The sequence below is a fragment of the Homarus americanus genome, unplaced genomic scaffold (genome assembly GCF_018991925.1).
Source record: "Homarus americanus isolate GMGI-L3 unplaced genomic scaffold, GMGI_Hamer_2.0 scaffold6317, whole genome shotgun sequence".
NCBI classification, from domain to species: Eukaryota; Metazoa; Arthropoda; class Malacostraca; order Decapoda; family Nephropidae; genus Homarus; species Homarus americanus.
In genome coordinates, this window is record NW_024730668.1 from 20328119 (window position 1) to 20395632 (window position 67514).

Genomic DNA, 67514 nt, shown 5'->3' on the forward strand with positions numbered 1-67514 from the left:
ATCTTTCTGTTTAATATACCGGGGAAGTTAGGTAAGGTTAGGTAGGTTTGTTTGGTTTGGTTGGTTAGGTATGTTCTTCATAACCACAAATGTTAAGTAGCATTTATTTTAAAAATATCCGTTTTTTAACATATTTCCACAAACTACAACAGTGTGCACTGTAATATAACAATGAAAATTTGGCATTTCGATTTATGTACTTAGTACGGAGTGGATATTTTGCCGTGACTGGCCAAGTTCCTACTTACGGTATTTTACCATGAGTGCACTCTTGATTGACTAAGTACTTTCTGTTTAATGACGGGGGACTAGGAAGTTAGGAAAAGTTGGAGAGGTTTCTTTGGTTGGCTTGGCTTGGCTTGGCTTGGCTTGGCTTGGCTTGGTTTGGTTAGGTTAGGTTAGGTTAGGTTCTAGTAAATGTCGCCTCTTCTATAATAATAATATCTATGGACAAAATGAACAAACTGGAACAATGCCTTCTGGTTAGATATGTTAATAGCAGCACAACAATCTACTCACGGCGAAATGAATGCCAAAAGCAGCCAGCCAGTGACATGTTCTCGTGCTGTAATGGACGATCGTATAAAGTAAGAACTTAACCATTTCCTCCACCATTACCGAATTCCTAATAAAATCAATCTAAAATCAATCTAATTAACTTTCAAATGACAAACTTGTATTACTAACTTAAGAGTATAAAATTATATGGCTCCCAAATTTTAAAAAACTACTCGTTAACTCACCTTCTATTTCTGATGTATCATTATCTACCAACAAAGTTCTCCCCTGTTAAGACAAGAGGAACAATATCAGCATTAATCAATACTGTGACGTGTCTCTAATTAATAAATCTAGACATGTACAGTTGGTTGGAAGACAGCACATGGAGCCACAGTCCTCCTCCCTCCAGTGTTGTGTCTGTCACCACTATGGTCTATGTTAAGGTACACCACGAACATAAGTGGAAATATTATCATTTAACACAACACAAAACAATAACCACTCAACCGGGAAACATTACGCAAACTTAATATTATGTTAAGTAATTTTAAGTCGATCTATTTAAAATTCGTTATCATGAACTATATTTGATATGCTGGTGATAAATAAAGGGATTATCATTTCACCAGTGTCTGGCCCCAAATTTTAAAACTTTACAAAGGTTAATATTGTGTTAAATAGTCTCAGCAGTAGATGACGACAATAATAATAATAATAATAATAATAATAATAATAATAATAATAATAATAATAATAATAATAATAATATAATAATAATAATAATAATTATGATAATAATAATAATAATAATAATAATAATAATAATAATAATAATAATAATAATAATAATAATAATAATAATAATAATAATAATAATAATAATAATAATAATAATAATAATAATAATAATAATAATAATAATAAACTTTTCAATCTGTAACATTTAACACTTTTACTTTTATTCTCTTCATTATTGATCGGCTCGTTAGCCGTTGTGGCCGTCGTTCACGTCTCTGTTACGTAGTGTTGTAATGCAGGGGAAGAATTATATTCCCACTAACTATATCATTATTTAATGGGGGAAAAATAATAAATTGATTTCATCAGTTGAGCATATTTCTATTTTTTCTATTAATATAACTTATATAATCTTTAATTTCCTTGGTTAAGTTTTCTTATTCTTTATTTACTTTTCTTGTCTTATATTTTCATCCTCTTCGCCACTAATTGGCAAAATACAATGTATTTAGCAAATGCTGCAACTGCTGAGAATTAAATAACCCCATTACTATTTGTGTGGAAACTCTGAGAGATAATTTTCTGTTCCAACATGTTTAGGACCCGACACATTACAGAGGGAAGCAAACACCCAAACGACTGGACCACATTATAACAAACGAGGAGGGTATAGTAGCCAAGCTGGAGTCCCCGTTGGCACCAGCCACCTTGTAATGTTGTCCTTCAGATTTAACTGTTACTTGGTTCACGACAAAACCATGTCATTCAATGTACACTAAATGTATACTAAAAATGTGCTTCCATGACATTTGCTCACAAGACAAACATAACCTAACCTAACATGTCTTCCTTTTATTAGTGTTGTTAGTATAGTATGCCTTGTGAGCATTTGTCTTGTGAACAAATGTCGCCACACCTTAAATATGGTTCCAAATTTTCAAGTACACTACTACTCAGTAACTCGCCTATTAAATCTGGTTTACCAGCAACGTTTTCCCATGCTGAGATTAAAGGAGGAATGGTACTCAATTGTTAAGGACCTGAAATCTCTAAAATTAGAAAGACACTAAGTTGAAGAATGTACAGTACATTGTCAATCGTGAGATTTTATTTATTCTTAAATGTTATTATTGTCAGGTCCACTTATGCTACTGAACTACCAGAAACATAACTCCAAAGATATATGTAGATTAATTTCTATTTGTTTTCAACTTATTGATCTTTGTACTTCACATCTTTTTGAAAGTAGAAAATTCAAACCCAATCTAACTATTTCTGTGCAGGATAGTTAGTTCTTAACATTTGAGAAATAAATGGGTTAGCGTATTTCTTCGTAGTACTATTATAACATAATGCCGGGTGTTCTTTGGGAAGGAAGTGCCTCTCAAAACGTTTCCTCACACAATGTTCTGGCGAAAAATTACTACGATGAGTGAGTCTATTTTCATTAATATATCACTTTACTTTTACTTTTATCCTCTTCGCCACTGATCGGCTCGTTAGCCTTTTGGGTGGCAAGTAATGGGCATGCATTGGCTAGGCTGGCTCCTACACCCTATATTCACATCCAACCCAAACCCAAGTGAAAATCGAAGCAAGATCGCAGTGGTAGTCTTTGAGGTGAGTTTCTTACTGCTGTATAGTACTTCTGTTTAAAAATACCTGAGAACAAATTATGCAATTCGCCAACTCATGTACAATTTTCCAACTTTCCGGTGTTGTTCTAGCGGTTCTCTTTTCAACCCATCTACAAATAATTCGTCAGAAATTTTAAGGGGAACCAGGGCCGGATTCAGGAGTGGGCAAAGTGGGCAGCTGCCCAGGGGCCTCCACAATCTGGGGGCCTCCACATATCAGGGCTGGTCGACTTGAAACCACACGAATGACTCCAGTCATGTCTCACTTTTTGTGTGTGTGTGTGTGTGTTGGGAATTTGTACACTATCAATAAATATACAGTTAATTAAAAAAAATTTCAATGTTCTAATTTCCTCAATATAACTGCATATGGCTTCAAAATTCTCCAAAGAAGTGTTCAAATTTCAAAAATTTCCCCGGGGGGCTTACAGCGCCCCCCGGGACTCCCAGATGGTTTAGGCTCGCTTCACTCGCCACCCCACCCTCTTGGGTAGTTATAATGAGGGGGGCCTCCACAAAGAGGCTGCCCATGGGCCTCCACAGGTCTAAATCCGGCACTGAGGGGAACTCTAGGCTAGGATCAACTGAAGATTAGCCCCCGAGTTTATTTCACCATAAGATTAACCACCCTACCGCTGACCTAACCTACCCTAACCTAACCTAACCTAACCACCCTACCGCTGACCTAACCTAACGTAACCTAACCAAACCTATCCTAATCTACTTCCCCCAGCTAGCGTTAGGGTGTTAAACAATCAGGTGAACTAAGTAAACTTCATGTGATCTCTTAGCTAATTTTGCCGAGTAGCTTGAGTAACTAGATGCTGTTTACTGGCCCAGGATTTTAATTCTTCTCTGTTATTGACAAGAATAGTAAAACAGGGTTTCATAAAATAAAAACAACAACAAAACAAAGGGTCAGCAGTCCCAGTGGGCACAAATTATTAGGGAGGGAGACATCATTTTCCACGACCGATAACAGGAAAGTATTTTAGCTGTTTACAATATACCATTTACGTTTTTTACCTATACACTTAGCAAGACATAATATTCACGGTTCTGTAAGGCAAAGATGGATATTTGATTATTCGTATTTATACATATTATGTGTCCGTGTCCGTGTCTAGTATTACTTAAGAGGTTGCACCACTAGTGGTGGATTACAATAAATCTATTTTTTAATCAAGTTTAATGCGCGTTATCAGGGGTTTCTCACATCAGCGGTGACGTTATAACACATATCCTGCTGTCTCATTGATAAACCTTGACCTGACCTCATGTACACAGGTCCCTCACATACCTTGATCTGACCTGGTGTATGCATATCCCGGCATGTCTCCTTAAGAAGTGCAAATCGCGCGCGTTTGTTCCGAGGAGTTTTACTATTCCACAGTAAAATGGTGAATGTTGACTACAGAAGGGTTAATCTCCTGGCTGCGAGTCGTGTTTGTGTTTTTTTTTGGGGGGGGTGGGGGATGGATTTAACCGGCCTCCATGGTTTCCGTAGACCCCATGGAGGAACAGCTGTGAGATGAAGTAGCTCTCCCTCAGGCGTATAGAGATGTACTACAGTATAAAGAGTATAAAAGAATACAATGAATTTCTGTATCAGATGAAGGGAAGGTGGAACCAGGTAGTAGGGTTATGTTGTTGTTTTTAGTTTATTCTGAAAAATAAATCGCGAAATGATTACATCATATTTACTTTCTTTCATAACAGAGAAAAAAATCTAACCCGCATATGAAAATCAATAGATCATGTAATATCTTTCTGTCTTTTTCAATGAATGGGGAAGATAGAGAGATACGAAAAGCTAAAAAAAATATAATGCACTGTGAAAAATGAAGAAAGAGGACGCTTGTACTCTGATACAAAGTCAGTGATCGCCTTTGTGATAGTGGGCCTCACTAACTCCTAAAGGCGACGAAAAAACTTAATGGTTTTTACTTTGCCGTGGGTTTACAGTCCTTAGGGGGGTTAGCAACGAAGCAGCAATGTAGGGTGTCCCAGAAAAATGTACGTTTTTCCGGGACACCCTATATAATATGTTGAGAATCGCTCCTTGTGTGAGTCGTTGTGAGTTGGATGGGAGGGTGGACTCGTGCCCACTCACTCTACTATTCGAAGTGTTTAATGACTGTGATTTTTCATGTATCTAAATACTCCCTGAGGCTTTTCATTTTTTTAACGCTACGACATTGTCAGGGCACTTTAGGGTCCTCTCTGTGTCTATCAATTTATCTTAAAAATATCATAAATTTCAAACTTATCTAGTTCTCTCATCTCATGTAGAAAGACTATAAGCAAACACTCCTCCACATACTGTAGATAATGTTAAAAATATGGAATTTTTACTAGATAAAGCGATTTGAGCAAGAACTATTCCCCTGACGTTATGTAAATAATGGTATTGTTAGGCAGAGGCATAATTTAGTATTATAATTTTTGTGAAGTAGGTCTTTTGATTATTTTCTATTCCAAGTAGCAGTTACTTTGGCAAGTTTTGGGAGGTTTTCTTGGGTATATTGATGTATTACTTATGTAAGAATTTTATAGAATGTATTGGTTCATTTTTCTTTTGATTTACTTGTGTATTGTAAGCCTAAATCATTCTAGAGCTCTCCGGGCATATCTCGTTCTGACGGGCAATGCCGCGAAATGTCCTCGAATTTTATCGTGTTATTCTTAAGTAATAACAAAGAATCTATGTAGTATCTTTGTATTAAGTTAAAATGAACTCTTACATCAATGTACCAGACCAGAGTAGATATGAATAATTATATTCGATGAGTGACTGAGTGACATGAAAAAAAGTCAGGCGCAGAAAGAGCGGTTAGAACACCAAAATCCAAACCAGGTTAACCTAACAACTCCTCTGCCAGCTAGTGAGTGATTCAGTGACTAAGTGTACAATAAGAGCTGTAGGCATAGATAATAATGATAATACCCTGAGGAACGAAATTTGTCTTGTGTCCTAAAAATCACTACTCATATCCCAACACGTTAACTGATCTAAGACACGTACAGTATAGTACAAATACCTTCCTGTTTGTATCACCTGACTGAGACACATTTTTTTTAAATGACACTACCAGGGTTAGTATTAGCGAAATGATTGAGTGAGACATTTTTAATCTAGCGTAAAGCCTCGTACGTCATTGTGTCCCTCCCCATCCATCACAGACACTCCCCCCCTCCCCCTCCCCACATCATCTTGACAGCCTTCCACCCCTCTTCCCCGTAAGTCTTTGTTTATAACCATTAATTTGTAGCTATTTTCCTGGGTGGGATGTATGTTAGTTTGTTACTATATGTGGAGGGGAACAATCTGTTAATATATCACACGTATCAATAACTAATGGTGTACCCAAAGCCGCTTACTCACTCATTTTTTGACCAGACTCCGCCAAATTAATTATTAGTCCTTCGCATTTTTCATCACAATGCTGTAAATACAGTACTACTATCGCAATGGTATAAAACAATTGTAATCCTCTCCCAGGTGAGGGGGTCGATTTGGCACTTTTTCAGGTTTGTCTCAAGACTATCTTTATATCTTTTCCGTTGCCCGCCAGTGTTACGTTTACCATTCGTTAGGTGACTAAAGTAGCTGCTTTAGCAGGTAACATGGCCAGTCCAACGTAGTTGTTCATGGATAAAGGTAGCCTTGATGCTCCTATAGTTGGCGTCAGCGAGAAAACTGACATTTGCTCTCTTGTCTTCCCACCGAACTCGGAAGATGGAACGTAGACTACGTTGGTGAAAGTTTTCAAGTGCTCCTATATGTGACCTATGTCTCGCTGCCATATAGCAGGGTGAAGAAGACCACTGATCTATATACGTCCAACTTCGTAGATAATTTCAGCTCCCTGCAGCTGAAGATACGGGTATGTTGTCGGCCAAGGGCTTGGGATGCAAATCTGATCCGATGTTGAATTTTTCATCGATGTCTGTGGTGGTGGACAGGTGGGAGACAAGATACTGAAAGTGGGTAACATTAGAGAGGGTAGTACCGTTAAACTGGATGGATGGTGGAGGTGTGGCTGAACCAGGGGCAGGCTGAAAGACAATCTGACGCTTACGGTACATTCACCTCAAGACCAAATGTTGCATAGGTGTTTGCGCCAGAAGTTCAAATGAATCCCAACCTGACCTGACCTGACCTGACCTACTCTAATCTAATTTGACCTACTCTAACTTAACCTGACTATCTTCCTGCGGAAACAATTACCCATCGTATATATGTGTATTCATTTTAAGCCAGCCATCACATGGGGGGGCTCACAGCCCTAGTCGCCTCCTTGTTCGCGACGGATAAATACGACGGCTCCAAAACTTTGCGACGAAATGTGTCAATCGTCAATAATTAGGAATACGTCAGTACAATAACGAGACTGTTCAACAGGTAGAGGAAAGGACTGAATATGTTTCTGGTCCGCACAAACAAAATTTGTGCAGACATTTTTTTTCTGGTTGTGTTTGATTTTGCATAAATAAAGCAAACGGTTTACACAATCAGCAAACCTCCGGCATTCACATACAGTTTTGTTTGCTTATACTTTGCGTAAACAAACGAAGAGTGCGGGGAGATATGATAGAAGTATTTAAGTGGGTGAAAGGAATCAATAAAGGGGATATAGATAAAGTTCTTATAACATCCGAGCAGGATAGGACTCGGAGCAACGGATTTAAGTTGGATAAGTTTAGGTTTAGGAGGGAGATAGGAAGAAACTGGTTCACAAATAGGGTGGTGGACGAGTGGAACAAGCTTAGCAACTTTGTAGTAAGTGCTGGAACGCTGGAAAGTTTTAAAAGGAGGCTAGATAGATTCATGGATGATAGAGAGTGGTAGTAACTTTCGACAGGAGCTGCCATGCACAGGCCAACCGGCCTATTGCAGACTCCTTATTTTCTTATGTTCTTATGTTCTTATGTTATATCAAGTGATCCCTGACAGGTATTAATTAATACGCCTATCTGATGACTGTCAAGTTTGAAAGCAGCTTATCAGTAACGTCATCGACAACAACGAACATTCGGGCGAATTAAGATGGCTGTACACTTTCCTCCAAACATGTTGTTGTTGTTTGATGGCTGTTGGCCTAAACGCCTTTAGCCTATACAGACGCCTCACTTGCTTCATCAATTGAAGAACTATAACACAATCCTGCAAGTCCTCAACTGTAGTAACGGGATATAAGGAGAACCTCGTCTAGACGCTTTGTTGTTTACTTTCGTTGTTGGCCAGACGCCAACAAGCATCCCAGTGTGACACAAAACGTCTCTTTGTTTTAACTGGCTGGACCGTGTTGTCAAGCATGTTTTGGAGAACTTCTTGAGTGTACTTTCCTGCTTGGGGAAAGAAACAAAAGCACACAGCGTCCCACGACACTTGTTAATTTAACTTTGCCTTACCAACACTTAACAATGTCTCCTAAAGAATTCCATCATTTATAATGACATGAGTCATTGGTGTTCTGAGGTCATTATCAAAAATAAGAATAACTTCTACTCAGTTTTTCGTTGTCGAAGAACCTATAAGACTGCCATTCTTCGGCATTACCTGCCTTACCAAGTCATCAGATTGTAGTTATTTATTGGGAAAAAAAACAGACAACATAATCAATACTTTGCGATGCGTACAAAACTGTCATGACCTTCCTGTGAACTGAACTAACCTAACCTAACCTAGCAATTATCTAGAATTATTGTAATTATAATATTTGAAATTCGTTAGTGTGTGTAAGAATTAAACAGAGGTTTGGTTAAAAATAAAAAAGACAACACGTTCCTCCCCTCCCATAACACGTTCCTCCCTTACCACAACACTTTCCAGTCCTCCACAACACTTTCCTCTCTTTCACAACACTTTCCTCCCCTCCCACAACACTTTCCTCCTCCTTACTTTCTTCCCCTCCACAACACTTTCCTGTCCTCCCTGTACTTTCCTCTCCTCCACAACACTTTCTTCCCCTCCACAACACTTTCCCTGTCCCTGCACAACTTTTCTCTCTCCACCTTGCTTTCTCCTCCCCTCCCACAACACTTTCCTCTCTCTCCCCCTTACTTTCTTCCCTCCTAACCTTTTCCTGTCTCCTCCCACAACACTTTCCTCTCTTTCTAACCTTTCCCTGTCCTCCCACAACACTTTCCTCTCCTCCTAACCACTTTGCTTCCCTCCACAACACTTTCCTGTCCTCCCACAACACTTTCCTCTCTTCCACAACCTTTCCTCCCCTCCTAACCTTTCCTCTCCTCCACAACACTTTCTTCCCCTCCCACAACACTTTCCTGTCCTCCACAACACTTTCCTGTCCTCCCCTAACACTTTCCTCCTCTAACCTTTCTTCCCTCCACAACACTTTCCTCCCCTCCCACAACACTTTCCCTGTCCTCCACAACACTTTCCCTGTCCTCCTTACTTTCCTCTCTCCCTGACACTTTCCCCTCCACAACACTTTCCCTGTCCTCCACAACACTTTCCTCCCCTCCCCAACACTTTCTTCCCTCCACAACACTTTCCTGTCCTCCCCCAACACTTTCCTCTCCCCTCCCACAACACTTTCCTGTCCTCCCACAACACTTTCTTCCCCTCCCCAACACTTTCCTGTCCTCCCACAACACTTTCTTCCCCTCCCACAACACTTTACTCTCCTCCACAACCTTTCCTGTCCTCCTAACCCCACTGCTTCCCCTCACAACACTTTTCCTGTCCTCCACAACACTTTCCTCCCTCCCTAACCACTTTCCTCTCCTCCCCAACACTTTCCTCTCCTCCCTGGCCTTTCTTCCCCTCCACAACACTTTCCTGTCTTCCTCCCACAACTTGCTTTCTCTCCTCCACAACACTTTCCTCTCTCCACAACACTTTCTTCCCCTCCACAACACTTTCCTGTCACTCCCACAACACAGCCTGCCCCCCAGAGCACAGCCTGCCCTCCCCTGGCAGCCTGCCCCCCCACAACCTGGCCTGTTCCCCCCTGCCCACAGCCTGCCCGCGACAACACAACCTGCCACTTAACACAGCCTGCCCCCACAGCACAGCCTGCCCCCTGGCCTGACCTGCCACTTAACACAGCCTGCCCCAGCCTGTTCCCCAACACACAGCCTGCCACGACAACACAGCCTGCCACTGCCCACAGCCTGCCCCCACAACACAGCCTGCCCCTCCACAACACAGCCTGCCCCCACAACACAGCCTGTTCCACACAACAGCCTGCCCCCTAGCCCACAGCCACCCCCCCGACAACACAGCCTGCCGCTTAACACAGCCACCCCCCCACAACACAGCCTGCCCCCACAACACAGCCTGCTCCCCACAACACAGCCTGTTCCCCACAACACAGCCTGCCGCTTAACACAGCCTGCCCCCACAACACAGCCTGCCCCTACAACACAGCCAATAAATATTTCACAAGACTGGCGAGAGCTGGCGAGTAATCCAGGTAATAGATAACACCGCCACCTATATAAAGTTACCTGTGGCCGCCAGGGAGGGTAACGGCCATTCTTCCTGACGACTGTGAGGGAGAAGCACACGGCGTTCCTTGAGAAGCATCACCTTTCCCTTCACGTTTACACAACATGGGTAAGACAAATGAGCCACAAGGGCAAGAGAGTTATATTTTATTCCTAAAGTAAGGTTTTGGTGGTTGTTTAGGAATTTTAACGTATTGGATTATCCAAAGTTTGTTAGGTAGAATTTCTATACTTTTTGTCCCTCTTCACCAACTACTTAAGGTACTTGTGACTGTTAGATGAACTCTTAAGGTACTTGTGACTGTTATATGAACACTTAAAGTACTTGTGACTGTTATATGAACACTTAAGGTACTTGTGACTGTTATATGAACACTTAAGGTACTTGTGACTGTTAGATGAACACTTAAGGTACTTGTGACTGTTATATGAACACTTAAGGTACTTGTGACTGTTAGATGAACACTTAAGGTACGTGTGACTGTTATATGAACACTTAAGGTACTTGTGACCGTTAGATGAACACTTAAGGTACTTGTGACTGTTATATGAACACTTAAGGTACTTGTGACTGTTATATGAACACTTAAAGTACTTGTGACTGTTATATGAACACTTAAGGTACTTGTGACTGTTATATGAACACTTAAAGTACTTGTGACTGTTATATGAACACTTAAAGTACTTGTGACTGTTATATGAACACTTAAAGTACTTGTGACTATTAATGAACAACCTGTGACGTGAAACATACAGTACATCAGCTCCAAACAATATCAACCTTCCCGAGTTATGTCACTTGTTGTTTATCAGCTCAACATTACACCAGGAGACACGTAATAAGGTGTAATCCTCCCAAAGTCCTTTATATCGACTACCCAAAGCCTGTTAATCCCTCCGAGTCAACCACAGTGAAGGAGAGGTGACGGCAGAGTATATATACAGTAAAGGACTAGTGAATATCATTACTATATCAAGGTAGTAGTAGTAGTAGTAGTAGTAGTAGTAGTAGGAAAATAAATTCGATGTTAAAGTTATGCAATTCTTTACCAAACTAGAGATGATGGGTGGTGGGGGGGTGTGAGGGATGGCGGCCAGCGGTATGAGTGTAGGATGCTTCCAATGTTGATGATAGTCTTGTCAAGGGCTATTTTGTAGTCCAGTACTGATTTTGATTCCACAGCTTGGACCGATAGACTTTTCTATAGGTCTACCAATCTCACTGTAAAGAAATATTTCCTTATAATCGTCTTGCATGATAATTCTGTAATGGTAGTAATTATGATAGTGTTAAAAGGAACAAAAATAGTGAGAGGATCTATAATAATAATAATAATAATAATAATAATCCATATCACAAAAAATTATCAACAGCAATGATTTATTTATTATATATACACACGGCGTCATAACACTTAGAATTATAAGACACTCCTCAAAAAATCAAGTAAAGATTGTATACTAGAGATCCCTTCCGTGAATCCTACGGTTCTCCAGACTCAACCAGCTAGTTAGTGTTTATTACTAGTCAAGAGGACAGACAGATGATATTGTGGTGGTGGTGGTGGTAATTGATGGTGGTAGCTGATAGGTTAGGTTAAATTAGGTTCGGCTAGGATAAGTGTTAGGTTAGCGTTAGATTAGGTTAGTATTGGCTAGCATTGGAGTTAGATTAGGTTAGTATGAAGATGCCTAATCGTGTAAACAGGCTGGGCTGCCTAATTTTCACGTGATCCAAAACCACAGTGGTAATTATGTAACAACCTCAACATGGGAACAGCCAGCCAGTCATGACATAAACCAGGCTTATCTCTTATTAAGAATTTGTCCAAGATAACAGTGTCTTGCGGTTATAAACGAGTTCTTTTGGTTCTGTTATCATATCCTGTTAGATTTTTTGATGACTTGTGGATGATATATATAAAAAATGAGAGAGAAATATTCCGTTATTTTTTTTTTTAAGACTTGTAGTTGGGTGATGATAAGGCGGTACCTGGGATTATAGCAAGAATGGTATAATCTCTCTCTCTCTCTCTCTCTCTCTCTCTCTCTCTCTCTCTCTCTCTCTCTCTCTCTCTCTCTCTCTATCTTTCACTCTCTTTTCTTGCCTCTCAAAGTAACTATATGAGGTGTTCGTATCCCCATTTAAGGCGACACACACACACACACACACACACACACACACACACACAAAACGCGGGCACGACAACTATAAAGATAAAACATTAAAACACACGAATTTAGAGAACTTAAAAAAGAAAAGATAAATAAACTAGAACAACAGATCTAAACATAATCAACAGCTGATAGTTTAATAATCCCAGTGATGACATCAGTGGACCAGGGATTTAGCACCTGGGTTTATACGATAAGGGAAGCAAGGGAGATTACACGTTGTTGTGATTTAGTTAATCTACCTCTCTGACACGACGTATGTATGTCTGTCTGTTCCACCACAACTCACGATGCTACCTTTTCTTCACCTTGTCTAGGACGTTTGTGGGCGGGTATGGCGTTGGCCTGGCTAGCAGCATGGGTGTGCGTGGGCGTGGGCGGCCTGGATGTGCGTGATGGCCGTTACCACGACCTAGTCATCGCACTCGATCCTCAAATGAGGATGGATATAATTGATCACAGCTTCACTTCTAACGTTAAGGTACGTCTCCTAGGACCTCCTCCACCACCCTCTTCTCCTAGGACCTCCTCCACCACCCTCTTCTCCTAGGACCTCCTCCACCACCCTCTTCTCCTAGGACCTCCTCCACCACCCTCTTCTCCTAGGACCTCCTCCACCACCCTCTTCTCCTCCTCCTCCAGGGCCTCCTCCAGGTCCTCCACCGACTCCTCTGGACCTCCTCCACCACCTCCTCTCCCTAGGACCTCCTCCACCACCCTCTTCTCCTAGGACCCTCCACCGCCCTCTTCTCCCTAGGACCTCCTCCTTTCCCTCTTCTCCTAGGACCTCCTCCATTTCCCTCTTCTCCTAAGACCTCCTCCACCACCCCTCTTCCCTCCTCCACCCCCTCTTCTCCCTAGGACCTCCTCCATTTCCCTCTTCTCCTAGGACCTCCTCCATTTCCAGGAACTCCTCTCTTCTCCTAGGACCTCCTCCACCACCCTCTTCTCCTAGGACCTCCTCCACCACCCTCTTTCTCCTAGGACCTCCTTCTTCTCTAGGCCCTCTTCTCCTCGAGTCACCAGGACCTCCTCCACCACCCCAGGACCTCCTCTCTTCTCCTAGGACCTCCTCCATTTCCCTCTTCTCCTAGACCTCCTCCATTTCCCTCTTCTCCCTAGGAACCTCCTCCACCACCCTCTTCTCCTAGGACCTCCTCCACCGCCCTCTTCTCCTAGGACCTCCTCCATTTCCCTCTTCTCCTAGGACCTCCTCCATTTCCCTCTTCTCCTAGGACCTCCTCCACCACCCTCTTCTCCTAGGACCTCCTCCACCGCCCTCTTCTCCTAGGTGTCCTCCACTTCCCTCTTCTCCTAGGACTCCTCCATTTCCCTCTTCTCCCTAGGAACTCCTTCACCGCCCTCTTCTCTCCCTAGGACCTCCTCCACCACCCTCTTCTCCTAGGACCTCCTCCACCGCCCTCTTCTCTAGGACCTCCTCCATTTCCCTCTTCTCCTAGGACCTCCTCCATTTCCCTCTTCTCCTAGGACCTCCTCCATTTCCCTCTTCTCCTAGACCTCCTCCATTTCCCTCTTCTCCCTAGGAACCTCCTCCACCACCCTCTTCTCCTAGGACCTCCTCCACCGCCCTCTTCTCCTAGGACCTCCTCCATTTCCCTCTTCTCCTAGGACCTCCTCCATTTCCCTCTTCTCCTAGGACCTCCTCCACCACCCTCTTCTCCTAGGACCTCCTCCACCGCCCTCTTCTCCTAGGTGTCCTCCACTACAGTGTCCCTCCCTCCCCCTCCTCCCTAATCTTGCAGCCCCTTCACACACAATAATTTTCCTGTCCTTCATCTGTATCTCTCTCCCCTTTCCTCAGGATCTTTTGGCCAACGTGAATACCGCCCTCTCGAAGTCGACGAGAGGGCGCCTGTCTATGGGGTCCGCGAAGGTGGTGTTACCTCACTGGTGGAACAACACGAAAGACTGGCCCCTGGGAGAGCCTCAACAGCACCTGACATGGCACAGCGCTGACATACGCTTGGTGGAGCCGCAGAGAAAGACTCAACCCCCGTATACCGTACAGGTGTGTGTGTGTGTGAGTGAGTGTTTCTTTCACCTGTCTGTCAGAAGATATCTCACCGACTCTAACCTAACCTAACCTCACTTAACTCACCGTAAGATAACCAAATGTGAACTAATTTAACTTAACATAGCCTAACATAACCTAACCTAAGATAATCTAACCTAACCTAACCTAACCTAACCTAATCGAACCTAACCTAACCTAAAAACTCTAAGGTAAATTAACCTAACGTAATCTAACATTGCTTTATTTAATGTAACGTAACTTAACCAAACTTAACTTAGCTTAAAGTAGCGAATATAAATTAACTTAAATTAACCTAAACTTAGTTAATTTAATGCAACCAAACGTAACGAAACATAACTTAACCAACCTAAAGTTAATTAAAGCTAATCTCGCAAAATTTATCTATCGCTAATCTAAACATACTGTAACTAAAACACTCGTACTAACTTTTAGCCTAACCAAACCTAACCTAACCTCGCTAATCTAAACATACTGTAACTAAAACACTCGTACTAACTTTTAGCCTAACCAAACCTAACCTAACCTAAACCAAATAATACTTACCTTAATTTTACCTAACCTGATCCAACTTCTCCTAACCTCACCTGACCTGACCTTACCAAATTTAACCTGACCTTACCAAACCTAACCTAATCTATCCTGACCTTATCTGTCCTAGCCTGACATAAAATAACCTAACTTAACTGACCTAAGGTTCTGCTCACTCTTTCTGACCTGGATTGACCTCGTATTCCCACAGGCTGGACAGTGTGGAGTCCCGGGGCGCTACATGACCTTCTATACTCCCTTCCTTGACCCTATCGAGGTTGAGGAGAAGTATGGCCCACAAGGTCAGTGTGTGTGTGTGTGTGTGTGTGTGTGTGTGTGTGTGTGTGTGTGTGTGTGTGTGTGTGTGTTATTAATTCCCTTCATTGTATATCAGTAAATCGATATCCATCTTCTTTTCAACAACAATCATTTTTTATCTTACGCTATTAGTTACTTTTTGTTTTTTATCTAAATTCGAGACACATTTTCTTTCCAGTTAAAGATTAATTTTCTTTTTCACTTTGTACATAAAACTTCGCTTCTGATAAAATAACAGAGTAGTCAGTTCTTCTCTGGGATAAGAAAGTAAATAATATCGATAATTTTATTCTTTCTCTTTCGCATCTTAAGCATCCGGACACCCTGAACACATATATATTTCTCCTGATATAATTAAACACACTAACGCTACTTGTGAACAGTAGCTAAGGCTAAGTTAAGTTTGATTATATTACGTTAAGTTAGAGTATCGTTAGGGTGTTTAATTATCAGGTGAAATAAACTAGGGTTCTTATTTTTCAAGTTATCCAAGTTTTTTATCATACCTCTCTCTCCCTCTCTCTCTCATCATCTATAATATCTTCTGACTATCACACACGTGTTTGCCTCTTAAGTGACGTTCTTGCATGGCAGGGTACGTATTCATGCACGAGTGGGCTCACTACCGCTGGGGTGTGTGGGAGGAGTACGGCTACCCTGGCGACTCGGTGTACCCCGTCAGATACTCCACAGCAAACGGCGAGACCCTCCCTACAGCGTGTCACCACGGTCACCTCCACGGAGAGTTCAAGACGAAGTGAGTGGTGACTGACTGTACTATATTGACTGATAATTAAATAGACCGGTCACTTCTATGGTAGATCAGTCACTTATATGGTAGATCAGTCACTTATATGGTAGATCAGTCACTTATATGGTAGATCAGTCACTTATATGGTAGATCAGTCACTTGTATGGTAGATCAGTCACTTATATGGTAGATCAGTCACTTATATGGTAGATCAGTCACTTGTATGGTAGATCAGTCACTTATATGGTAGATCAGTCACTTATATAGTAGATCAGTCACTTATATGGTAGATCAGTCACATATATGATAGATCAGTCACTTATATGGTAGATCAGTCACTTATATGGTAGATCAGTCACTTATATGGTAGATCAGTCACTTATATGGTAGATCAGTCACATATAAGGTAGATCAGTCACTTCTATGGTAGATCAGTCACTTCTATGGTAGATCAGTCACTTCTATGGTAGATCAGTCACTTATATGGTAGATCAGTCACTTCTATGGTAGATCAGTCACTTATATGGTAGATCAGTCACTTCTATGGTAGATCAGTCACTTCTATGGTAGATCAGTCACTTATATGGTAGATCAGTCACTTATATGGTAGATCAGTCACTTATATGGTAGATCAGTCACTTATATGGTAGATCAGTCACTTATATGGTAGATCAGTCACTTATATGGTAGATCAGTCACTTATATGGTAGATCAGTCGCTTATATGGTAGATCAGTCACTCATATGGTAGATGAGTCACTCATACGGGAACGTAAGTAAACACCTTCACAATATTATCACACTCGCTTCTACTTATAAATGTTAAAAACATATTAGTTGTTTAAATTGTAAGTACAACAATAACTTAAGACTTAAAAAGACTTAGATTAATAAAGTTCCTTCCTTAAATAAGCAAAAAAAAATAAAAAATTAACATATAAACAATAAATAAATGTAATCAAATAAACAAATATATAACTACAGCATAAGCGAAGAATTATGTTTATTTTTCTCTTTGTTGATATTTCTATGTTTGCTCGCGCAGGAAAGGCGAGAACTGCAAAGACGACAACAGCCAATGTTATTTCTTCCCAGACGAGAACAACAATGCTTCCTCAACCAAATCCTCACTGATGTCTCTCACTTACCTCTCGGTGAGTAGTGAGAGAAAGAGAGAATTGAAAGATAGATAGATAGATAGAGAATGAAACAAAGCAAGAAAAGGGGACAGGCTGAGAGAGAGAGAGAGAGAGCATTCATCACCCAGTGCATTTATTTGAACCAACAGGATGGGAACTTCTGTGACAGTGAGACACACGACCCCTGGGCTCCCACTCCGCAGAACCTACAGTGTGGCCGACGATCTGTGTGGGAGATGCTCAATAAACACCCTGACTTTAGGTGAGTTCTTCTTCTTCGTCTTTTCCTTCTCTCTCTCTCTCTCTTTATATCGCTCGTTCTCTGTTCCTCTCATTCTACGTATCACCATCGTACTCTGATATGGCCTTTTTTAATACCATATATCACAAAATTACAAAGAACTGACAGACTGGTAGTAAGTTAGAATAGGTTGGCCCTAAAAAGTCACACTTAGAAATAAACATTAGATAATTTTATTAGCTATCCTTGGTCAAATTGTCTTACTGTTTACCATTGGTTTTGTATACTTGCACTGTCTATGTACTGTACATTAGTTGTATACTTGTACGGTATATGTGCACTTTTTATCCGTAGTGCTTATGTACTGTACATGCTAAAGTGTATACTGAATCTCCATTGTCTATATACACGCTGAACCAATTGTAAACTTGTCAGACGATTTTACTGAATAAAGTGTCGATATTAAGCCGCACTTTAACCAATCATGAATCGCCTTACATGAGCAGCCACACTTTAGCCAATCAATAATCGCTTTACATGATCAGCCACACTTTAACCGATCACTGATCGCCTCACATGAGCAGCCACACTTTAACCAATCACTGATCGCCTCACATGAGCAGCCACAGTTTAACCAATCATGAATCGCCTTACATGAGCAGCCACACTTTAGCCAATCAATAATCGCTTTACATGATCAACCACACTTTAACCGATCACTGATCGCCTCACATGAGAAGCCACAATTAAACCAATCATCGATAAACTTATATGCCCGTCCATCCCTACAGGAGTACCAATGATCCCGTGGATAGTATAGGAAGCACCACCTTCCACAAAGCTCCTCAGGCCAGGGTATTCTTCCTCTTCGACACGCCCAACACTGACGTAAGTGTGTGTGTGTGTGTGTGTGTGTGTTTTCATATATTTTTCATAAATTAAAGCCATATTTTAAATAAGAAAGACAAAAGAAAGTAATTTATGCCAGATGTATATTTTATTAAGTATATTTTAATTTCATTTTAGTTTCTTTAAATAAGCGTATATGTCTTCTTTGTGGGTTGGGGACCTTACTTTACAGTGTTCACCACAGACGCCTTGTTTCACTTGAGAGAAATCACAGTAACCTGGAGAGCGGCGTCTTCACTATCAACACTGACCTGGAACGTGTTTCTTATCGCCAGTATTTCCCTTCCCCAGGAAGACGTCACGTACGTAACCAAACTGGTAAACGACATCCTCACCAAGAACCTCGACTTCTACGGGTCCCTACAGGTAGGGATGGCCACCTTCAGGGAAAAAAATGGGGAGACGGAGCTCATCAAACACATGAATTTCACTTCAATCGAAGGTGAGTGTTAGGAAAAAGTTCTCGTAAATACACGAAATTTTGCTAATTTAAATTTCAACTTGTTGGAAATCCTGGGAATTCATCTAATTGTCATATCTTAATACTTCTTGAGTGTTTATAGATAATAATTGGTCTACAGATTTTGACTAATATTCGTATTTGTCTAAAAGTTATGAGAATCTGTCTGAAATTATTGAGTTTTCGTTTATCAACCAGATGGTGTGTCTAAAGTACAGTACTTGAGGCTTTTAATAAAATTCTTTGAAGCTTTTTATAATTTTTTAACAAGTTTGCTTAAAATTCCGGAGAAAATTTATTGTGCCTAATTATCATTGGTTCACTCATAAGAACCACAACTTACTGATATAGAATAAAGCTCCTATTTAAAGCGATCAATCTCAGAATCTGCTTAATGGGAAGTTTTTTACGAGGCAAGTCCAGCATATATATATATATATATATATATATATATATATATATATATATATATATATATATATATATATATATATATATATATATATATATATATATATATATATATATATATATATATATATATGTATATACGAGATCAGAGGCGAACCTAGAAATTGAGTAAGGGGGTTTCCAAATATTCAAATATTTGAGCAAGGGCTGGAGCCGGCTGATCTCTCTCTCTCTTTCAAACACACGAATATCTCAACAGACATCAGTGACATCGCTGAGAAACTGCCAGAAACTAGTGATCGCCTAAACGAAGGCACGACGCCTGTGGGCGAGGCGGTGAGGGAGGTGGTGGAGGGGTGGGAGACGTACTACCCGGGCACCCTAGTCGTGACAGTCTCCTGGAACCTCGTCAGCCAGGACCAGGCTGATTTGTTGGATAAGGTGAGTGGCTGTACACGGGACATGATGAACTGTCTCTGTACCCGCGTGTTATACTGTGCGGCCCTTATAACACTATCTGTTACAGCACATTTATTCACGTGCTATTCTGTACTATTCTTGCAACACCCGAGTCCATGCATTACACTATAATGTTCTGGTAAGACTATGTGTATACACGACACGAATGCTACATAATAGTTTCCAAGCAACAAACACGGTAAGCACCTTATAGAATCTGAAATTGTTAATATAAATGATGACACACACACACACACACACACACACACACACACACACACACTCCAGGATAAAAGTGTCATCATAATATTTTCTCTCATTTGAATCACTTTAACATGCTCACGTGTTGAGATAAATTAATCACGCCCACGTTCAATTGCAGCTCACACTAATAGAGAAGAGAGTGAAGTTGTTAGTGCTAAGTCCAGGTAGTAAGGGGCTGGCGAACATGCTGCCCCTGGCGCCTCTCCTCCAGTACACCGGTGGACACTTCTATGCCAAGGAGGAACGCCAACAGGCCGCCTCCGCCTTGAGTGATGACATGGACACTTACCTACAGGCTCACACCGTCGACGACCACAAGCTGGTAAGTTAAAAATAATTTCTAGTACGTTTCCTGTAAGCACACATGTAGAAGCCAAGAATAGTGTTTTGTCGGTTTGTCAGCTTCCATATTCTAAAGTGACCCCTTAAGTGGATATGGAAGATTGTAACATTGTAGCCTGACCAGCTAGAGAGTCGACCGGTAGCTTAGAGAATATAGTAAATATTTGCCTTAATTTTCTGTATGCACGAGATGATGTGAGCAAATATTTTACATTAGAACACAGCTAATACCACCACCCTTCTTATCCTCCAGGTCCCGGAATTTCAGAGATTTGAACGTTAAATTTTTGCCATGACTCTAGATCAGGCGTGGCCAACATTTTGTGTGATGTGATCTACTTCTTCCACAGTTACCCTGATGCGATCTACCCTTCCGCATGTCTTTATTCAGTTGTTCACCCAAATTCTCAGCCATAAATTCACAGCACCTCTTGACAGTGTTTCTTGATAACTGACCATCCTTAATAAAGACAGTATAGTATTTCAGACTTATTTTTGAAATTTTCAAACAACGAAACTGCTGCTTCTAAAAAGGCCTCTTCGAATATTTCTCCATCTTGAAATGTTTTTTATGCTTTAGATGCTTGATGACGTCTAACTAGCCGACATAAGCTAAGGCACAAGTTGGTAACCAAAACTATACTGCCTAACTAAAGGCTTCTCTTATCTCAATTTAAGGGTAAACAATAGCATAAATATCTCTTAGAATCGGAGATAACAAATGATGTGATCACTCCTCCTTTCTCTTGCAGTACGGGGTGAGCAGCACCAATGTTACAGCTGGTAAAAAAACCACCCTCCCCTTGGTGATCATAGACAACGACAAGGTCAAACAGATCAACGCCTACATAAAGCTGACCCCCTTCAACTCCAGCAACATTGAGGTCTACTATCTGCACCCAGTCTTATATTATGACGTGTCGTGTGATGACCCGAAGTACCCAGACCTCATCCACTGCGAGACCTCCGACACAGGGGTCTTTGTTTACATCCCCGTCAGCTCGGTACGTCTCTCTCTCTCTCTCTCTCTCTCTCTCTCTCTCTCTCTCTCTCTCTCTCGAAAACACAGGGCAATAATTTCACAATGTGTGTGTGTGTGTGTGTTTCTATTTTATTTCTTTTATATTCAGGTCGCCAATAACCAGGCAGAGTACAGGGTGTCAGTCGAAAACGTTGGAGAGGAGGACGCATTGGCTGAGGTTACCTGGAGCTTGGTGGACAAAGATGCTTCAAACCAACAGGTGACGTGACTACCTGGCTCTCATTAACACCATTATCTACCTGGCTCTCATTAACACCATCATCTACCTGGCTCTCACTAACACCATCATCTACCTGGCTCTCATTAACACCATCATCTACCTGGCTCTCATTAACACCATCATCTACCTGGCTCTCATTAACACCATTATCTACCTGGCTCTCATTAACACCATCATCTACCTGGCTCTCATTAACACCATCATCTACCTGGCTCTCATTAACACCATCATCTACCTGGCTCTCACTAACACCATCATCTACCTGGCTCTCATTAACACCATCATCTACCTGGCTCTAACTAACACCATTATCTACCTGGCTCTCACTAACACCATTATCTACCTGGCTCTCATTAACACCATCATCTACCTGGCTCTCATTAACACCACTTTCTACCTGGCTCTCATTAACACCATTATCTACCTGGCTCTCATTACCACCATCATCTACCTGGCTCTCATTGACACCATTATCTACCTGGCTCTCACTAACACCATTATCTACCTGGCTCTCATTAACACCATCATCTACCTGGTTCTCATTAACACCTTCATCTACCTGGCTCATATGGCTCTCAATACCATTATCTACATAGCTCTCATTAACACCATTATCTACCTGGCTCTCATTAACACCATTATCTACCTGGCTCTCATTAACACCATTATCTACCTGGCTCTCATTAATACCATTATCTACCTAGCTCTCATTAACACCATTATCTACCTGGCTCTCATTAACACCATTATCTACCTGGCTCTCATTAACACCATTATCTACCTGGCTCTCATTAACACCATTATCTACCTTGGAGACTTTGGTTTAACCCTTTGAAGACGATGAGTTAATCCTTTTATTCTGTGTGGGTCCATGTTACAGGTGGTGGTGGACGTGTGGTCATCCGAGGACCAGGGAGTGAAAGCGGATATACCAGAAAGCAACAACCTCTTTCTCTACTGCCAGGTAACTCATTTTCTTTTGCCTTTTATTCTTTGCTGTTGTTGTTCTTCATTTTATCATTATCAAAACATTATTATTATTATTATTATTATTATTATTATTATTGTTATTATTATTATTATTATTCTGTTGTGTTACCAGGTCTCTCACTCACGGGGCGGAGTGATAGAGGGCACGACAGTACAAGCTGAGGTGACGCTAGACGATGGTAGTGGCTCTCCTGTGGTCCGAGTGCTTACTATGGTGGATGATGGACGCGGAGGTAAGGAGGGAAGGTAGGAAAGGGGGGTGAAGTAGAGGGAGGAGGAAGGAAGAAGGGAAGGGAGGAAGGGAAAAAAATGAGGGATAGAAGGAGAGGGGCAAAGGGAGGAAGGAAGAGTAGGGAAGGGAAAAGAGGAGGGAAATGAGTAGAAGGGGAAAGGTTGAAGGAATAAAGGAATAGGGGAAGGAAAAGGAATAAGGGAGGGAAGGGGAGGGAAGGGGGGAAAGAGAAGAAAAAACTCAAATTAGTAGGGACAACAAAAGAATGAATAGGAACACACAATAATACCAAGCGTTGACGGAAGGAACGTCTAGTTACGGCACAATCTAAATCATATCGGAGTCATTTTCTTGCTATTTTTTTTATAGTTTGGAGGCAAACCTTTAAAAGAGGCCTCGTGAAGGTGGTTGGGATAATTATTTGTTATAATTTGACAGACTGTGTGGGGTCAATTTGGGATCCTTCCTGGCTAAGAAAAACCATGTTGCCACCCTGATAACGTGGTTTTAGGTACAGTTTATGAGAAATAATTACTTACAACGGAGACCAAGTGGGGTCCATGTAATCCCCAAACATTTTATGGATTTCTGCCATATACATAGTGCATGCCGTATGTTGCCCAGGACATGAAACGTGAATCCAATCTACCTGTTGGCCCTTTTGTTGAATTTATTTATTTATTTAATAACCTGGGCAAAATTATACAATAAAAATTCACAAACTTTTCCTGAATTAGAATTAGAATGCGCTAACGTGTACGAAGACCCTATACTGCAGGCGGCGTGCACTCCAAATGCTTCATGTGGGCCAAGAAAACACATCCCTATCTCAGGTAGTTGACATAATCGTCTGCTGCAAACCAAGGTAACAGTTCTACAAAAGACTACAGGTATGAGGATATAAGGCCCATTTACCACGTCTGACAGCCCATGTGAACCTGAGAGAGAATGGAAACAAGATCTATGTACTGCCTCCAGAATATGTTAATGACATTGCTTGCTTGTGCTGTCATATTGCTTCAACAGGACTTCTCCATGTTACATTTCAGGCAACAGATTCTCTATTACAGCTTTTAATGCCTCAGCATCTGTATCATGGAAAGCCTTGGCAAGTTAATCAGCTGCCTGCATAACTGAAGGATCTAGTTTTCTCTTATTCTCCTGTGCCCAATGTAGCACAGACTGCCGCAAAACTCTTCATAGAGTCTCAAGTTATGCAATATAGAAATAAATAACAGAACCCTATATGATATTACTTTATATAGAAATGTAAGTTGATGGTTTACATTTTCATGGTCAAAATATGACTCAGATATACTGTAACATAATTGGCTATAATTCTGCTCCAACTCATTAGGTGGCAACATGGTTTTCCTGGTTCAGGAGACTCTCCTCTTTCAGAAAATATACAGTATGTTGCCAGCATTTAACAGAAAATTATCCTCTATGTCACATTTGGGGAAATTGCCTCCAGACTATTATATTGAACATAAGAAACCAAACCACCTATTGCGCCAAGGTTTCAAGAAGTTCACATACTGAATTTCACTTCAGCATGTGAGTCAAAATGTTGTCAGATTTGCGCATTCATATTCTGCCACAAGTAACGAGGGTGAAAATTCGATCTGCTTAACCCTGTAAGTAACATGACACTGTAGTCAAGGGCTATGCCATCGTACTCATGGGATTAAATAAATCGTTATCAAAAGGTTAATTCATCGTACTTAAGGTGTCATCGTATTCCAGGGGTTGTCATTGTACTCAAGGCATTATATTATCGTACTCAAGGGGTTAATATTCTTAATGACTCTCTTATTGGTGATTCTCTACTAACGAAGATAATTATGTCGCCGCCGACAGACGTGGACGTTCGTAGACGTGACAACATATGGTCAGCGGAAGTGAAGGGAACCTGGGCACCGAACACCATCCTCACTGTGAATCGTCTGGCCATCAACCACGACCCTGACTTCTCTCCTTTCAGCACTAAACCTCAGCTAGTTAGGTAGGTCTTTGGTGATTAGCGTTAGTTTAAGTTAAGTTTAGGTCAATTTAGGTTAGATTAGATTAGGTTAGGTTAGGATAGGTTAGGTTAGGTTAACGGCAAGTTAGGTCAGGTTAGGTCAATTTAGGCATGGTTAGCGTAAGGTTAGGTTAGGCCAGGTTAGGTTTAGGTCAGTTTAGGTGAAGTTAGGTTGGGTTAGGTTACGTTAAGTCGGATCACTTTAAATTAGATTAGCGTTAGCTTGGGTTATGCTAGGTCAATTTAGGTTAGGTTACCGTAAGATTAGGTTACCGTAAGATTAGGTTACCGTTAGATTAGGTTACCGTTAGATTAGGTTTCCATTCGGGTGTTTTATCATCAGAAAGAAATAAGCTGAGGTGTCTAATCTCCAGGTGGTTCCCCAATTTCCACTAAATTTCTCTTACAGTTCGCCTTCCGGAGGTGAGAGGTGGGAAAAAGAGGAAGAGAAAATGAAGGGTTACTCCGGGGTGTTGCCTCGAGACCCGACTGAAGGTTACTGTTGTGGCAGCTACAGTGACGGTAACAAGCTCTCAGCCGTAGTCAACGTGTTCCTCATGCTACCCTTTACGATCACTCTCACCAATGGCGTTCAGGTTGGCCTCTCTCTCTCTCTCTCTCTCTCTCTCTCTCTCTCTCTCTCTCTCACCAGCATTATATCCTAGTGGTATCGTATCCAAGCAGTGTCATATCCTAGCAGTCATATGCAACTAGTGTCATATACTCACAGTGTGTCATGTCCTAGTAACGTGTAATATCCAAGCAGTGCCATATCCAAGCAGTGTCATATCCTAGCAGTCATATGCAACTAGTGTCATATACTCACAGTGTGTCATGTCCCAGTAACGTGTAATATCCAAGCAGTGCCATATCCTAGCAGCGTCATATCCTAGTAGTCTCATATCATAGAACTGTCATATGCTAGCAGTGTCATATCCTGGTAATCTCATATCATAGAAGTGTCATATCCTAGCAGCGTGTCAAATCCTATGTCAGTCCTATCCTGGTAGTGTCATATCCTGGCTGTGTATTACAGGAGCTGCCTCTCCGGGTGACAGAGGTGGCCAGCGACGATGATCATCCTCCTCAGATTGACGACGACAACTTGAAAGTGACGATCAGCTGGGCCGGAAGTGGTGTCACGAAAAACAACAGAGCAGACCAGAAGGTGAAGAAATCCAAGCTAAATCGGATTTCATGACGATTGTGAATCCAATCTTATTTCACCTGATGGTTAAACACCCTAACGATAAAATATGTTATTGGTTTGGTTAGGTTAGGTTAGCAATAGGGTGTTTAGTCATCAAGAGAAATAAGCGCGGGTGCCTAATCTTCATGAGAGCTCCGATTCTTATATTTCTACGAACACAGTAGCCAATAGACCCTGTGCTTATCCTTTTTCTTGTTTTTAATCGATATTAGTATTATTTTTTCGTAAGGCAGAAGGAGTGGGACAGCAATACACATCAGAAGATCCTTAACCAAACCTAACCTAACCTAAGCTAATTAATTTGCCAGATTTTATTGTACATTTCTCTTTATGAAGAAATTTATCCACAAGGACTCTACTTTTTTCCATAACTGTTGAATCGCCTTGTGAGTTTCGTCAGTCTTGTGGAAAAAACATTAATATTACAGTAACTTTTTATACTAGTTTATGCACAGCGACTATTAGTATGACCTTCACAATCTGACCATCTATTTTTGTTGTTACTACTATGTTATTACTGCCCTTCAACAACGAAGATTTGTAAGAGCGTAACAATGTTAGTAATACACTCCTCCAACAATTTATTTATTTTTTCTTCTAGATAAATTTATGACGAAAAGTGGACAATTTTCTTCGTGTTATAATGGAACAGTAATAATTATGATGATAATTATAAAAGACATTTCTCCCTAGGACCACTACAGGGTTCGCTACGACTACAGCCTTTCCGCCGTCAGAGACAACTTCCAAGACGCTCGAATTGTGAGTAAGCCAGTGTGCATTATATTTGCCGTCTAAGCCTATGTGTTAATAGAGTTTTATAAGAGTCTTTTTTGCCAAAATAGTTTAGTCTTAGTGAAAGAAAATTAGGGCACATCAACAGCACACATTAATTTTTTTCACCAGAACAATAGTGGGCCTGGAAATTCTCATGTCTTGTCACAGGGCCATTGGGCGGGAAACACGTGCTCAGGTGACAAGTAATGTTTGTTTTTTCCTTATTTTGAAGATGCATTTACATATGATTTTCCTCCCAGCTCTCACAATACACAAACATTCTTACTTGCATTCCGTCAGACTGGGAAGATTTTTAAGTACTGTATTCTAAGGCCCTGGACACGCCGAGTCTTCCGCGGACTGTGATCGAGGTCCACCAGCGAGGTTGTGTAACTTTAGGACAAATAAGAATATCCAGGGAAATATTTAAACCTATTGTGGAGGCGTATAACATTATGGTCTCACTCCTCACTTATCAACTTACTAACAGTTGGTCAGTTCTTTGTTACTTTCAAGTGTTAGTACAAGAGGAAACCTGAGTACCCAGAGAGCATCTTCAGTGTTTGTTAGTCACACGTGTGTCCCAGGCCAGGAGTCGAATCCAGGTCATAATACTGAGACCCCCCGATAGAATAGAAACTTTGCACTGTATCCCCATCCTCTTACCTCACATGTAACCAGCTTGTGTTCTTGGCTCCCGACAGCCCTTGAATGGATCGGGCAACGTTCCTTGGGGCACACACACCGCTGAAGTCATCCTCCCTTACACTGGCACAGAAGATAAAGGCGACGTGTACATCGCCGTCGCCGACGTCAGTTTCGACACTTCTGGGGAAGAGAGAGTGGTAAGTGCGGGAGAATTCTTCTGATAAGAGGGTCAACTCCGGCAAACTATTGATCCAATAGTTAGTAAATTTATTGGGAAAAAAACGGGAGTACGTGTTAACGAATTACAAAGTATAAATTTTCAATTCGTCCAACAAAAAATAAAATTACAGTACTTTTTATTTCTAGTAGTGAGGCTTCATAAGTTAAGAATTTCCTGTAGACTCTATTTCATCCATATACAGTATTATACTATTTATATAAATTCGGAGCATCGCAGATATATTGACAGATTTCTGTTACATGATGTGTTTCACCCAGGAGTTTATTTACATCAACATAATTATTATATCTGCTGCGTCAGTGAACCGAGAGAGAGCACTCCAGTAATACGACGAGGAACACATAATTACACATAATTATTTGCTCTTATCATGGCAGTTGCTATTTGTAATTGTAATTTGCTTCGAAAATTTTTGGATCATTTGAAGATTAGCCACACCCCAGCCTATTAACCTTAAGATTAACCAATACAACACTTACCTAACCCAACCTAACTTATCCCCTGCTATCCTATCCTAACGCCCCACCAAATAACATAGCGTTACAGTGTTTAATCATCAGGTAAAATAAACTAAGGGATGAGGGAATAATCTTCAGTTGATCCAAAATTTCTGTCACATTTATCATCTTTTACTTTATTAATTCGTATTATATTTTAATTTCTGTTAAGGTTTTTATAAACAGTTCCTTATACATGTTTACTCAGTATATTTCACTTATAATATAGTAGAGTCTTTTTTTTTTGGAATCCGTGACCTCAAAAGTGAAGAATAACTGCCCTATCCTTTCCCCCATGCTGGAATCAGTGGGAGAAGAAACCTCATTCGTGTATATAGATCGTTTGGTTATTAAGTTACACCATATTTTTTTCAACATTCCTGATAGTAGCCATCTTGGATTTGAAGGTCAAGATGACCCTCAAACCAAAAATTGACCACCCTATCCCCCTCAGATTTCACACCTCAAAATTAGTGGAAAATTACCCCTCATTTATGATTCTAGTGTATTTAGTTCAAATGTTATAACAACCAGCGACCATTTTGGAATTGACGCTCTAGCCCTGTGTTTGTTTACATTGGACAGAAGGAAACTCACAAGAGTAAACATACTGTGCAATCAAAGTAAAACAATATTTAAACAAATACCTTAATGCAAAGATTTGTGGAATGTATAAGGCGAACCCCTGTAAACGCACTAGTGAAAAGGACTGTACTAGAAGCTAAATCTTTTCTAAATAATCCAATGTTTCAGTACGTAGATCAACAACATGAAAAAGTTAGGTACATTATGGTTAAGGATTCCATGAAAATGACTCTACTAATACTCTGCCGTCTTGATGCTTCTCTTAAAACATTACAATCGGATGTAAGACTTCAATTCTTCCTTGTCTGAATAAGTAATAGACGTTGTGTATAATGGATCCTCTTAGTGACGCTGTTCCTTTTTTCTCAACAGGGTCCTCCGTCAGCACCCATCCTCGTTAAGGTGAGTTGACGGGACATTTTCCTTCGTTTTCATTTCTCTTGCAGATGGATGGATGGATAGTTGGTTGGCATATAACTGGACAGACAGATAGGGAGTGATGCAGTAAAATGTACCCGAGTATCTGGATAACTAATTAATCAGACCCCATTAACATTAACCTTTGTTATTGTAATGAATTAATATTGGATATAATTGTAATGTTATAGTAATTATATATTTTATTTACTTGTGTTATTATGTCCTTATTAAATGTCTTTTTTTCTCTCTCTCTTCTATGTATACTAGATCCCCGAGCTCCCTTCAACGACCACAGCTTCTAGTACAACATCTGATATTAATACCAAGACCACCACCTCCACCACCACCACGACCACAACTACCACTACCACCACTACCACTCCCACTCCCATCACCACCACTACCACCACCACCACTCCCACTCCCACCACCACAACCACCCAGGGAGCCTCTTCCGTCTCCCTCACACTCTCCTATCTCTGTCTGATGGTTATTACTGTGATGATACTGCGTTAGTGCCTTCAGTCCCTCTCGCTCCACTGTATATTTCTTGTTTTTGCTGGTGTGTGTGTGTGTGTGTGTGTGTGTGTGTGTGTGTGTGTGTGTGTGTGTGTGTGTGTGTGTGTGTGTGTGTGTGTGTGATTTTAAAGCACCAATCAGATTTGTGCTGTGAAAATGCTAGTTAAGAATCATGTATGGGTACAGTGCTCTCTCTCTCTCTTTATCTCGTCACTTTACTATTCAGAGATAGATTCATATTTGTCCCATGCAGCACGGGGCCTGGTTTATTGGGCACCCACTTATACCCTGTGTAAGGCGAAGAGAAGAAGCGTTGCGACGACCAACAGTGAAGCAGCAATTGTTCATGTTTGCTTTGTTTAACTCATACAGCTTACGGGCACGATTACCTGAGGGGCCATTGGTTGTGTTAGCGAGTTAAATGTAGTTAAGGGAAAATGCGTGTATAGACGGAGGATTCCTCGTACAGTTCGTCTGTTTATGGCAAAGCGTGGCAGGTCTCTAATAATGTCAAGTGTCAGGCCTGTCTCAAGGCGGAGGGATACTGTATTTGGTCAGGAAGAGACGATGTGATGGTGACGGATGGAAACCTGAAGGACATGCTGGGATGTATAGTGAGGGAGGGTGTGAGTTTACAAATAGTGTGGCCAGGCTCAGGGTTGTCAATGTATTCCCAGCCCAGGTGCTGTTTCGTGTACACAATTTGTTGAGACCGGGTTATGGGGTCACACTCTACAACCTGTTTCGTCTCATTATACATGTCAAACATGTGTAATTACTCTCTATGGTTTGCCTCAATTATTAATTAATTATGAAAATTTTCACTATAATCCTTTGTCTTATAAAATAAAACAATCAGTGTAATCATAATATATTCCATCATAATAATGTGCTGTCTAATGGTAGACCCTGCTGCCATGTGGCATCACAAAAATTGTGACCAAGTCCCAGGTTGCTCATCTGTCTTTCTGCCTCCACACAATTGCAGGGTCTCAATTGTGTCTCTTGCTTTGCCACCACAACATATGTATGTATATATCATTTGTCACTCTTGATTTGTTTAATTTCTTTCATCTCTGTATTTATATCTGCTTTTGTTTCTTTCTCGCCCTCCTGGCCCCGATGTGGGTCAGTGACCTGTGCCAGGGTGGGCTAATCTCCGTAAAAAAAAATTATAACTAAAGTTGAATTAGTTTTATATATTCCTTTGTGTTGGACAGCATCGATGGCTTCAGTGATCCAAATTTTTAGGTCATCTCTAGTTTTAGGGCGTGTCTTGTGTTGTCTTGTACACCCGACTCTTCAAGAATCCCCACAGAAAGAACTCTGGCGAGAATACATCTAGAGTTCGGGGTGGCCACAAAACATTGCTGAAACTGGAAATGATCCTCACCCCAAACTGTTATCTTAGACATTGCATAACAATTTTAGCAATATGGCATGTTGCCGCATCTTGTCGAAACTAAATGTTTTCAAGAAATATGTTTTTAAGAACGCAATTTTGGAATAAGAATGTTCTGCAACATGACACATTGCAAGCAGTAATTGACAATGTTCTGGTTCACTGCAGGGAGTGAATCAGTTGTAATGGACAACACTTAAAAAATTTATCTATAAGAAGTAGACCTGTAATAATGTGTTTAGAGCACAGTAAAAGAAACTCACCTGTTTGTACTTCATTATGATTCAATAAATTTATGGTTTTCTTTGACAATCTTTGTTTTATTATAACAAAACAAAGTATAAGCGTATCGGATATACAGGGGACACACTGTACAAACAGAGGCTTAACTAACACACGGTGTGATTTGTAAACATTATACCATATTAAACTATTTTGTGGATGGATATATAATAAATACTTAAATGGTGCCAATGGCATCCATTACTATGGTGTCAGAGGGACCCATTGCAATGATACCAAAAGCACTCATTGCAATGTTAGGTTAGGTTAATCTAATTAATATTGTGTATGGCCTAACACTGTGCAGTAAGGAACCACGAGTAGTACAGCGTGAAAAGTATCCTAGTGTGTCATCTTAACAACTCAAGTCAATGTTTCTCATCAATTTATGTGTGAATTTCTACAAGTATAACACTCCCAAGAATATGTTCAGTGTTTATTAACTTGCACAGTGTCCCCAGTGCATGGTAATCGTTGGTCAGTGCTACATGTACCCATTGTGTTTTTAGTGATGGAAGCTGTGGCTACACTAACCAAGGTAATCATACAGTTTTCTCAATCTATCTCTCTTGTGATGAACAGGAACAAGTTAGTTGTTAATCAAAATTGTAGAACATCCAGTGTCTTACTATTGACAACCCCTTTTTTTTTATGAGTGCTTTATTTACTGATTGGTTCACCTGGAAGGCTCAGGTAGGCTAATGTTTTAATGACTACACGTGATTTATAGACTTATATACCATGTGTACTTTGAGAGGATAAACAAATATCGTTAACCAAGTAAAAGACACAGTTAAATAAGTCTCTTGGCGGTAAAAGGTTGTTGTTCCAAATGTTGAGGTAAAACAGGTAACAAAAAATATCATTAATAGACAAATACATATATATTAATCCCTAAAGTGTATACAAGACAATCCTTCACTTAATGTAAAAAAAAAATATTTATGTATATACTATTTTAGGGAGTTAGAATTACCAGGCAGAACATAGTAAATACAACTTAATATGTTCACTTTCTGGCTCCAAGAATTCATACTGCGTTTTAGGTCAATTCAGATATACTATACACGCGTACATAAAAAATATATATTTATTATTTTTAGTTTTGCTTTTCAATTGTAAACATAATTTGCAATCATTTAAGAGCCTGCAGCATTTTTTTTTTAAGTGTTGTGGTAATGTTGGTTTTAGACTGTAGCATAGATGAATTATCCTGTACAGTTTACATGGTGGCTATTAATATGCCGGGGTGGGGAGGCGGAGACCCCTAGTTAGGAAGTTAAATGAGGTTAAGTTGATTAGGTCAGGCGCTGTTGAGTTCTGTGGATTGTCGCTGCCATTTTCTTGTTTAGTATCATACAATAATATCACCAGAAATTTTGGTGCAATTCTATAGACTCCTTCGGACACTAATCCGTCTCCTCCACCATCACCCTAAGCACAGCACACGGAAGAATTTATAGAATTGCACTAAAATTATGGATATGTTATTTGCATGATACTAAACAAGAACATGGAAACGACAATCACAGAACCTGACCTAACCTCCTAATCAAGGAATATTAAGCAGACATTTTATATCTATTTACAGTTGTGTTACAGATATTCAGTTGTTGCGGGTTCGCGGCTGAAGAGGTAAGCTGTCAATGTGGTCATCCTGGCTACAAAGACTACCATACTATTCAACCGGTGACGCCTTTTTCTCTCTCACGGGATTATCCTACCGGGACACAGGTCAATGACCCACGTCAGGGCCTGGGGATTCACTTTCACTTTCAACATCACGAAATTGTATTAACCCTAATATTCCTTCAGGTTGTGTTCATGTCATCTGGAACAGCGCATTCACAACTTATAAGGCCATCAAAAGTCACATCAACTTAGCACAGCAGAGACACCAGGTTATCACAGCGTGGGAGGGAGAAGGGCATAGAAGCTACGACTCTCTTTAGGACCAAGTTCAGTCTTGTCTCATAGCTCCATCACCATAATGCAATAATCATAATAAACTCCATCTCGTATCATGATATTATAGTTACCTGACTCACATCTGACAGGTGAGACACGAAACTAAATTATCATGAGAGAATTTTCTATCTATTTCTAACACCTGATTGTATCCTAGTGTGTTGCGTTTTCATGATCGACGTAAAGACAGATACCACTATATGTCCTACTGAATACAATAGACCTTTAATTATAACCTGGAGAAGAGCGGGTGGAGTTGAGATAGTGGATGAAGACAGTGACGAGGAAATTATAGACAGGCAGTGAAAGACGATGGGACAAACGGAGAGAAGGAATATGGAGAGACAAATACAGAAAGTATCCCTTGGTGGAGTGTGAGTGGAGGAAGTGGAATATTTTTGAAGTATTATGTATTAATATGTAAGTCATGCCAGTGTGTCAAGATGATGGTAAGGCGCAACAAGACCCATCCTCAAGGCATAACAAAAAACGGGTGCCGAGATGTATGAGAAGTTAAAGAAATTTCCAATAAAACTTTTCTTCTTCAAAATACTAAAGAATAAGAAAAATAACATCACTAAGCCTTAAAGACGAGTGGACTCTAACTGGTTCTTTACGTTGACGGAGTATGGAGGCAGTGAGTGCTGAGGAAGGGTTCCGCCTCCAGTTGAAGTGGTACCTATGACGGGTACAGTAGAAGGTCGAGTCATAGGGCCTTTTGGTAGGCATAACTGACAGCGTTCGTGAGTACAGCTTACTGACGAGCCAACAGAGGACCCCGCTTCACTACTACCAGCCTCTGAGGGCGCCTGGAAGTTCACCATCTCCGAAGAAACGTTCAGGTTGATTGTGAAAATTCTTTCGCCACCGGGATGAACTGCACCTCTCTCCATAGATGATTCCGATACACAAGCATCGGCATTAAGAGAAGTAAGGCGAGCTTCGTCAACGCCCACAGTGCTGACATCGCTCACGTTGGTCACGGTGGTCGATATAGAAGAGATGGTCGAGTTTGCTTCCCCGTTGGAGCTGCTTATGGACAAGGTCCGTTGGTGTCTCAGGTGGCTCGGTAACGCCATAGCGCCAACAATACCATCACCAGAGCCTCCCTCTAGGTTCTGGGACACCGTAGAGGACAATGGGAAGTCCTGGAGAACGTCAACATAAATTTAAGTCATCAAATGAAGTAGTGTAAATTACAGCAAACTATTACCAGTTATTATTATTATTAGTAGTAGTAGTAGTAGTAGTAGTATTATCATTATTGTTGTTGTTTGGTGACTCAGCTACTCTGAATAATCCTCCTGATGACTTACTTAACCTGGTGAATTATCAAATTTACTTACATAGTTTGCATAGTGATTCTGGATGGTGAACGCTGGAGTCTTCTCAGTTGAATTACGGCGGTGCTGTTGGTGAAATGGTGACTTTAGTATTATTGGTGATTTATGGTGATGATGGTGACTTGTGATAATAATGGTGACTTGTGGTGGTAATGACAACTTGTGATGATGGTGACTTGTGATGATAATGGTGACTCCACAGAAGGTAATATATATATATATATATATATATATATATATATATATATATATATATATATATATATATATATATATATATATATATATATATATATATATATTTCTTTATTTCTTTTTTTTTAAACATATAATTATGAACCTACTAGTAGTACGTATTGTGACGGCTCTGTCCCCCCCTCACTCTACCACCATAACCATCACTTATTCCAACTGGACACCAGGAGAAGAAACTGCTTCACGAAACAACTCGACCCCAGTGAGCACAGATTCAGAACCAGTTTCCCATCTGACTAGACAGAGGTATCGACGCAAGTGTGTCTGCCTGGTAGGCCGAGTTTCTGTTCTGCGGCTGACGGTATTCCTCTTCTCCTGGGGTGTGGTCTACTGCTGGTGGTGTTGTGATGGTTTGTTGGTAGTGGACTACACCGTTAATCCCTGGTTCCTTGTGGTTGGTCATCGCAGCCTTGACTTGCTACCTGAGCTGCCATTTCTATCAGGTTTTTGTGTTGTTGTTTATAGTAGGTGTATTTAATGCACAAAGTATGAATAATTGGGTAATATTATGGTGTGTTTTAGTAGATGCATAGTTGTTACTTAATCAATAATTAATATAAATGTTATTAAATTACTTCGTTTACATGATAATCTTCTTGTCTCTTTCATAACTTAAATTTGTGCTCCTTACTTGCTGCATCCATGTATTTCAACCCCTAGATAAATCACTGTATTTTTACTTGTCAACTTTCCCTTTCCTCAATGTTGTGGGTAGCAAGGAGGTATGTATGTATGTATGTATGTATGTATGTATGTATGTATGTATTCCAACAATCGTCTTTGTTATATAATGCCCATTAGCTGTAGTAAACTTAAGAAAGTACTTTTTTCCTCTCTTCTAATGCCCTTCTGTCGTAGTAAATTTAGGAAAGTACTTTTTCTGCTCCTCTATTCAAAAGTTCCTCTGCTAATGTGTACATAGATTTTCTTTAAGGTTTTTTGTTCCACTGATCCCCCCCCCCCTCCTTAATGTCTCCTTGAAATCTTCGCATTAAAGACAGCTTATCTGGTCCTTGTACACCTCCATCTTTTCCCAAGAGTTCTCAGTTTCAAGACGCCCATGACACCACCAAATTTCCAGGATATCTGTAAAATTTTTAATTAAAAAATCCATGAAGCTTTCCAATTTTATAGGAAGTCAAAGAAGTATTTGGAACCCTCAGAGTACTGAGAAATCAACAAGATCTTTCATTCCTTAGAAAGTTTATAACGCATCTTTTTTTTTTATGAGTCTGGCAGCTCCAGATTTCCAGAGGATTGCTGAAACAGTAATAAGCTGTTTTTTATTTTCCTGTACTGTCTCTCAATACACAGCATAAACAAGTACAGTTACCTCAAAGAGCAAACTTATTAGTAAATCCGCAGTAGTCTTGTAACAATGGCGCTGATCGGTGGAAAAATTCCTTGTCATAATTTCGCATGGCAATAAAAATAAGTAGATACATAACTGTAATATGAACTCAATAAGTAAAGAGAAGGAGGAGAAGAAGCCGTACTACCTCACCTCCGCTACACTGTGACCGACGGCCACCACTTCACCAGGCCTTGTTGACCAAACTACCGAGTAAGATTTTGTTTATATCTCATATTTTGTATAATGTTCAATGATGTTTTTTCAGGTATTTAAGTTTGCTAGCGTCACATTTTTCTCGTGGCCACAGAATGCATTATAGGGATAAAAAAACGAAAGAAACAGAACAGAAGAAGAATGAGAGAGAACTAGAACAACTTGAAGAACTGAATAACTCTAATATCCCGTGTGTGGTCACCTTGAGATGAGTAAGTGTGTAGTATGGCCGCCCTGGTCACTACAGTTGACAGTGTAGCTCCACCAAACGTCTCTATTTCAGGGGTCCCCCCACGAAGATAATGACATTTCTCGAAGGTAAAGTCGTAAGAGAAACACTAACATAAAAATTAAAATTGAAATACCAAAACAATGCACGAATCAACCTCCACATATTATAATTTCATGAGGGTTTCGTCACTTTGAACCATTGTTTTATTTATGAAGGACTTGTGTAGCGGCTTCAGAGTCCATGTGTGAAGAAGCTTCCTGGTTAGTGAAAGTCGAGGCTAGACTAATAAGTGACATACACTCACACCAACTACTGTCCATCGTAACTCACTCTCTCTCCGTGTTACTCACCCCAAAGCCACTCGCTCCTGGACACAGGCCACAGCACCAACGCTCCTGCTGCCTCCATGGTGGACTATTGAAGACACAAATACATTATTCCTCTCGTGTTTTCAGATAACTTATAAGTTCTCTGTAAACACGAGACATAGAGATGTACAGTTGCCGACAAAATTCTCTATTCCCTGGTCACTTGGCAGTAGGTGAGGAGGATTAGAATTTTAGCATTTTTTCCAGAATTTCTTCATATTTAGTTTTGTCTTTTCATTTTGTTGTTTCAATATAAAACAGCGTTATTATATATAAACCAATTATAAATATAGCCTAGAAGTAAATGCCAGATATTGTCTTATGTTTAGAGAATTTTCTCAGCAACTGTACATTTTATAGAACTATTGGAAATGAATACTTACAACTATTGTAGCTACATTACTGGAACTATCATTATTATTATTACTACCACAACTCCTTTTTTTATTCTTAATTTACAAATGATTTTAGTATGATTTTATTTATCCGTGTTATAAGACCAACCACAAAACTAAAATGCCTTAGAGGTCAGAGGAAGAGAGAAAGGAGAAAATTATTGAGATATTAGTGGAAAACAACAGAGAGAGAGAGAGAGAAAGAGAGAGAGAGAGAGAGAAATTACCAGACAGACAGACAGACAGACTTACTTACGTGATGCAGCAGCTGTGTATGATCATAATAAGAGTAATGATGATAATGAGAGAGATGATGCCAATAGCTGTCTTGTACGGCCAGTTGGAGTCTGTTGTGATGCTGGAGGGGGGAAGAGAGGTTATGGTGCTAAGATTATGGTAGTTATGGTGAGTAATGGTATCAAGGTTATGGTGGTTTAATGGTAGTTGCCAGTGTTATGACTTAATGGTAGTTATGGTGGGTGTTGGTGTCAAGGTGAGGATACTTTATGGAAATCATGGTGGTCAAGGTGGGTGATGGTACCAAAATTAAGACAGTTTAATGATGGTTAATAGTTATGGTGCTCATGGTAGATAATTATGAGTAATGGTATCAATCTTTTCATGAATAATAGTATTACTAATATCAACTTATGGTTCCAATAATACTCCAACTTATTGCATTGTGTGATATTACCATAATACAGGCTTATGGTACGGAATTTTTGGGGGCGGGGGATCTACAATGGAACTGATTGTTTTTACATTTTCCTTATGATTTTAAACATAATATTTCAAGATATGCGAAAACAATTATTAAAATTTGATTAAAAGGAGAATTTGTGAAGAAAAATAAATACAAACTTCGAATGCAGGATGGTGTTATAAATGGCAAACTAGCAGTAAGAAAATTTCGAACTTACCAAATGTTGTTATCGTTCTCGCCTCTTGGACAGTGACAGAAGTTATCGTCCCAGCACTCGCCAGGCCAGTCACATGTAATGGTTGAGTCACAGTACGAGCCGAGTACACCTGCCGAGTCACGACCAATATCATTAGTTAAGTTCTGACGTGCTGTAACCTTATTGCAGGTGGTGTAACTGATTAATAACAGGTGCTATAATTGACTAACCACGGGTGCTATAATAGACTAACCACAGGTGCTATAATTGACTTACCGCGGGTGCTATAATTGACTTACCGCGGGTGCTATAATTGACTCACCACAGGTGCTATAATTGAATAACCACAGGTGCTATAATTAACTAACCACAAATGCTATAATTGACTAATCACAAATGCTATAATTAACTAACCACAGGTGCTATAATTAACTAGCCACAGGTGCTATAATCAACTAACCACAAATGCTATAGTTAACTAACCACAAATGCTATAATTAAGTAACCACATGTGCTATAATTGACTTACCGCAGGTGCTATAATTAACTAACCACAGGTGCTATAATTAACTAACCACAGGTGCTATAATTAACTAACCACAGGTGCTATAATTAACTAACCACAGGTGCTATAATTGACTTACCGCAGGTGCCGCAGTTGAAGACATCTCTGGCGGTGAAGGTGGTAGTTATCTCGTAATGGTAGACCCAACAGGATGGAGGGGAACACTGACATAATCCCTTAACACATATTAACATCGGGTCTGAGTACTTCTCCCAGCACACCTGATCACTTTCACAATTCAGGGTTGGCACCTTAACACCTGAGGGGAAGGAAAGGAAGAGATATAATGGTGAATATGTGGGTTTCTCTCTCTCTCTCTCTCTCTCTCTCTCTCTCTCTTCAGTAAATCTAAATATTTTCTTCAAATTATGTAAGTATATGTACACACCCAAATATATACAGTACATACATACACGAGCAAACACACATACGTATACATACACACACACACACACACACCCACACACATACACCTGTCTAATAATAACCCACTTCTTACATCATTTTCTACTGTGATACTAAGGGGGCTTGGCTTATTCTCCTGCTTTTTCCCTAACCTACTCACTTCGTTAGGCCCAGCTGACAAATTCAGGGCCTCGGTACAATTATTCCAAAATTTCATCTTGTCATGTGTTTTCCTTTTATCAGTTTCGTCTGGCTGACTCTCAGGTCTCAGGTATTCTATACAAGAATATATTGTTCCTGCGCTCGAGACAATCCTGGCATTCCTTCTCTCCCATATAGGTATTTTCCGTTACTTTTGACCACTTTTGCAGAGCCCCCAGCTGCTGTATGACCTGTTCTGATCATGCATCCCTCTCAACCACCTTCTGTGTCCCTGTCATAACTTTTCTTGACTGATTCCTCTATTCTATTAAGTGCTTCTTCAGCCTTATTAAAAATCTTTGTTTCAAAGGATCAAATTTTCCTCTGTTTTTTATTTTAAATTTATCTTTCCTTTTAAGATCTGCAATAGCCTCTTCATTTTTTTTCATTCAGGCTAATGGTAGTTACAAGCTCGAGACTTCGTCGAGTTTGACAGATCAACCTATAGCCTTTACCGTCCTCAACCGAACAATTTTTGCATAATTGCTCCTCACAGTAGTTGCATGACAGCAAACCCCGCGGTGCCGCTGAGGTCGCAAACTCTGAACCACTACACCATTGCATAACACGTCTCCTGTGTTTTAGCGCTGCGCGTAATTTTACCTGTGAGAGATAGCCTGTCAGCTGTCACCAGCGGGAACCAGTGACTAGCTCGAGGGGGTGCGTGCTGGGGGCAATGTGTCGGGGACGTTTATGTCAACTGTGAAGATTTAAGGTTAATAACTGGTTTCTCTGAGTCAAGATTCTACCATCTATAGGAACTTCCTTGCCTTAAGCACAATTCACAATGCGATATTATTTTACTCTAAATATTGTCTTGGTGACAAAGAACTTCAAAATATTCGAATTAGCAGCGTCTCTGTGATGTCAAAATGATGTCAGTGACTTTAGTTAGTGCTTTTCCCCATTTCCTCGATCGTGATGAAAGCTGAACTCCACATATTGTTCTTATTTCTATATTTATTTATTTATGTATTTATTCATCAATTTATCTATTTTTCAGTTCAACTATTACCCGCCAGGGGGCACTGTGTCCCTGGGATATGTGTAAGTGATAATACCAATTTTTGTGATGTTCAATGTTTTACAATATGCGCGAAGAAATCTCTTTACTACTGGGATTACATAACTAATAGTCACAACTCCTTCCTAGATGTAATTTCTCTGTGTACAGTATTACGATCTTACAGGTGTTTCTGCCTTAGTGACTATATAATATTTAAATACTTAAAACTTATCTTCGGTGTCCGCGTGTGTGACCTGGATGGCACCTTACACGGTGCCTCGCTCATCCAGTGTTGCTCCGAAGAAATTTTATTATTTTTTCAGTATTTTGTTTTCAGTTTTCCTCGACAGCTGCTGGTATTATTATATGCTGACGTATGTTTCCTTACCACACTTCTGATCTTCCTATGAATGGTGGATCACGCATTCAATCACAGTTTTTATGCCGATTTCGCATCAGATTTTTTCCATGTACCCAAACATACCTACACACAGTTGCCTATGCTTACCGTACAATTTTATTTCTTTCACCAGCAATGAAAAGTTAGAACATACCATTAACTATGTGTCTAAAAAAAACAAGTTAAGAATTTCAATAATTTCAGGAAACTGTATAAAGAAGCAAACATTGCCAACAAGAGTAACACTGGAAAATTTTTGTTCAGTTATAACAGACGAGTTATAAACAAAAATAGAAATTAACAATACCTTCAATCTTCAGGTTATCTGATTCTTCATCGTTCGTGTTCCTCTTGTATTCTGTATACATTAGTGGTGTTTTCCGTGGCCAGAGGTACACGGAGACGACGCTGGTGTAGGTGGTGGCTGGGGTTACCAGCTCCTGCACTACAGGCTGGGTCGTCCTCGCCTTCCTGGAGGGGTTCCCGCACGCCCCGGCCACCAGGGTACAGCCTGCCACCATCATCACCCGCCATTGATGGGCTGTAAGCATTTCTGATTTACGTCACTTATCCCTTTCTCAGAGGCTTTTTGTTTGGTACAGGCATTCTAGGAGTTGGATTTGTTATCCCTGTACCATTGGTCACCAGAGACGGACCATAGTCTCGTGAATAGTGCACAATATCCACCACAACTGTAGTCAGTTTCAACAAATATCACTTCGGTGGCAAGCCCTATACTGCATTGATAACAGTTATGAAGCAACTTCCTTCACCTCACATTATAAAGTATTTTTATTTCTGGGTTTTCAAAATTTTTCGCTATACTCTTGATAGTTTAACGGATTCTTTTTCCAGATATAATTAACACTTGCACTCTGTAATCCTAGACACCGGTGGAGGATATACTGTTTGTTCTAGCAGAAGCTGCCAGCGGGAGTTGAAAGCGTGGCAGACCCTTATACAGGTGAGGCGACTATTGGAGGAGTCGCTAGTGGATTGATGGGGGGTGCGGGGTAAGGGGTGGGAAGGGGGGGCGTGTGTGACGGGGACGATAAGCGGGAAGGGGAGGAGTCAGGGAAAGGGGGAGAGCCGCGGTATGTAACTCGTGGATGATAATGATGAAAGCTTAATAATATGCCTGTGGTCTGTGTGCGTCATTAGTACCGGGATATTTTTTTTTTATCACTTGATGTCGATAGAGAGAGAGAGAGAGTATTGGTCTCTCTTTCCCGGTATATATTTCAGAACTAGACTCGAGATCAATTAATTAAAGCGGGAAAGATTGGTATAAGATGATTAATGGTGAGGGAAGGTTGAGGACAATTCACCATGTATACAGAGTAAAAACCTCCACGTAGCTGGTGGTCATGGTGAACCACTGTTTATCAATGATCTGGATAACATCGCCTGATAGCATGTTGTCAATAACACCAATAGTTGAAACAGGTTAAATATCTCCTGGAAACCTGTATTAATGGGTTATGTTTTAGGTCATTTCACAGTGTACTTTGATACATTATCCATCTCATACATTACGTGGTCTCTGATGGCGAAGATATAAATTCGTTCTTTAATGAGAGCCGTTACAGGCATTCACTTCTCTCTCTTGTCATCGTTAGGTTTTTACACCATATTTAACACTTTAGGAGTATCTTAAACCAAGGTCTATATGTTAAGGGTATATATATATATTTCTCTAATCTCTCATAGGAAGTAAGATATCGATATATCATAAGACAATCAACCATGTATAGGTAGAAAGTTCCATAGTTACCACCTATATAATGATATGGTCGTAGAACTATGAACAAAAATACAGATATATATATAAATTTAGACATACATACGCACAGACATCCATACGCACAGACGTCCATACGCACAGACGTCCATACGCACAGACGTCCATACGCACAGACATCCATACGCACAGACATCCATACGCACAGACATCCATACGCACAGACATCCATACGCACAGACATCCATACTCACGCACAGACATCCATACGCACAGACATCCATACGCACAGACATCCATACTCACAGACGTCTATACTCACAGACATACAGACATACATATACACAAAGATGGAGTCACTTGCAAGAACCGCTAGCTGAGGATTTTAGACTCTCTCTCTCTCTCTCTCTCTCTCTCTCTCTCTCTCTGTCACGGTACGCAATAGTGTGTATTACGTACCGCGACACAGCGAGACAGACAGACAGACAGACAGAAGTACTATAGACGAAAATGAACAGAAAACAGAGCCATAGACAGACATAGAGAGGGAAGGGTAGAAAGACAGGAAGTTTGAGGGAAGGAAAAAGAACATAATTAATTTATCGACTACTTCTGTTCCATTTTAACAAGAGTGAGGCAAGGTTCCCCCTCCCTCCCTCCTCGCTATATCAGATAACACTGTGATAACGACCACCACAAACAGTCTGCCCATATCACCACCTCAAAGTAGAATTACCATAAACAAAACATCTATAACATATTCTTACGACCTGTTTAAAATGTCCCAGAAATCCATTCATAATATTGATAACTTAATAACAGTTGGATGAAAAAGTAATCATGGTTAAAACAGGTCACAAGAGGGATGTGTTTACCACGTACTGTATTAACCTATTGCAACACTCATGAGTCGACGACAGGTTTGGCAACACTGTGTGAGGCAGGTATAGTCTTACTCACCCACCTGGCAGTAATGGCCGTGACAGAAGCTTGAGGTGTATACGGAACTATACTCGGAGTGGTTTATGCTGATAGTACTTCTAATTATCTTCAGACAAGCTTTGCACTGATACCATGGTCGATGCTACTGTAAAACGTGTGATTAATTAACTGAAGAACGTTAAATTGAGTGATCCTTTGGGTGTGTTGAAACTCCCTGAAAAAATGTGAAGTCCTTGAAAATATTCGAGATTTGTGTGATTACCTCGAGGCTGGTGTGGTCACTATGAGTGTTGGTTGCCTGCACTGTCTCACACGCGGGAAAAGGAGTATATTAACATACCGTTGCCAGCTGACAGTAGTGGTGGTGGTCATGAAACGTTGGTGTTAGTATGAACCGACGCCTACATTTGATATTTATCTTAGAGTCTCTTTCAAACTTTGACCTAATAGCAGTGACCTGAAGCCAAATCCATCGTTAGTCACCTATGATCACCCTCCTGTAACCTGTCAAAGGTGACATCATAAGATTTTTCAGAGTGTTAATTTTGTCCTTCTGGCGCTAGACTGCCCACATTAATCAGTTACAATTTACCTGACACCAAGCTTCACGTACTTACCTATCGTCAATGACCTCTTAGAACTAGAAGACTATTCTTACCTATTGCACGTTAGCTGCAACCATATCACCAGCGACCCCCTGAAGCTGGCTACCTATGACCGGTCGCCAGTGAGCTCTTGAAAACGAATTACCTAACACTAATTCATCGCTAATCTCCACCCTGACTTATATACCACACCTGAACTACCACACCTGAACTACCACACCTGAACTACCACACCTGAACTACCACCCCTCAAGAGATCCAGGGTATGAATATGAGGCTCCTGAGATCATCAAGAAGGGCATCATGCAGGGACGTGGTGTGTGTACTCCTACTGGTGATGACGGCTGGTGGGTGTGTCAGAGGTGAGCGTTTGGGAGCATCATTGTTAACCTAACCTAACCTAACCTAACCTAACCTAATTTAGTTACAGCTTGGTTATTTTATGATAATACAGGGTAATAACATCGTTACGGCTTAATTGGATGATTGTCTTTAATTAGTGTGATAAATATGTCACGTAAAATAGGGATGATTATGAAATAGTGATAATATCTATATATTTCTTTGTTTTTTGATATCCAAGCTGGTCTGTTTATAGCGGAAATCATGGAGGCAATTATAACACAAATTATAAATACACACTACTATTACTAAACTAACCATTCCTAAACTAAATAACTATAACTTTACCTGATCTAATTTAGGCTTAGTTTGGTTATATATGAAATGAACTTCCATCAAGTTAAAACAAAAACACATCCTTATTTAGTCAAAACGGGAGATTTGTTTAAGGCTTTACCGAACATTTATCGTAATTTAGCGACACACACACACACACACAGACACACACACACACACAGACACACACACACACACACACACACACACACACACACACAGACACACACACACACACACACACACACACACACACACAGACACACACACACACAGACACACACACAGACACACACACAGACACACACACAGACACACACACAGACACACACACACACACACACACACACACACACACACACACACACACACACACACACACACAAAAGGCTACCTTCTTCCTTTGCTACATTCTTCTCCCTCTCTCCTCCCTCTATACTCATCCACCCTCCATCTATCTATATCTTCGATCCTTCCATCTCCCTTTTTGACCCCTCTACCTTTTCTTCCTTCCTCGTCATCTTCATATCCTTCCCTTTCTTCTACTCCCTTTTCCTCTCACGAGACAAGACCCACCTCTCTGTCTCCCCTTCCTTTCCCTCTGGTACCAACTCCTGTCTCCCTCCCCTCACATGACAGGCAGTGCACACCCGTCATCTCCCTCCTCCCACAGGCCAGACAGTGCCAGATGTGCCGTGTATGACAAACGGTGACTGTGATGTCAAAGAGTGGACGTCGCCCCAGCCAGAGTGTATATCGTACAAGTGTCGCTGTCCAAATGACACCTGCGTCGTCTACACCTACCTGACAGACAGCAACAACTTATACTACTACTGTGGCGATTGTGGTACGTCTCCCTTTCTCCCTCATTATCTCCTCTTGTGTTCTCGCTACTCGGCCTTCATCAGTATTGGCCAAGGTTTCTGTAATTCATTGTATTGTTCAACACAGTCGTCGTCACAAAAAGTCTCAGACGCCAAGTGTGTGTGTGTGTATGTGCGTATGTGCGTGTGTATGTGCGTATGTGTGTGTGTGTGTGTGTGTGTGTGTGTGTGTGTGTGTGTGTGTGTGTGTGTGTGCGTGTGTATGTGCGTGAGTGTGTGTGTGTATAAAGAAGGCATCAAAAAGAAAGTCATGAGGGGTAACAATACTGGTGTAGGTGGAAACAGTCCTAAGCTGTGATCTGACCAGATTTGACCTCTCCCACAGGCACGTTGGGGTCAGAATGCAATTCCACAGAGGACTGCATGAGCCGCTGGCAATGTTCCAATAAGTTCTGCAGGTGTGAGAGTGGCTACGTGTACAAGGAGTTATGGTGAGTAGCTTTGCATTTTCCGCACTTGCCATAATATTCTAGCTACCGCCAGACGCTTTTATTTAGCTTAGGGTAACCTCCCGCAGCTAAAGGGTTAACAGGAAACATTTGGCAGCTGCCCATCCTGTAGTAGTAATAGAAAAGACATTGTGATATAGAACAGTGTTATGTGTTTAAAGGTATTACAGACTCATAGGCTGTTGTGGTTCAGGAGGATAAACGGATAATAAGAAGCTACTGTGCCGAGTCTTTAGGTGTAATCCCTGGCAATGTGGTGTAGTTTGCCAAGTTTGGGTCACTGTAAAAACTCTTGTGCTGTTGTTGTCTTACCGTGTTTATACATAACAGTACAGGTTAAGGTATAAAAACACAGGTGAGGCAATTTATTATGATGGCAGCATAATACAGGGAACACCTCTTACTTGCCTCATGGGATCACCTGATGAAACACCCTAACATTATCTGGTGGGGTAAGATTAAGTCAGTAATATAGATTAGTTTAAGAAAATTATATTAGGTTAGGTTAGGTTAGGTTAGGTTAGGTTAGGTTAGGTTAGGTTAGGTTAGGTTAGGTTAGGTTAGGTTTGGTTAGGTTAGGTTAGCAGTAGGATGTTTAATCATCAGGTGAAATAAGCTCGGGCGTCTAATGTTTAGGTGGCCCTCATGATGCAGTGTTTACTTCTCAGGATACGATGTAGAATTCTATAATGTTATGTTTATATTATGACGTCATACTTATGTACAGTGACTGTGTGTAATGGTGGTTATATGTTACACACGGCGGGTGTTGTGAGTTCTGTGTTGTGTAACCTGTGTACTTGTATCTCCACTGTGTACATCGTATTTGTGTACCTTAACAGCGATGATGTTTCTCAATCCATTAAATTTTGATAAGGAGAATATATATGCTTTAATAGTTTTCAACACATAATTCAGATTATACATACTGAAAAACATGGAAATCAACACTGAAATCACTTGAATTGATGAACACAATTTTTTTTTATGCCAAAAAGGAAAATCTCACATCCACATTTGTCGGCCATCTTGAAAAATGGCTGCCATCTTGGAATTTTGAATATCCAATCAGATAGATTTAATAATTAACCCATATTGAATCTTCATGCCAATTTTCATGCTTGTACTATATCACCATTTGCAAGATTCCTCAAAAATTGACGCTTAGGTACTCCGCTAATTAGCCATTTAAGATTATTCTTCTCTAATCACGGATAAAATTTCATATGCACTAGATAACTGGCGTTGAATTACACCTTAGACTTGAAAATGTTTATTCACAATATTTACAAAGTCCTTATGAATAAATATTTCGACATATTTTAACAGTTTATCAAATACAGTACATGTTTTATTTGTCGGATTTTTGTTTTAATATCATATGTTGAATTCAGAAATCTGTATATTTGTAATACTTAATAATCTTTCTCTTTCTTCCATTCTTTTCATTCTCATTCTTTCTCTCACCCTCTCCTCAGCGTGATGTACAGCCCCGTACCCACCTCCGTCAGCAGCCTAGTCCTCATCATCATCCTGGCCATCTTACTCATCATCCAGAAACTCATCCACTCGTGAGTATTCCCCTCCTCACTCATCACCACAGTCGTCATTCATCACTAAGTGGATCATGTGTTCAGTCTCTCTCTCTCTCTCTCTCTCTCTCTCTCTCTCTCTCTCTCTCTCTCATTTAACATGTCCATGATTCACCTCGTTAAGACTCGTTAATATAAAGGGTTTAGGTCTTGTAGATAATAGACCCATCAATTTAAGTGTGTTAGGTAATGTAAGTGAGTGGAAGGTATCAATTTAAGTGTGTTAGGTAATGTAAGTGAGTGGAAGGTATCAATTTAAGTGTGTTAGGTAATATACGTGGATGGGACATTATCGATATGTCCCACCCACTTATATTATGTAACACATTATTGACGTGAGATATGAATCATAATTATTTGGGGGAGGGAAATGGTCTCTTTATATAATATAGCTCTTCTTCTGCGTCTGTTTCTTCTATTCGCATTCTTTTTCTTTCTACCTCTTATACTTAATGTTGTGCATGCATTTACTTTGGCCGATTAGTAAAAATTTTACAATAGTTTAACTAGCCTAATAAATGTTGATATATATAAAGTATATATATATATATATATATATATATATATATATATATATATATATATATATATATATATATATATATATATATATATATATAACATGATTATTGTACGTACCGACTTAGAATATGATTTCAAAGACTTGAAGTTGTTGAAGCGCAGTAATTCAGTATAACAACAAATTTACGAAGAAATCCTACATAAGAAATGATGCTGACACAATACGATGATCAGCATAAAAGAAGTATCTAAAACATAAACAACAAAGAATATTTTCTTCTTATAAATTACTAAATATTTCTATGTTCGGAGAATTCCATGCAAGTTCCAGAATGATGCTTATAATTATACCTCTTTAATGAGCAGGACTTGTCTTCAACCAAACCAGGTTTAGGTGTTTCAGCATATGTCTCTATCAGCTGGGCGAAGGTACATCACAGACAGCCTCATGATATGATCTATTCTTATCAACACTGTTGTCACCTCTCCCCCCCCCCCTCTACCTCACAGATTGACGCGGGATTTGCAGTTTAGTGTCATGTGTAGGAATTGCCAGCTGCCATTTCCCTTACACCATCTCAAATTCTTCTGCATTTGTATATTTTGACAAGATAAGATATGGGGACCCTTAGCTTAGGGCATGTGACTTTCTAGCTTTCGATGTGGCATATGACTTTACTACTTTAGGGTACAATGCATGCCGTAGTGAGCCCTGCCATAGCTGCCATAGAACGTATCCTTTTAGCTTTTATTCTATGATACACTGTTCCTTTATTAGTCTCTCTATAGGATATACTCGTACTAAATGAACTTTAAGAATGTACCCCATGTTACTCTACACGGTACATAGAACACCTCATAACACTCTAACATGTTTTACACACACACACACACACACACACACACACACACACACACACACCATAGCATCCTACCATAGAATACACCATCAGTGACGCCCTTCCCCACTACAGAAGGAAGACGCTGAAAAAGTGTTTCTGCCGGAAGTCAGGTGACTCTGAGGAAGACACCGAGACGGTAAGTATACCGTCAACACCTTCAACCTTGTTGTCATGAATATCAAGAAATACAATATTATATTTGCATTGGTACCCTCAGACCAGAATATCTTTTAATGCTATTTACATATTTAAATACAGAAGCATATAATATATAATTATGTGCATAAATAAATGCATGCATACTTACATGGTGATGAGATATGTGTACATGATGCCCTCAGAGAGTGGTGGGATACAACCCGGACAGCAACAACAAGACGGCCGCCTACACCATCACCAACTCGGACTTCATGACCACTTCAGACGTCAGTAGCTAAGTCACTCTACGCGTACATCTTCCTTCGTCATATCACTGTAGTAATACGCCCCGTTATAGAATGAAGTGTACAGTAATGTGTTCGTGTCGTGTGTCTGACGGATCTCGATTAAAAAGCGTGTGGAACTCAGAAGTTGTGCTTATGGAGTAACAGCAAATGGGCATTAAATTCACAAAACTATCAAGGTCGCTCTGGTATAATGAATGTGTCCCATCAGTGCCTTCACAACACTCCCCGGCATATTGTTCCTAGAGTTCACAAATCTCACTCCAAAAAAGTTTCCCCTGACAATTTTCTGAACTTTGAGGCTTCAGCCTAAAGCTGTAATCCTTAATGGGATGGGCAGCCGCCAGCTCCAGGTATGAACACTCGATTAAGTAATGTCCTCTGAAGTGTTTATAGACGTCTTTAAGTCACCCCTTGCCCGCCTATAGTTTAAACTAGACAGCTGTAGGCGTTCTAATCTCTCTGGGTAACTGCGGTGCTGTAATGCAGGCACTAGTCTGGTGGCCCTCCTTTGGATATTTTCTATTAACTGACAGTCTAGCATATCTCGGGGACCAGATGGGGTGACAGTACTCCAAAGGAGGAGCCACCTCACATTTGAACAGCGTTATGAGGGACTGACCGTCTTGGTATGTGAACCTCCTTATAAGACCTATAATAGCTTATTTGACTAAATTACATTTACAACGTGCATACTCGGATCTGTTTCATATTTGGTCTCTGTTAATGATGTTTCTTCGTTCCGTTGGAACATGTGATTGCCAAATCTACATGAAAAACTGTGACTAAGTATGTGATCCACCCTCCACAGCAAGATCAAAAGAGCAGTGAGGAAATATTAAAGGCAACTATCGATAAAAACTGAAAACGAGAAAGGGAGAAAAAACAGTAAAACAAATAGTGAACTTTATTAAGGAGGACCACTGGACAAGCTAGATACTGACTGAGGTGCCATCCAGTTTACACAATGGAACAACTAGAGCCCAAAAAGATCAGACGAGAACAAATAGTCAGAGTACAGAATGATGAAGTCGAAGTAATATATATATACCAGCCCTCCCACTAATAGGGGAGAGAATTGAACCAGTTGTAAATAATATTAACATAGTGCATGCTGTAGCTTTAAGTTCCTAACCCAAAGAGAAGACATTCCCAAGCAACATGAGAGTGATTCTACTAACCCTCTAGACTCAGTCTTCAAAGTGACAATAATAGGAACCGGGTCAATCAAGTGCTGATACACATATGTCAAAGGTCTAGTTAATAAGATTGATGGTGTGAGCACATATGGGAACACAGAATAACCAGACCAAAGTCTAATTAAATAAAGTCAACCCACTTCGAGTCGAAAATTCGCCCTTTGCCGCTACGTGACTACATGATAAAAGTTTCTATGATATTTCATCGATTTCCAAAGGATGAAAAACAGAAAAATAATGGATTTTATTGTGCATGCAGCAAATATATAGGGTGCAGCAGGAGGAAGGGCAGTACTTGAGAGCCAATGGCAGGTTTAAATTTAAATTCCCTAAAGTCTAACTTTCGGTCAGGAAACCGGATGAGGAGAGAAAAGTACCTATTTGATGCTTGAAGCTGTTGTATAGCCTTCTCATCTTCAATATATTGAAAACCTTTACATACATACACTAAATATCACTGATTTCCTGGAATAGCTTGGGGAGGGAGAGAATGGTGGCAATTATAATCATTAACAATTTTTATTATTTTCCTGAACTGTTTTATTTAACTCTTGTATTCCTTCTCTCAGTAAGTAGCTAGCTCCATATTTCTATGATTACTTAATTGGTTTTACATTGATATTGGCAGCAAAATCATAGGAGTATAAATAATAATGAGAGGAAAAAAGGATTAATAATAATAATTATTATAAATTTTAAGAATAAGAATAGGAATATCATAAAAATAATGATTACATGAGAAGTACAACTGGCTAGCAAAAATATAGTGCGCTAGGGGATGAGAAAAGGGATATGGAAAGAATATCTTCTAATACAGTGGGGTGGTCTCACCCTGGATAATATACGAGTCCTCCCTTACTACCGTTTTCTTCGACTACGGCCAATGACGTCATATAATTAGCTCCCCCTCCTGCGCGTGGGTTGACTTGGTGTAATTAGACTTTGAGCCAAACATTATTGGAATTGGCGAGTCCTGAGGTCGAGAAATGTTTCAGGATGAATTTTACTTACTAGGGTATCACCCACCATTTAGAAAAGACAGGCCACAAGAGGTGGTGGTGTACTACTGAATGTCAAGAAGCACCTGGCAGTAACCATTAATGAAGAGCTAAACAAAATGGGATCATTCGAGTCTATTTGGTGTGATTTGATAGCTTAAAACAGAGCAAGATGACAGTATGTGTGTACTATAGGGATAACTCGGTCTTGGAGGAGAAAGTAGGAGATCTTCATAGTCATCCAGACAGCATCCAGAGCACAAGCCCTTACCGTGGGAGATTTCAATCACGAGAATATATACTGGGTGAATCTTGCCACACAATCCAAGAGAGAAGAATTCCTAGATCTCAATCAAGATTCATTCCTCACACAACACATGTCGGAACCCACGAGAGACGACAACATTCCATAGATTTAGTCTTGACACCTGAGGAAGCTATGTTGGATGAGATCCACATCGAGGAGAAACTAACTTCTACCAGCGACCACTACATACTAAGATGAAATACGATCTTTGATAATCGAGAGAAATTAGTTGAGGATGAATATTATAACTTCAACTATGGAGATTACTAGCTGCATAAGGATAATCTACAGAAATTTAACTGGGAGGAAATTATTGAGGAGTCAGATACAGAAGACTCAATGCAAGATTTCATGGAAATTCTTGAGACAACATTAGAGAAATGTCTACAACGGAAAACGGAGTGAAGGGGGAGCAAAGCCAGGTGGATGAATCACAGATTTAGAAATGCCTGCAAAAGAAAATACGAGTTGTGGAAGAAATAGTAGAGCTCAGGGCATCATGTAGATTATGTATAGTATACAAAGGAGCGTTAATGTAGCCAATCGAGAAATTAGATCAGCCAAACGACATTTCGAGATAAAACTAGCCCAATATATTAAGAAAGATCTTAAGTCCTTTTATGCAGATGCCAGGAGTAAAATGAAAACCAAGGATACTGTCAACTCTCTAAAGGATGAAAACAAGGTGGCCCTGGAGGATGACAAACACTAATACCTGAAATTAATACTTTGCATCAGTATTCACACAGTACCTAAACTAATGTATACCTCAGGGGTGGAAAATGAATTAAGAGAGATCGCAATTACAGAAGAAGTAATGAAAAGGAAAGTAGTCAGATTAAAAGAATTCAAAGCCCCTGGAGTGGACGGAGTACAGGTGATGCAACAAGTAAGGGCAGCAGCAGGGCCATGTTCAGATAACCAAGGACTCCGGACACCGTATCATCCCCCCCCCCCCAACTTTTTTTTACTTGAAAAAAGAAAGAAAGAAACGTTAAGGTTCAAATAACGACCACATGTTGACTGAAATACTTGATAACATAAAATAATGAAATGTAAGATCATCATTATTCATACACGATATTTGTAACTATTTTTTTCTTCTTATAAATGACATACCCGTACTACAGCGAATCATTATTTACTAATATTAACTTGAAATTAAATATACTATTTGAAGAATAAACTATTATGTTCATGTAATGTGATACGGAAATATTTAGTTAAAAGTTGTCCTTTCGAGCTTTCATAGCAGCAAACTGAGAAATCACATCATGAAAGTCAATCATGTGTGCGATATCGCTTTCTAGGGAAATAATGGCGAGGCAGATCAGTTTGTCTTGGTTCATTGTAACACACTCTTAATGCTTCACTAATTTCATTTTTGAGAAGCTACGTTTTGGTTCACACACACTGTGTGATACGCAAAGACAGGAAAATTCTTAAGACAATGGTGACATTAGTAAAAGTTGCATCTAAATTTGGTGGGACTGGGCTAATTCTGTGGAACCTAAGATTTGATGCATGCAGTCCCTGAACCTCTACAAACTGTAGATGTAAAGGTATTAACAGTATACATTAAAGTATATAGAGTAGATTAGGTTCTTAATATTAGGAGAGAGACTGTGAGTATAAGAGGATGATAAATGTGACGGTCAGGTAGTTACTATGGGGACGGTCGTCGAAGTATATGAGAGAGAAACAGAATAGTATAAATGTACAATCTTTATGTCTGTCTATAGTGAATACAACAAATTACCTCTGGAAAAAAGGCAGAACTTGCAGAGGAATGTGGTTGAGAGAAAATGACACAAAATAAGGAAAAAATACAATGAGCAAATTTGAGAGAAAGAATGAACACCAGGTCCTTCACTCTTACAGGACCCTGACTTTGATTGGGCTCTGGAACTCTCACGCCAGATGTCGACCCGCGGGGAAGAATGGCTGCTTTTGTCTAGCTCTACCTGGTCTTCCCTTTCCTCCAGCCAGACCGACCCCAGTTCGTCCATCCTCCCGGATCTATCTTCATCCCAGCCTGGAACCTCAGGGTGGGTATACATGGCATTTTTTTTTTTTTTATGATTTATCGTTTTTTGTGTGTGTGTGCGCGCAGATGTGTGTGCATGCAGGTTTGTATATCTGTACAAGTGCATGTGTACCCCCAAACAAGAAAAACGAAGTAAGACTTCAATACACAGCCCACCTGTACCAAACTCGCTGACCAATACTCCCATACTGTTAGCTAACCCTCACCTTACCAATTCCCGCAGGTGGCGCCCGAGGTCATCATCCACATCGGTCACTAGGTCAAACCCCACGTCACGGCCCCACCGCCGTCGATCCACACGCTCTTCAATGTCTTCGGTCTCCTCCACATATTCCGCTTCTCCTCCTCCCTCCTCTTATTACTCCTCTCATTCTATCCCATACACCTCCTCCTTGCCTTCCCCAGCTTCGTCACGCAGTACCCCGCCGTCAGCGTCCTCGACTCTATCTTCACGGAGAAGCGGGTCCGACTCCTACAGATCTTGTCCACGATCTTCGTTCACACCAGACTCCTGCTGTGACCCTGGCGTGGCCAACGATGATGTCAGGGTGTCTAGACTGTAATGCAGAACTCGGATTATTAGGGGTTATTACTGTGGAAAAGACAACGCATCAAGTTAAGTGATAGCCATATTAATTTGGCACCAATCTCTGTGCTGCAACCTAAGTAAGTCTCTTAAATGAGTTTTTACATTATAGTAATGAAATAAAGTTAACTTATGGGTATAAGAATATGATGGATCAGAGAGCAGTAACGACACAGATGTGGTTGATTGGTAAAGGATTTCTAACACAGCAACATTTGCAGTGTGTAATCTTAAGTCGGTCTATGAAGGCTGTAGTGGCGTTGTGCACTTCAAAATATTAACTGTCACTGTGACCAAAATATTCCATCTTCTGTTACCCAAACTGAATATTGGCCCAGGCATGGGCCTCCTTTCCTCAGTCATGGGCCGCATTACGATATAGGTATTTTTCTGTGGCCAACCCACCAAAATTTATATCCTACCTAGTCAAAAAGTGATGTTAATATTGTATTAGCACGGACAGTGAAACAGTTTATCGTCACGTCCACCTTACGATATTTTCAATTTACAATTAGTCTTTTTCCCACATATGAAACAAATCCATCGTAATAACTTTTGAAGTAAAATGTTAATGTTTCTTAGTATTTAACAGAAGGTGAAAGAAGCAGTCTGTGAATACGTTGATTTTTCCTACAGTTACAGCATTTTTCTTACTTATGAGACACACCCACCAGAATAATGTCATTGTTAATATTGGCGTACGAGGAATTACAATGACACAACCTATAGACACATCTATTTATTTAAAAATTTACAATCCCAAAGTATTTCAACTTCAGGTGATCAAAACATGAAATAGTAAAATTATGCAGGCGACATAATAGTAGTCAAGGTTAAAATTAATAAGACATTTTGGTGCAGATAAATTTATTCTAGTCACAATGTTTTCCATTTTGTGAGACACTCGCATATAACTCAATGGTGATATATAAACAACCAGTCAGGGTTTCAGTTTGTAAAACATCGGGACTTAATTTGTTATTTACACTCGGTTATAATTTTGTCCAACTTTTTACAGTCAAGAGAGGAATGTCAGAGGTTACAACCCTGAGGCAGCACTCCAGATGCTCATCTGTGAGTCTGGATCTGTCATTGGACTTTATAAACTTCATGCGTGAAACCTGGATATTTGTGCTGTAAAATTCGTTAACTGGTACATCTTCCAATTTAAATATCAGTTCCCGGTCCTCTTGAACTTCGATCAGTTCCATCTGTAGATAAATTGGAGCGCCATCAACAACGTGAAATGGTGTGGAAATGTTTAGGCTGGTTTCTTTAGTTTTGAAGTCATTGAAACGAGATTGGAATTCCTGGTTCAAAACATCAAGTTTCTATCAAATTTATTACCTTTCCCAGGAATTTATTTCCACAAACTTCGGAGAGAGTAAGAAAGTGTGATGTGTCATCTCTTCGAAGTTGTGTCTGCCACAACCGCAGTTTGTTTTCAAAAGATTTGATGTGGCTGTGCAACTCATGAATCCGTTGACCTCTTGTCTGTAACTTGATGTTCAAGTCCTTGAGATGTGTCGTAATATCGACGAGAAATGCCATTTCAGCCAGCCAATCATTATCATTTAATTCCAGCACTGGCTTACCTTTCATTTCCATGAAGGTAGACACTTCATCTTTTTAGCCTTTCCTGAGCCAACGCACATCAGAATAGTAGACGAAATCTGGGAACTGGCGATGATTCAAAGCCCGAGGTTTGATGAACTTTATGTAAGTAATTACTGGATTAATGACATGCTTAAAATTAAGTGTCTAGGCATAGATAGAGTCTTTATGGATGATACAGTGAAATACATTGTTCTTCAGGATTTAAGCTGCGATCAGACATCTCTGCTTCAATTCGCGCAACCAGGCCAACATTGGAACCTGCCATAGATAACCCTTGTCCCATCAGTTGTAACACCACTCAGTTTTTACCTTTTCTTTTCGGTGTTCAGATACTGACTTTGCTTCTGAGAAAAGGTCTTCTCCCATCGTCGCCCCTTTCATTGACTGAAGAGCTAGTTGATCCTCGGTGACACTGAAATCATCTTTACTTCCCCGGCTAGCTTCATCTACCTGAACTGCGGGCCACATTAAATAGAATTTCTCAATCACTCCGCGAGCCGCACAAAGACATGGTCCGGGCCGCAAGCGGGCCGCGGGTTGCCCATGCCCGCCGGTATACCAAAAATTATATATGGACTTTCAGAAGTTTCAAGCTATATTATGACAACTCGAGAAGCAAGGCATTTCCTCTATGACTTTTGTTGAAAGAAATACGAGTTTTATTCGGCAGAGATGCTTTTCTTCATAACTACCAAATGTATTTCTAAAAGAGATAATCGACAAAGAGAAAAACCCTCATTTGCACGACGTCTTGACACGGCAACTCTCTATCCTCAGTGAAATGTAAGACACAAGAACAACTCCAACATAAATGAATCATCGTCTTACAAGGAACATGGCGCGTTCTAAACAATTATTACTAACAACTTATATACATAGATAATTATAATGGGTGCCAAAAACCACACAGGACCACCACACACACACAAGGACCACCACACACACACACAGGACCACCACACACACACAAGGACCACCACACACACACAAGGACCACCACACACACACAAGGACCACCACACACACACACAGGACCACCACACACACACACAGGACCACCACACACACACACAGGGACCCTTACACCTTAGGATTGTGAATACGTACTGGATTTTACTGTACATAGTAGTCATGTTAAACAGGGAAGTTTGTATTTACGAGTGTTCTAAATTACTATTAGGATATTAATAACTGATATGCATTATATTCCTTTATTTCAGGGTATGTTAATTATAAGTATGTACAGTATGTGTTGCATGAAGCAAGATTAGTGCTTGTAAGTTAATCATTTGTTATTATATTTAATTTTTATTAAAATTATATCATAGTTTTAAAATTAAATTAAACTCCTTTCATTTTACCTCCGCCATCAATAAACGATAAGCTTGTTGAATATCTGTATAATTGCAAAGTAATTAAACCAGTACGTATGGGTTAAAACACAAGAGAGGCTGTTTACACCCTTACATCAACGAGAGCAACACATCACTCACTCCACACACACTCATTCCCGGACCTCGTGTGTACTCCTTGGCGCTCTTTCCTTGGTGTTCTTAGATAATGTTAAATACAGAGAGCACTGTTTCAACGCCATACGGTACATGTTAAAGCTCACTAATAAATGCGCTTCATAAACCAACATCTTTATATGATTCTACGGTATATACAGTTTTGTCTCAATGAGTGGCTGTTTTTATATGCGAGTGTTGTTTTCTGTTGTGGCTTTCGTAGTAAATGCCTCACTAGCAGACAATGTAGTTGTTTATAGCGGGGTCTCGAGCCAAACACACCTGTTGGCCACACAGGTGTTTTCAATAACAGATGTCTGGTGAATACAAGTTAAACAATAATCTCGTTTACTTACACGAGTGCATCATCATAGAGGCCATTCCCTTTGTATATTTGCACACAAGAAGAGTTTTGGGTGATACAGGACGTGGGAACCTTAAGACATCGTTGTACAGTGCAGGGTCTCAAGTTGACGATTAAAAAAGAGCAGTGGATCCAGTTCTCCTTTCTGTAACTATTTGCTTCAACATACAAATATATCTAGCAGAAAAAACAAGAACAATTCATATTAAGAGGCTAATGTGTAGTCGCCGTGCTCTTGAAGGAGTGTGTTTGTGTGTGTGTGAAGCAGAAGCAGGTGTTATGGGAGAGAAGAATCAGAAGATGGCTCTGTGTGTGGAGGTGGTGTACTACCTTCTGATGGCCGGGGCTCTTGGCAACCTCATCTACTTCAGGTATGTGCGTCAGGAGGACCCCGCAGCGCACCGGCAGCAGGAGAAACAGGACACATTGCAAGATCTGGAGGTTAGTGTTCGAGGTGTCGTAACTAATGTCGTCCAGTAAGATGTGTTTCATATTATCACTTCAGGATAAATATCGTCATATAAATCCCCGAGGATCCAGGATTAGCTAAATTCTCTGGAAGGTTGCTCATAGTATCTACAGCAGTTAAGAAAACTCTCAAGGTATATTTAATCTAAACTTTCCATGGTTATATTTAGAAAGAATTGCCAGATATCGTTCATTTCCTGGAGAGTGTCAGAAACAACAAAAGATCCCAACTACACACATGAACATACAATGCAAATGCTAATTTTAGTTTTTAATGTTTTACCTTGTATGGAATTATGTACACACCTGCTGTAGATTTAAGGGAGGAAGTAGTATATCTGAAGGCAAAGTTTACATCGAGATCCCGGCTTACTGAATTAATAACACTCAGGCTTGATCCAACATAGTGCAAAGATATCTTGATTGACAAATACAAGATGGTGGGGAGAAGGTCATTCAACAGGGAATTTCAACACAGTGCAAAAGTAAGACTGGCAGGGAGTGAACACACTGGTTAACAACGAGTTGTTGACAATTTTTACAATGGTTGGGATTGGTCTGTTCTTATAGCGATCAGTACGTACTGGTATGGGCTGGATCAAGACCACCGAGATACAACTTTTCAATGTCACGAAGTGTAAGAGGATGCACCTGGGGCGTACCAACGGTAAGGAGGCGTATCATATGTCCCAACGGGATGAAGAAACTGCACTAGTTGAGACTGAGTGTGAAAAGGACCTAGGTGTGTATGTTGACAAAGAGCTGAAGTTCTCGGGCCATTGCGAGAAGAAGGTAAAGCAGGCAAATAAATTATTGGGTATTACAAAAAGGTCGTTTAGATATCTGGACCTCGTAACGATCTTCAAGAGTGAAGTGCTTCCCCATCTGGAGTACTGTCACCATGTCTGGTCTCCGAGATATGCCAGGGACTGTTAGTTGGTTGAAAATGTTCAAAGGAGGGCCACAAGACTGGTGACAGTCCGCATGGTTCTTAATTTCCCGAAATAACTTGACGTCATCCGCAACCATTTGTATGGAGGAAAGTACAGCTTCATGCACGTCATTTGTGAAGCAATGCTGTCAGCACATACCGAGGCGTCCCGAGTGGAAAAGCAACATTCATCCCAAGGAAAGTCGGAGATGAATTCTCGCAAGTGATTGCCAGTTTGCCCTTCAATAGTGCCATAGTTGTCGTTTGGGGGTGTTAAGGAGGTGGTTGTGCCCAGCTTATACTATAGACGGGTGAGGGACGACCTAATTGAAATGTAAAAACATCTCTGGGGGCACTAATCGGTCGAATGTACAAACCTGGAGCTGGCGGACGTCCGCACCACAAGGGGTCACAGCTAAAGGTTGAAGAAGCCACAAGTCCAGAAAACTGCGTGGGCAAATTTTTTCGGAGTGAAAATGTGAACTCTTGGAAAACTCTTCTGGAGAACGTTGTGACGGCATCGAGTGTGAGCTCATTCAAGGCCAGATTTGACCAACACTGGTGTAGGTTCCGATATATTCAGGAGCCAGTGCATGCCCAGTATCTGCCAACAGTGCGTATCAGAGACGTGACCGACCGCCTAAGCGGCTAACGAACCGACCAGTGGTGAAGAGGATACTCGATAAGTATTTAAACTATTGCTGAATATTTTATTTTTATTACAACCCCAATAGTGTAAAATATGTGTTCAACAGGACATAATAGTGAGAGGTACTCAAACACCCTTCTTATGTGTGTCTTCGGCCAAGGACATGTTTTTTTGTTTGTTTTTTCGGGGATTAGCCCACCCGAGCACAGGTCACTGACCCCACAGATGCATCATTCAAGAATGACTTAATTAATGATAAAATAACTTGTATTTGATCATTAATAACCTTACACATTATAAACAATTATTTTTCAATAAATTTTGCAGAATAATTATGTAGTTTCAGACTAAAAGTTACCATAAATAATATTATTATGAATAGTTAAAACAGCGGGTTTATTGTGGTGTGGTAAGCTTATATATAGTGTTATATATTAATAAAATATTAATAAATAAACTTTAAATAGGTAAAGGGAAAATATTATTATTCAAATTTATTTTAGTAAATTTGCAAATGCTGTCAACTTGTTCGGCTCTCCGACGGCTGACAACATTAATATATTACCATTAGGGGGAATTTAGTCAATATTTAAACGTTAAAATTAAACTATAATTTATTTATATTATATAATATTCATTATTTTGATACTTTTATTGTAGTAATAATAATGAAAACTTGTAATTACTGAAAGATAAGAGAGAGAATCGGACAAGCTGTGGCAGGTCGACAACAAACTTCAACTTGGTGTCTTGTGTTTTATTAATTTTGTGAGTAAATGTTAATTTGTGGGCCTTCCATCGTCCCTCATGGTAAGTTAACATTATATATGTTGCAACACAAAGCTGATCATAACACTTTTGTTTATCTTTGGTTACTGTATAATATTTACTGGTATATTTTATATTTTATTCTTTTATCTTCTTCACCACTGATCGGTCACGTCTCTGTCACTCACTGTTGGCAAGTACTGGTCATGCACCGGCTCCTGAACCTGCTCCAGTGGTGGTCAAGTCCTGTCTTGAAAGAGCCCACACACATGACAGGATGAAGTTTCAGGGTATCTGTACTGAGGCTCTGAACCTGTCAGTTACTCTTAATGTCTAGGTGAGGGCTAGGACAGAAGCAAGAGAATAACACAGAATATGGACAGTGGAAATTTATTCGATAGGTAAAAAACTTGACAGGGGAAGCAGCATTTCGGAGTACAATATATTTATATGTTCTGACCTCAGGGTAGTACAGAGGGAATAGCGCAATCAACTCCCGATGTGCTTAAAGCAGAATGGGTGGTTGGGGGATAGTCAGTGAAAATGCAGACAGACTTGGGTGGGTTGTATACAAGGGGAAAGTAGCAGAGGCAACTGTGCCAGCATAGAACCAGAAGGCAACAGGACACCCTCTACCCCCTCGACCTCCTACCTAGGAGGAACACATCATGTAAACAATGTCATCTCTGGCCACACCCCACAAAGTACAGTGAGGTTAGTAAATGAGGCAGCTGCTAACAATGAAGGAGGCCAGAACCACTACCAATTTGAGTCACTACCAAAAGGACTATTTCTGTCTTGAGTCATGTACAATTAAAGACAAAAGTCTTGTCGCTGTTTTGTCGGAAGATTGAATATAACTCGTGAAACATTATGAGAGCCCCCTACCACAAGGCAGAGCGCACCAAAAGTTTAGCCCTTCGGCATATGTTTCCACCAAATTTCACGACACTACTTTTGTCTTTCATTGTACACAAATACTGACACTTTCCTTGTCAAAAAGAGTGGAGTTAACTCAAGACAGCACCAACACGATATTTAGGTGTTGTAGAACTGTTGAATAAGACCAGGAGGATCGCCACAGAGGAGTGTAAGTTTATTATAGGGGGATATGTCTCATTTACGAACCTTTCTCAGGCAACTTGCAACAGGGGTATGGTTATTTATGTTAAACAAGACCTTGGAGCCAGCCTGGTGAGAATGCAGGGGGAAGAAGCTTTTGAAGAAACGATCGAAAGCGAATCTGGCAGTATGGAACTGTATGGTATTTTTTGCATTTTTCGTACCTGTCAGAAATGCTGTACGGTACCATAATTTCATATGGTACCCTCATTTTTTTCTGTACTGTACAGTACAGTAAAAATATCGTACCATAATACCCATACCTTTTCCATACTTTTAAAGGAATGTGTGTGGATCCTCCTGACTACTGCAAGCGCCCATCTGAAGAGAATTCGTATCTACTAACTTACTGATAAGTGATCTTTATCTCTTATCATGTAAGTGACTTTTTCAGCCTCGTATACAGTTGCCGACAGATGGGTCAGGCCACCTGGTCCATCATCACAGTGGTGGAGTGCTCGCCACAAATAGTAACAGTTAGGGTAAGCCAAAGAACGGAGACTAAAGGCCATAATGAAGTTTGGCGCACAACCTCTTGATGGCAGTCATGTATGAAAAAATTTTCATCTACTTGTTTACAATTAATATATTATTAATGTTGAGTCAAACTCTAATATCAATGACAACAGGAAAAGGAGACCAAAGAACACAAAATGATATAGAAGTGAAAGAAAAAAATTAAGATAAAGCAATTACACTACACACATACACATAACTCTTTAAGGGTTAGGTTTAAATCTAGAAGTCAGACATCTGCTTCCCCCCTCAAATAAATATCCACAAACAATGCTGGACATGAAAGAACAAAGATAATTATTAACTTTTCTTTATTTCACTAAATCTTGGAAAATATACAATTTGTAAAAAAGTAGACGACAAATTTTCCATACCAGTACACGAACTCTATCTATTGGTTGTACACAAAATTTTGCTAAGACCTTTCGTCTCCGTTCTTTGGCTTATAAGTATAACTGTTAGCATTTGTGGCGAGCACCCCACCACTGAGGTGATGTACTGGGTGGCCTTGACCCATCTGTCTGCAACATGAGCACCATTATGCAAGACCACAAGCAATCTTATTCTTGTGACCATTTTGTCATTTATTACTTTAAATTCGTATGTATTTTTTATTCTCACCTGGTGAAGGACCAGCATCTGGTCATGAAACAGCCTATCCAGCCATTGTAATTTGTATGTTTAGTATTAAGATAAATTATAAGAAAACATCTTTTGGAGCATGTTTATTTACCCTCCCCATACATGATATCCAAGATATACCGACTACAATATTACTTTTCTGATACTTACATTCACTGGAACACATTTACAGTACTACAGTGATTTGTTCACAAGAGGAACTTTTAGTTAACATCTTTCATAACTATTAGACTGAGTATTATTCCTTAGAAGCTCTGAGTAAACTTTAAGCTGTTCACCAAGAGGTTTCTAATATGTGACATTCTTCATATTCCTAAAATGGCATTTTCATAAGGCCTCATATAAGTGCTGTACTAAAGCACAGGTGTTGACCGTTTTACAATGGATCTATATACAATCGATAAGTTTTACGATATTAAATTTTGTTTACCATTTACCCCTATGCAATGGCTAAGATCAGCTTACGGTGGTTGTTACCCAAATGTTTTCCTGCATTGTCACTGTTATGAAAGTGATGTGCAATAACTCGCAATATTCCGAGATGTGATGACGCATCTCGGAATGACTTAACATGTGCGACCAAACCAGGATACAAGGGGAGGCTTTAATTGTCCCTGGTAACTGCCAGGCTGAACTGTCATGTCACCCAGAGGATGGTTTGCATGTAGAAAAAGCTAATCTTTGGGCATAAAGTAATATATACTGTACCTGTAAATGTTAAGAGTAAATAAAAATAATAATAATACCAAAGAAAGCAAAAGAAAACAATATTGCATTGCCATTTGGCAATCATGTTACCACTCATGGGCATGGGACAGCGAGCTGAGATCCCCCGTGCCTTTCTCCCTGCTCTGTGCCAGCTCTCACACACTTAAGAAATGTTTATTCCATTTTTTTTTTACCTTATAATTTTTGGGGGCACATTCTGATTGAGTGTGTGTGCGCATTATGCATATAACAAAGTAAAAAAAAAAGGATAAAATTACATAGATCTACCCAAAATGTGTTGAAAAATACTCATTAAATAACTCACACAAGAAATGTTTGTTCCTTTTGTGCTTTTGACCTTATGATTATTTTATTTAATTCTGTATAAATGATTGAGTGCACATAACTTAGCAATAAAAAGTTATTCCCGTTTAGTTTTTTACCTCCATTTTTTTAGCACATTTTGTAATAAGGATTGTGTGCATGTAACAGTAAAAAAAAGAAAAAAAAAGAAGAAAATACTGTACGTATATCTCGCCCCACTCTGTGGTAACTCTGGCAACGTTTATTCCGTTGTTTTTAATTTATTTTTTACATAATGTATGAGATTGTGTGCATGTAACAAGAGTTAATAAACCTGAAGAAAATTTGGAGTTAAAAAATAACTGCAGCGAGTGCTAACTCTGGCTCTTTGGGGTCTCAGAAACGTAACTTATTTTCCCCAAAAGGTTACTAATATCAATATACAATAGATAACCTTATGATGGCTTTTCAAAGTCCCTAACCACATTGTATAATGGTCAGCACCTGTATATGCCTGGAGCCTCACTAAACCAGATTTCCCATCACAGGAAATCTCTAATAATTGGATTTGAAAGTTGCTTAATTTTTTTCCTACATGTTCCCTCATTCCTGTCACTTGCAAAAAGAAAAATTGTCATGGGTGGAATGCTCTGATATCCCACTTCTCTCTTACTTTTTTTTTTTTACATGTTTGTTGGGGGCAAGTACAGTATTGAGATGGTGTGGTAGGTAACTATGGTAGTGGATGAGTGTAGGCTGATTGTTGTTGTAGTGAGAGGAGCAAGTATTGAGATGATATTGGGGTGATTAGGGTGGCGGTGTGTCAGGGATAATTATAGTAGTTGTGTGCGAGTGACAGTTAAATTATAGTGATTATAATGTTATTAATAATATGTTTATAAGTGTGTAAGTGACTAAATATTCATGCAACAAGAACTAGAGGGAAATATTTTCATAAAAATTGAAACATTGATGTGGAGTCACAGTAATTTTGTTCTAATTTTATTGCACAAACAATAATGATAGGGAAGGAAAAATGCTCATATTTCAGTATTTTATCCAATAATAATCATAAACATTGTAAATGATGTATAGATTGTAAATTTTCACAGAGAAATAAGAAATAAAAGAAGGCAAAAAACAACAGTAATCATAATTGGGTAATATAGCACAGAAATTAAACATTAGAAGGTGTGTACAGGTAAAATATAATACTGTACCTCTGATAGAAGGTTTAGGGCTTTTTTGGCACCTCAGCGAAGAGGTTATTTAGAAACACATTACCCCAAAACAAAAAAATGTAAGAAAATATCAAATTCATTTGAAGGATCCCTAGACAGTATAACTGTAGGGCCAAGTAGATAGCCTGTATTAGTTCTATATGTGACTTACAAACATTAATATATGCAACCTATAAAGTGGCACACCACATATTATACAAGTCAGTGACAAACAGTGCATCAATCAAATATTTTTTACAAACAACAAAATTAACAAAAGTATATTAATATGACACCTTCAGTACTCCAAACAGCAACATAAAATGGTTTCTTCAACTGAAACATCATAATTAATATAAAATGGAAAAATATTAAAGATGAGAGTAACCATGGCAAAACAAAAAATGTCTTTCATTTTCCTATTAAATTATACAGTACAGTAACATAGCTAAGTTGACTCCTGAAAGCTGGTAATGTTGTACAGATACCATAGCTACTTCACTCCTCATCAGATGTTTCAGATTGATAAAGGATTAATTAACCCTCCCGTTGTTATATTCATAAGAAGGCCAACTTCACAGACGGTGATGCAAATCGAGTCACCAAAAATTAAGTTTTCAACAGAATTGATTCAAATTTTGATGCCTCATAGTAACAAGTAAGTTATAACAAACGAACTAATTGGTAACTCTCGAGGCCCATAGGAAGGGAACACCAGAACAATAAATGCTCAGTATTATCTCGGCAGGCACACCGTGAGAGTAAGCCGCGTCCATTTAAATTTCTAATACTCCGTGTTGGCTGCCTCAACTCCTGGATTACAGTACTAACTCTACTCCCTGAAATAATTTATTTTTAGTATTAGTGAAGTGATGGTTGAGTAATGTAATATATTTTTTATATTTACAGGGAAGTGTTTAGTTTTGAAAAGTTGTTACAGTACCATATCAGGCAAAACAACCTCGTTATAGTGGCATGTCTCCAAAAAAAAGTCTATGAAAAAAGACTGATTTTCTAGACTTACATGAATTTGATCAGTATCATTCTCTTAAAATTTATGTCGATATAAAACATAGGCACAAAAATAATCGGAAAAGATAGGAAATAATTTACCATTAGAGAATCATTTTTTTTTTTGGCTATTTTCTCAAAACTATTGGTCATCAGAAATCTGATTACTGCATTGGAAAGCTCATAAAATTCCACTTCTAGCTGTGTCTAGTACACTTAAAAAGTTGTTTTACACAATTTTGAGCTAGGAGGTTGTGAGCATATTGGTGTGAATTTTTTCTCATGTTTATTTGAAGTGACAAAAAATAGCGATGTACAGGTATTCTTTGGGGGCTATGTTGCAGAGCAATCAGTTACAGAGCCAAAGATATATGGTTTATGCCAATAGAAACAAGGTTTTGGGGGAAAAATTTTTAAAGCAACAAAAATATTCTTGCCCGCCCTGGGGGCCTCAGAGATGTGATTTTGGAACTGGGAAACTTAAAACTTATCTCGTGCACAAGAGGGTTAATTCGTCCTAATTTGGAGTACTGTCCCCCCCTATCTGGGGTGGTATTTCTTCTGTCCAACCGTTAGATAGAGCGGAATCAAAGCCATTTCATCTTATTAACTCTCCTCGTTTAGTCAATAATCTAGCTTACCTTTCTCTTCGCTGCAATGTTACTTCACTCTCTTTTTTACAGGTACTAACAG

The 67514-nt window shown here is 39.9% G+C and overlaps 4 protein-coding genes across 5 annotated transcripts in view; 2 read left to right on the top strand and 2 right to left on the bottom strand.

Annotated features, from left to right (window-relative positions):
• Positions 1 to 916, bottom strand: part of LOC121867287 (oocyte zinc finger protein XlCOF6-like) — a 7680-nt gene extending 6764 nt beyond the window's left edge. The window contains exon 1 of one of the 2 annotated variants that reach the window (XM_042367180.1): positions 744 to 916. The gene's annotated coding sequence lies outside the window, so the exon portion shown is untranslated. Of the gene's footprint in view, positions 1 to 519; positions 573 to 743 lie in introns of those variants that run through there. The other variant, XM_042367181.1, reaches the window with a different exon arrangement.
• A 9460-nt stretch (positions 917 to 10376) lies between these two features.
• Positions 10377 to 31525, top strand: LOC121867288. The gene is made up of 22 exons (XM_042367182.1): positions 10377 to 10464; positions 12848 to 13011; positions 14353 to 14559; positions 15326 to 15416; positions 16027 to 16189; positions 17228 to 17336; positions 17471 to 17583; positions 18354 to 18450; positions 18763 to 18913; positions 19602 to 19783; positions 20184 to 20387; positions 21160 to 21411; positions 21538 to 21648; positions 22550 to 22633; positions 22772 to 22892; positions 24752 to 24896; positions 25324 to 25510; positions 25951 to 26082; positions 26818 to 26886; positions 27606 to 27746; positions 29245 to 29274; positions 29560 to 31525. Exons 1-22 carry the CDS (start codon positions 10461 to 10463, stop codon positions 29806 to 29808), a joined length of 3006 nt encoding a protein of 1001 aa, XP_042223116.1. The 5' UTR covers positions 10377 to 10460; the 3' UTR covers positions 29809 to 31525.
• An 839-nt stretch (positions 31526 to 32364) lies between these two features.
• LOC121867289 lies at positions 32365 to 42097 on the bottom strand. The gene is made up of 7 exons (XM_042367183.1): positions 41407 to 42097; positions 39167 to 39346; positions 38544 to 38652; positions 37880 to 37981; positions 37211 to 37274; positions 34810 to 34872; positions 32365 to 34611 (listed from the first exon to the last, which is right to left on the bottom strand). Exons 1-7 carry the CDS (start codon positions 41648 to 41650, stop codon positions 34048 to 34050), a joined length of 1326 nt encoding a protein of 441 aa, XP_042223117.1. The 5' UTR covers positions 41651 to 42097; the 3' UTR covers positions 32365 to 34047.
• Positions 42098 to 43723: 1626 nt separating this feature from the next.
• On the top strand, positions 43724 to 57592 carry LOC121867291. The gene is made up of 8 exons (XM_042367184.1): positions 43724 to 44749; positions 45739 to 45912; positions 46275 to 46380; positions 47877 to 47969; positions 49487 to 49550; positions 49756 to 49839; positions 54243 to 54409; positions 54632 to 57592. The coding sequence occupies exons 1-8, from the start codon at positions 44653 to 44655 to the stop codon at positions 54969 to 54971; spliced, it is 1125 nt and encodes a 374-aa protein (XP_042223118.1). The 5' UTR covers positions 43724 to 44652; the 3' UTR covers positions 54972 to 57592.
• Positions 57593 to 67514: the final 9922 nt, after the last annotated feature.

Bases quoted from the DNA above. Each gene is read 5' to 3' on its own strand.
- LOC121867289 (XM_042367183.1), bottom strand. From the start codon at position 41,650: ATGCTTACAGCCCATCAATGGCGGGTGATGATGGTGGCAGGCTGTACC. The intron at 39,347-41,406 runs GTATTGTTAATT...CCTTCCCCTCAG, and splicing joins AGATAACCTGAAGATTGAAG to GTGTTAAGGTGCCAACCCTG. The intron at 34,873-37,210 runs GTGAGTAACACG...TTTCACCAACAG, and splicing joins CAGGAGCGAGTGGCTTTGGG to CACCGCCGTAATTCAACTGA.
- LOC121867291 (XM_042367184.1), top strand. From the start codon at position 44,653: ATGAATATGAGGCTCCTGAGATCATCAAGAAGGGCATCATGCAGGGAC. The intron at 45,913-46,274 runs GTACGTCTCCCT...CCTCTCCCACAG, and splicing joins CTACTACTGTGGCGATTGTG to GCACGTTGGGGTCAGAATGC. The intron at 46,381-47,876 runs GTGAGTAGCTTT...CCCTCTCCTCAG, and splicing joins TACGTGTACAAGGAGTTATG to CGTGATGTACAGCCCCGTAC.
- LOC121867288 (XM_042367182.1), top strand. The intron at 22,893-24,751 runs GTAAGGAGGGAA...CGCCGCCGACAG, and splicing joins GGTGGATGATGGACGCGGAG to ACGTGGACGTTCGTAGACGT. The intron at 26,083-26,817 runs GTGAAGAAATCC...ATTTCTCCCTAG, and splicing joins ACAACAGAGCAGACCAGAAG to GACCACTACAGGGTTCGCTA.